The sequence below is a fragment of the Bidens hawaiensis genome, unplaced genomic scaffold (assembly GCF_021521415.1).
Source record: "Bidens hawaiensis isolate Kalapana, Puna unplaced genomic scaffold, B.hawaiensis_p1.1 tig00021540_1, whole genome shotgun sequence".
Taxonomy (NCBI): Eukaryota; Viridiplantae; Streptophyta; class Magnoliopsida; order Asterales; family Asteraceae; genus Bidens; species Bidens hawaiensis.
Window position 1 is genome coordinate 44,824 of NW_027493356.1, and position 72,089 is coordinate 116,912.

General features: G+C 35.9%; 4 protein-coding genes and 2 non-coding genes across 6 annotated transcripts in view; 1 reads left to right on the top strand and 5 right to left on the bottom strand.

Moving 5' to 3' along the window:
- Positions 1 to 12,177: 12,177 nt before the first annotated feature.
- TRNAY-GUA (transfer RNA tyrosine (anticodon GUA)) lies at positions 12,178 to 12,260 on the bottom strand. Its single transcript has one exon. It is a non-coding gene; the product is annotated as a tRNA-Tyr (tRNA).
- Positions 12,261 to 12,440: 180 nt separating this feature from the next.
- TRNAE-UUC (transfer RNA glutamic acid (anticodon UUC)) lies at positions 12,441 to 12,512 on the bottom strand. Its single transcript has one exon. It is a non-coding gene; the product is annotated as a tRNA-Glu (tRNA).
- Positions 12,513 to 14,270: 1,758 nt separating this feature from the next.
- Positions 14,271 to 15,458, bottom strand: LOC143563855 (ribonuclease 2-like). Its single transcript, XM_077051305.1, has 5 exons — positions 15,426 to 15,458; positions 15,250 to 15,339; positions 14,995 to 15,156; positions 14,753 to 14,819; positions 14,271 to 14,571 (listed from the first exon to the last, which is right to left on the bottom strand). The coding sequence occupies exons 1-5, from the start codon at positions 15,456 to 15,458 to the stop codon at positions 14,519 to 14,521; spliced, it is 405 nt and encodes a 134-aa protein (XP_076907420.1). The 3' UTR covers positions 14,271 to 14,518.
- Positions 15,459 to 15,504: 46 nt separating this feature from the next.
- Positions 15,505 to 16,801, bottom strand: LOC143563850 (ribonuclease 2-like). The gene is made up of 4 exons (XM_077051300.1): positions 16,554 to 16,801; positions 16,391 to 16,419; positions 16,243 to 16,316; positions 15,505 to 15,663 (listed from the first exon to the last, which is right to left on the bottom strand). The coding sequence occupies exons 1-4, from the start codon at positions 16,745 to 16,747 to the stop codon at positions 15,520 to 15,522; spliced, it is 441 nt and encodes a 146-aa protein (XP_076907415.1). The 5' UTR covers positions 16,748 to 16,801; the 3' UTR covers positions 15,505 to 15,519.
- A 9,634-nt stretch (positions 16,802 to 26,435) lies between these two features.
- LOC143563856 (uncharacterized) lies at positions 26,436 to 28,601 on the bottom strand. Its single transcript, XM_077051306.1, has 4 exons — positions 28,436 to 28,601; positions 27,362 to 28,357; positions 26,819 to 26,944; positions 26,436 to 26,713 (listed from the first exon to the last, which is right to left on the bottom strand). The coding sequence occupies exons 1-4, from the start codon at positions 28,599 to 28,601 to the stop codon at positions 26,436 to 26,438; spliced, it is 1,566 nt and encodes a 521-aa protein (XP_076907421.1).
- A 42,080-nt stretch (positions 28,602 to 70,681) lies between these two features.
- LOC143563852 (formin-like protein 1) overlaps positions 70,682 to 72,089 on the top strand; it is a 3,966-nt gene continuing 2,558 nt past the window's right edge. Inside the window, exon 1 of the mRNA XM_077051302.1 lies at positions 70,682 to 72,089. This exon is cut by the window's right edge and continues 77 nt beyond it. Coding sequence (XP_076907417.1) covers positions 70,716 to 72,089 — 1,374 coding nt within the window. The 5' untranslated portion in view covers positions 70,682 to 70,715.

Sequence of the window (72,089 nt, forward strand, 5' to 3'; positions counted from 1 at the left end):
GACTTTAGTTGGTTCGTTTGCCACTTAGCCTTTACAAGTGATATATAACTAATAACAAAATCTAAAGCGTTTTGGAGTATGTTATCTCCCCCAAGTAAAAAGCGTTTAAAAGAGTAAAAGGGGACGTGAAACTCACTGTTTGCGAAGAATTCAAAAACAAGTCAACCAAGAGATGCGCGTCACAGAAAATCCTCACTAGCGTTCTAAAACAAGAATGAGATTTTCTAAGTGTTGGAACTATTATTGAGTCTCTAGACTCAATACCTATGCATGAGATACGTTTCGTGTTTCGTTTGTGAATTGTGTGTGACTCAACAAACACATTGGTGATACGTTACATGTGTGAACAACTACTTACGTGTCAAGTATTAATAAGGTACATTACTAGCAATTATTCCCCACAAGGGAAATTTAGTCAAAATCATGGCAATTATCTAACAACAAGTATGTTTCATGTATTTTTGCATAATTCAGCAGCTAGTTTTATCAAGACAGATTTCTACTTGAAAGATTACTCTATTTAACAGATCACAACATATCGATTAATTCACCAAAAATCGTCACAAAAGCACACATGAGTTAGGTTTCCAGAACTATTTTTATTGTATTTTTATTCCACATAGATTTCTCACAATGATCAAAACATTACAGTAAACTCACAGCAGTCTAAATCATGCGCAACAGAATGATATTTGTTATTCCTGTTAAATGGTAATTCCAATTAATGCAATATCAATTGGGTTAGGTTCTTAACTCAACATGTTAACTCCCAGAAGTGGAACCAACCCATTTGGTTTTGTAGTTTATGAGATATGATAATTACAAAACAGCCTAACAGCAGACCTCACAATTCATACTTGCACTTCAATTTTGTAAAATAATAAAAGTTAACTTTTACACGTCCAAAAATTACAAACTTGGACTTTATAGAAACTAGACTCAACCTAGTACACTGTAGTGTTAATAATTTCGACCAATTACCACATTAACATTAAGTTACAGTCGTCTAAACATAAACTTAACAATCTGTCCAGTACCAGTTTACATCAAAACTCAACATAACAATAATCTATGAACCATAGTCCATGCATATAACACTCTAGACACAATATTTACCAACCATGCATATCAATCTCACATTACATACATAGTTAGGGTTTTTCTTGAAAGTTTAAATCAAAGAACAAGTGATTAACAAACAACAATAACACAACTAGTTATCAATTCACTAGCTAATCATCATCAAACATATAATCAAACCCTAACTCATCTTAATCATCAATTTCGTGACTTAGGGTTTTGGATTAACCCATTCAAAATCAAAATTAAACATATAGAATGCATAGAGTAGTTGTTAATACCTTCCTAGCACCTTAATTCTTCAACCAAACTTGAAAAATCCTTGTGTGTATGTGTGTGTAGTGTGACGGCAGCCAAGGGAGAAGGGGAGGGGGGGGGGGGGGCGATCGGGTTTGAGAGGGAGGGAGGAGGTTAGGGTTTTGTTAACATTAATAATAATTATATTACAAAAAGGCCCCTCAACTTTTAGTTATTACTTTTCTAGCATAAAGTAGTTTTTTGCATCTTGAGTTAATGTTCTACACAATATTATCAAATAACACATAAGCCTAACACATAATTATCAAATACTTATTGTTTTGATGTTTGTCGTTTGTTAACCAATGGTTTGAGTCAACTCGTTTGCGTTTCGGTGCAATCCCGAAAGACTACATGTGTAGTGATTGTCAAGCGTCATTTAAAACCCTAGTTTAAATGTAATGAGATGTGCGTTATAGATCAAGTGATCTTAATTTTGAATTGACGGAGTTTGAATTAACGGAGTTAACCTGAAATTGACGAGTGTCACATCATTCCCATGTTGAAAGAATTTTCGTCCCGAAAATTTGAGTTAAGTCGCGATGGGTGTCTGAAAAAGCAAGAAAGATTTTCAGTTTGTCATATCATCCCCTAGTAGAAAGAAATTTCGTCCCGAAATTTAATTCATACCTCCGGTGATTTCTGACGGTTAGACGGCTTTCGCGGTTTTCGGTGTTTGGTCAACCCTTCAAAAAGGTGAGGATCATTTTTCATCATTTGGTCCTCGCGTTCCCACGTGAACTCCGGTCCACGTCTCGAGTTCCAACGAACCTTAACGATTGGAATTTTGCTGTGCTTGAGTGTTTTGGTTTCCCAATCCAAAACTTCGACTGGTTCTTCGATGAAGCGTAGCTGTTCATCAACTTGCAACTCGTCCAAAGAGACTGCTTGGGTTTCATCGGAAAGGCATTTCTTCAAATTGGATACATGGAATACATTGTGTACGCTACTGAGTTCCGTTGGTAGATCCAGTCGGTACGCCACCGGACCAATGCGCTCAGTTATCCGGTAGGGGCCAACGTATCGTGGATTGAGTTTGTTTCGCTTTCCGAAGCGAACCACACCTTTCCAAGGTGAGACTTTGAGTAATACTTGGTCGTTCATTTGAAATTCAAGAGGCTTTCGGCGCTTGTCAGCGTAACTCTTTTGGCGATCTCGTGCTGCTGCCATACGGTTGCGGATTTGAACAATCTTTTCAGAGGTTTCAAGTACTAATTCTGGACCAGTGATTTGGCTATCACCCACCTCTGCCCAGTAGAGAGGTGATCGACACTTTCGTCCGTACAACGCTTCAAACGGCGCTGCTTTAATGCTTGCGTGGTAGCTGTTATTATACGAAAACTCTACCAAAGGTAAGTGAGGTTCCCAACTTTTTCCGAAATCCAACACGCATGCGCGCAACATGTCCTCCAAGGTCTGAATGGTGCGCTCACTTTGCTCATCCGTCTGAGGATGGTATGCTGTGCTCATATCAAGGCGGGTGCCTAGTGCACTCTGTAGTGACTTCCAAAAGTGCGAAGTGAAACGGGAATCTCGATCAGATATGATTGAGACAGGCACTCCGTGTCTAGACACTACTTCCTTCATATAGGTGCGAGTCAGTCTTTCCATTTTGTCCGATTCCTTGATTGCTAAGAAGTGTGCAGACTTAGTCAACCGGTCAACGATCACCCAGATGGTATCGCATCCCGTCGGTGTTTTGGGTAACCCTGTGATGAAATCCATGGAAATGTGTTCCCATTTCCACGTTGGAAGTTCCGGTTGCTGTAGCAGACCAGATGGTTTCTGATATTCTATTTTGACTCTTGCACAAGTCAAGCACTTGCTCACGTAGGTGGCAATGTCGGCTTTCATATTTGGCCACCAGTAAAGTGCCTTTAGGTTATGGTACATTTTATCTGAGCCAGGGTGGATGGAATATCGGGACTTGTGTGCTTCGTCCATCACTAGAATTCTCAACTCTCCATACCGAGGGACCCAAATCCGGTTTTGGAAATATCGGACCCTGTCCGATTTGGTTTCAAGTTGCTTGTTCATGCCCCGCATAAGTTCTTATGGGAGATTATCGTCTTTCAAGGCTTCGAGTTGCGCATCGCGAATCTGATCGGGTAAGTTGGCGTGAATCGTGAGTTGTAATGCTCGCACTAGTCTAGGTTTATCGGTTTCTTTCCTGCTGAGAGCATCGGCCACTACATTGGCCTTGCCAGGGTGGTACTTGATAGCACAATCATAATCCTTAAGCAGCTCGACCCAACGACGCTGTCGCATGTTCAGCTCCTTCTGATCGTAGATATGTTGGAGACTCTTGTGGTCGGTGTAAATGGTAAACTTGGTACCGTACAAGTAATGCCTCCATATCTTAAGAGCAAACACCACAGTTCCGAGTTCCAAGTCATGGGTCGTGTAGTTCTTCTCGTGAATCCGTAGTTGTCGAGAGGCATAGGCTATAGCTTTCTCGAGTTGCATCAGCACGCAACCGAGACCTTGTATCGATGCGTCACAATGTACCTCAAAGTTTTCTGTTCCCTCTGGAAGGGCTAGGATAGGGGCGCTACAGAGTTTGGTTTTCAACAGTTGGAAAGCGGATTCTTGCGCGTCACCCCAATTGTACTTAGTACCCTTGTGAGTCAAAGCGGTGAGGGGTTGAGCAATCTTTGAAAATCCCTCGATAAAAAGGCGGTAGTAGCCGGCCAGTCCTAGGAATTGTCGCACCTCAATCGGAGTCTTAGGTGCTTCCCAGTTTGGTGGGCTCAAAGGTTTTACACGTTGAAGATTTACAAAAGTTGGGAGAAAGTATCGTTGTAACGATGTGCAAGTTAGAAAAAATCTTTCCGCATGGATTTTTTGACTCGATGGAACACCTTGTCATACATTTGACCGATGAAGTTATTCTTGGTGGTCCTGTGCAGTTCAGGTGGATGTATCCGTATGAGAGGTGATAGTTTTACTACCATGTTTATTATTTTAATATATTAAATGTTATATAATTACTAACACATTTCGAATTTTTAGGAAGTTCGGTCGATTGAAAAGAACGATTAGAAACAAAGCAAGGGTTGAAGGATCCATTGTAGAGTCATATCTTGTAGATGAACTTGCAAACTATTACTCCTTGTATCTTGACCCGACAATAAAGACAGGGCTGAACCGCGGGCCTCGCAATTTTTCCCCTAACATTCCTTGTTCATCGAGTGTCGACGTTCGGTTAAGTATATTCAAGTATCCTTCCCGAAGATTATATGATAAGGGTGGAAAGACTAAAGTTCTTAAGGATGATGACAAACACAAGGCTCATACTTACATATTGCTTAATTGTAAAGAGCTTCACGATCATGTGTGGTTATTTGATGAAGAATTGAGAGTTTCGTTTCCAAATTGTGACCAAGCAACACTTGAAAAAAAGAAAGAGAGGGATTTTGCTAATTGGCTTAAAGATTATGTAAGAATAACACAATAATTTTAATACAGTTTTATTTTAAACTTTTTAACACGCTTTTATGAATGTAGGTTCGGAATAAGGAAACAAGTGCGCACTTGAGAGATATAGCACATGGGCCTCTTAATTATGTTAGATCACACAAAGGCTATTTGATAAATGGCTACAAGTTCCATACACGGACAACTTACCATGGGCGGGTCACAGAAAATAGTGGTGTGTGTGTGAAAGGGGCTATCTATAACGAACATGAAAGTGACTATTATGGGATGCTAGATGACATCCTAGAGTTGGAATATCATAGCAACTTAGGACCTTCTATAGTTGTTTTGTTCAAATGCACTTGGTTTGACCCCGCAAAAGATGTAAGGGTGAACCCAAAATCCAATATGGTTGATGTTAATTCCAAGGCAATAGGATGTGTTGACGACGAATTTATTTTAGCATCCCAAGCACAACAAGTGTATTATACACCATACCCATCAAAAGAAAAAGGATTACAAGATTGGTGGGCTGTCGTCAAGACGACCCCTAGGGGAATTTATGAACTAGCTGAAGATGACAATGTAGTTGGCGATGATGATAACGAAGACGTGGAAGATTTTTTTCAAGAGAATGAAAGGTTAGTATGTTCATCTACTACTGAGGATTTGCTCCCCGTTACTCATGTAGAAACAAATATAATTGAAGAAGTCGACGATGTCCATATGGGTGCCTGCCCTCTCATATAACCCCTCTCTCTCTCTCTATACACATATATATATACTCTTATATATATAGTGGTGGGTTATTGTACAATAATCAGTTATCGTACACTAGGTACGCGAGCTTTATAAACTTCGATTTAATTTTTACGCGATGGCATAATCGTAAATAACCTAAATATAATTCTACGATCGAATTTATCAATTGATTCATTAGACGTCCATCCATATCAAACTAATCTACAGATTGCCATCAAACTAAATTGAGTTATCTAAACCTAAAAAATGTTCGTTAACTGCGAATAAACTTCAAACACAATTAGTAATTTTTTTTACAATTAAACAAACGATTGTTGTTTGTTCTTCAATTTTTCGCCCAATCATACAAATTTGAGCCTTCAATTTTACAGTTGCAACTTATTTTGGATGTTAAACAAAACTGAAGACACAGTACATTTAAACGTTTTGACAAAAAACGAACACCTTTAAACGTTCAAGTTTAGAAGTTCTGTACCAAAACTTTAGAAGTTCTAACAAAAAGGTTTAGAAGTTATAACAAAAACATCAATCGATTATGAAATTGCAGAAATAATGCACTCAATCTAGCTCTAATTAGGGTTTAAAATATTATGTTTAAATGTTCTGAAACAAAACTAAAGACCTTTAAACGTTCTGACCAAAGAAGAATATCTTTAAACGTTTTGACAAAGAATAAACATCTTTAAACGTTCTGATACGTTCAAAGAAGTTCTGGGTGTTCAAAAAATAAATGAACATATTTAAACGTTCTAAAACGTTCGTTCTAAGAAGTTCTGGGTGTTCAAAAAGGTTTAGAAGTTCTGAACTTTTAAACAGAACTTCTAAACTAACAAAAAAAATAAAACACCTGTAACATGAAATTGAACACTGAAATCACTTCATATAATCTCATAATCACCAAAACAATTATCAATCGACTGTCAATTTGATCATCAATTCGATCATATGAACAAAATATGAAACTTCTGAAACTGGGTTTCTGCAAATGACGCTTAAAACTTTAAACGTTCAGTTAAAACCCATCACTCAAAACTCAAAAATGATCAATTGAAACTTCAAATTGATGATTAATTGGACCAATTTCAAATTTTAATTGATCAATTAGTTCAACAATATCAATTTCAATTGGTCAATTTTATCAACTGACCTATGAAAAAGGCGCGACGAGGAAGATGGTGTTCACGACGGTACCGTCGACGGTGGATGCAATCGTTGGATGGTGACGATGAAGGTGGACGGAATCGATGGGAGCAGTGGATCAGAGTTGATGGGAGCAGAATCAGAGCAGTGGACGGTCACGTGTTTTTTGAAATTGATAGTGTAGAAACCCGCATACCTAGCTATTGTATGATAAGGGATTTTCGTATATTATCCTTTATCTATATATATGTATTAAAGGCTTTTTTGGCGCGAATCTTGTATCGTAAATAATAATTCTAGTGAAATATCCGTACTACCTTTAGTAGGACTTTTCAAACTAAAATGTCACTACATACGTTTATCATATGGATTTTCATTAACTAAAATTATTATTTGTTTCCAATATAAAATAAAAATAAAAATTTTCAATGTAGAAATCATAATATCATCACTAGAATCAAAAGTTCGATCGTCTTTCAAACGTATTCCAAATATTTGCAAACGAATGTGCAAATAAGTGTCAAATTAAGTCTAAATATCAAACCTATAAAACATAAAACTAACATACGTTTGAATAAAAACTACAAACTTCATTTTGTATTTAGTGACCTCTTTCACAATCTTCATGCGAGTACAAGGATCCTCGTGTTTACTCTTTCTTAGTAATGATGCTTTAGTTATCTGTTAAACATGAAGACCTTCCAACATGCAAATAGTGAGGACACTATTTATTGTAAATAATAAAATATTATTCACAACTTATGAGATTATACAATTGCCTTGAACTGTTGTTTCTAGAAACTTTTATAGGAGTATGTACGGTTAAGATTCGAAGATGGAGACTTTAAAGGTCAAGATTAAACCAAAAGTTGGTTACAAAGATGAGAACAATATATTATATAATTAGCTTTTGAACCCGAATATTACATGGGATTTGTCAATATTTAAATTAATAAAATGAATTATATGAAATAAAAAAAAAGTAAAAGGTAAAAGATACGGACATAAATATAGAAAAACATAATAAATACCGGAAACAACCATGGATCTATTTTCCAAGTTTGAAAGCTACTATGGGCTATTCTCGAATCCAAACATATAATGCATTTCAAAAGCTACCATAGTCCTAAATTCCTAATATGCAACAAGTGCTACTAATATTCCTTTGGTATGTAGTTGGAGCATTTAATTGGCTGGCAATATTGTTAAACCTTAGACAAGTGAATCAAGAACACCAAACACAATTTTGCATAAAATGTTTATGTGACTCTTTTCATTAATAAGAAACAACAAAATACCTATGACTCTCTCTACTCTCTACCAAAAGAAAACTAATGATGGGTTTATATAACACCCACAATTTTAATCATACTCAAACTAGGAAGCATAAACATACTAGACTTCTAATTTATTTAATAATAAATAAAAAGATAACTATGACACCAAGTTATTCAACTTGGTCCCTTAACTTTGGATCTCCACCAAACCGCCCCTTGAGATCTTCCGTACCACCCTTATACTTTTCGTATTAGTTATTCGGGTCCTTCAAGTTGGTGTTGCTCCAAGTTTTACACTCCCTCTCAATACAAACTTCCATTGTTCCTCCAAGATCCTTCACACCTTGTAACGCTCGCACTTCCTTGAGCTTGATTCTTGGATTCGACTTTATAACACTACCCTCGGGTTTCTTTTTCCTGATTACAAATGAGCTAGTTTCGAGGTTGCCATTGTTTAGAACTGCATCACCCGTTTTCAGATAGGAAACAACTTTTGTTTTCTCAACTTCATGACTAACTATCATGGCACTCAAAGCAATTCTTCCATCTTCACTTGATGCATGCTCCCTCTCGAACTCAACTTCTTAATTCATTTGTTCATTCGGATCATCCGAACTTTGCATGAACCTCATGCAAACTCCAACATCAACCTTGTTGGTTTGTTGATCTTCAACGTTTTCTATTCCACCATGACCACCCGTAACATGAGACGGAACTATCTCCTTGTGCACTTCATTCAACTCGGTTTCTTTCTCGTCTTGTTCGGTTACCGTCACGGTTACGTTTTGATCAACCATATTTTCTTCTTCAACCACGTTTTCCTCATCATCTAGCTTCAAAATAACAATAGATGATTCCATGGTTACCTTTAATGACGTCTCAGGCAATACTTCTTGGCTTGTCCACCAACAAGAGCCTTCTTCAAACCATTCATCTACCAGATTCGGGGTTGAATTCGGTGTCAACTGTGTATTTTCCTCAAACCTCGGCCATATTAGCCTCCACATCCCACGGTTCTTCTTCTTTAACCACAGCTACATTACTTTCCTCCCTAGGCTCTCGACAGTACCTTGCCATATGCCCTTTTTGTCCACATTTATGGCACCTAAAAGGAAACTGTTTTGGTCGGTAACTTGATTCCTTGTCTTGGTTCTGTTCATCCGATGAATCTTCTTCAGAGTTGTCATCTCGACTCTTTCTATTCCATTCTCTCTTCTTGGGTCGGTCACGTTTCTCGTTCTCCCAATATTTACCTTTGCCTTTCTCACCATCACGATTCTTATTTTTGTAGAACCGTTACTTCTCCTTCCTTCCGACATACAAGGCTTCGCTCTCGGTTTTAACCGACACACCGGCTAACTGTTTCGCTAAGGCTTCTTGTCCGGCAAGAATATTCTCGAACTCGGTTATACTCGGTTGGGTCGCCCACCCTTGAATAGCGGTAACGAAGCTACGATACTCCGGCCTTAAACCGTGGATGAGTATCCGCTTCATACGAGCATCGCTAACCCGAGATTGTGGATCGAGTTCTCCAATCTCGCGACACAAATTCTTCACTTTATGAAAATATTGTGAAATAGGAAGATCGCCTTGAGAAATCGTCATCAACTCACCTTCAACCAGTTGCAATCGAGCATCGTTCTTCTTCGTAAATAAGGTCTCCAGCGTATGCCACGCTTGCTTTGGGTATTCGAGATCTTGAATGTGATCAAGAACATCATCATCGACCGTTGTCTTGATGATAAACATTGCCCGGCCCGCTTTCACCTGCCACTTCCCGATACTACCGTTAATATCGTTAGTGGGTTGTCTCGTCTCGGTACCGTTCATTACCTGCCAAAGATCTTGACCTTGAAGATACGACTTGATGCATGTCGACCATTGTTTGTAGTTACTCTGATTCAACTTCTTGATTCCTCCTACAACTTGTAACTCCGCCATGTTCGTTTCAAATTCTTTGATCTTCTTCGCTGCGACCAGATTCTTTCTTTAAAGTAAAATAACAATTGTTTTCTTGTACGCTACCTTCTGATCCACGCAAAAATCACAAAGTGAAAATATAGCGTGTCTGCATGGTTAATATTCGTTTAACGTATATAACATGTCGACCGGAAATAGTTCAAAAGTGGCCGACATCTGCATTTCAACTTATGTTTGGAAACATTAATAGTTTTAATAACTTTTGATACAATATTAAATCAATAAGTAAAGCATTTTTTTCCTTAAAAACAATTTTTTAGATATTTTATATTCATATTCTTAACCTAAAAAATAGCAAACTTTTCATTTAAACTTTAGAAAAGCATTTGATGAAAGGGAACATGTGAAAAAAAGGTTGAACAGTACAAAACTGAATTACATATCTATGATATGCACATTTTTGTAGGTGGCAAATTCAGCCCATTTGCTAATAAACGGGTCGTTAATATATCATTATAAGATGATAAAACAGGTATATAAGTTGAAGCCCTAAAATGATTAATAGGATATTGTTTCCTTAACAATAAGGAATACGTGGGACCTTAAAGAGCATTAAGCACTATCATGCTCCCATGCATTGATTGTACAATGAACATAAAATGGCCTTTTAATGACATACTGGTCACTTCTAACTTCTCACATCGATCGCAAGCTGCCTCTCTATATATAACATTAAAGTTGGTTCAACATCAGTCGTAGCTTGGTGCAAGTTACAAGAAGTTACTGCTAATTAGGGTTGTTCATCGGTTTTGATTTAGGTTTCCCCTGTTTGTTTTTTTTTTCATGGTTGAAACCGAATACGGGATTATTGGACTGAATTAAGTATGTTTAAAGTTTAAACAAAGTTCGAATAAATTTGGTTTTAGGCTAATATCAAGAATTTGAATTAGATTGCTTAATATTGACTGATATTGTACCCTTAATCATGGTTTTTCTTAACAGGAGCAAATTTAAATGAATCAAATTCGTAGTTTTTGCTATAAACATACGCTTTCTTCTTCTCGAAAACATTAACAAGATTGCAAAATTAAAGTTCATCGGTATCCTTTTTGTGGTTTTTTTTTTCGACACTGTTGTGTAGCTTTCATTGAAAGCTGACTTGTATATAGTGTAAGGGTTTTTTAAAAAGCAAATCAAACCAAAGGGGCTATTATGCATACTTTTTACAATTAAGGTGTTAAAAATACATGTACCAGTCTACATGTGAATTTTTCTATTAGTTAAGAGGGGTGTAAGTAAAAATTGCATGTAGTTTTATTGTTTGATGGCTTGTATATTGCTATTAGTTAAACCATATGTAGTGGAGCGTTTTCTATCTCATGGCGTGTCCAAAACGCTGGGAACACCGCCCTAGGGGCGCTTTGGATGCTTTGGGGCGGGAGCGCTTCTCACAAAGCGCTGGAAGAGCGGAAGAGATGGAAGGTGATTTGTGGGCATTTTATTTGTTTTTTTATAACAAATAATAATAAAACAATAACGAAATAATGGTTTAAACGGGTTCCATCACTACACTACTTTTATCCAAATAGTCTCTATGGTGACATGACTCCTAACGTAAAACGTTTTTATAGGGGCTCCACCCATTACACATGGTCTTAGAGGGCGTAATATGAAAGTTGCACGTGGCCATAAAAGTTGATTTAAAATACATATAAAATCCAAAACCATGAATATAATACTATAACGTGAGTGAAGCAAAGTTCATAACTAATAGATTTTAATGTGGGCTAAATTAAAGCTAATTAACATGGGCTGTCTATAGTGTGGGCTAAGTTAAAATAAATGAATTCGGGTAGAACCAGGAATGCTTCGATTCATCTTTTTGTTAATTGTTAACCTTAGAGAGTGATTAAAGTAGTGTGATTACACACTATGCAGGTTTAATTTTCATTATTGCTTTCGATTATTTAATTGTTTAAAAGATTATTCCAGCAGTTTATACTACCGGAGAAGACGCTAGTGCGTGAAACAAAAACAATAGGAGTGATATCTTTATTGCTGGAAATTGATGTGTCTTTTGTTATGACTTTAGGTGAAAAAAACGTGTGTTTCAACTAAGGTAGCACTTTAGTTTATAATGAAACCTACTTCTAACATTCACATAATCCACACTATGTAGGTGAAGAGATCTAGCAGAAATTTTGGATTCTTTTTTATTCTCTCGTATCAGGTATTTTTTAAGAACAGGAGGGTTCTACCATCTGATAGTAGATTGACAAATTGTTGGGCCGAGCTGGATTTGAACCAGCGTAGACATATTGTCAACGAATTTACAGTCCGTCCCCATAACCACTCGGGCATCGACCCAACGCCTAATTCATTTTAGACGTTCCATAATCAACTTCCTTTCGTCTCCCAGGCAGATTTGACAAATACATATCACTTGATATAAAATACAAAGTCCCACCGAGTAGACTATTAGAAGGACTTGACAAAGATGGATCACTTGATAGAAAATCCCACTCCTTATAGTCTTGAGTATTGGTATACCCCTAGAGGGACTTGAACCCTCGTTTTCTCCGTGAAAGAGAGAGGTCGTAACCACTGGACCATAGGGGCCTTTGGCCACCTTACCTTAATATAACTCGGGCCGAGAGCCACCTTTTGGAGATGAATAGGAGATGAATAAAACCGAAAAACTCGTTAACTATTCTGGAGGTTAATGGTAATCAAATCGAACTTTACCATTAAATTGGCCATCAAACCGAAAAAAATAAACCCTCAAAAGATTAATACATTAGTTAAATTGTATTAAATCTATAATCTATATAAATGAAAACATAAAAAGTGTCGCGATGTGGTCGCTCTCCCTTTCTCATGCATTTGGCCCGAATTCATGGGTATGGGTCTAATCAAACCCATATATTTCTTAAACGGGTTATAACATCTCATTAGATTAAAAACTAATCTCACCAAATATTTAATATAAATTTCCTAAAAAGTAGGGATATACTAAAAATTAATATATGATTTATTTAAAAAAGATATTTGTAGTAAAAAAATAAACGGGTCTTGTGTCTCATCAAACTCATATAGCTTTTAAACCGGGTTATAATATCTCATTTATTTGTGAAACAATTTATCATCAAATCATATATATATTATTAACTTTCATACAATAAAAAAATAATAATTCAAAAAATAAATAAATATTAGAAACAAATAATATAAAACAACCCCCGTAAATAAACAAAACATTTAAAAGTTCTATGGTTGTTTCTTACATTTACTTAAGCCACCATATTGTTTTATTTGTAAATGAAGACTTTTCATGCATTTTACCCGAATTCACGGTATGGGTCTCACCATACCCAGATAACCTTAAACGGGTTATAACATTTCACTATTCTAAAAATAAATCTCACTAAGTATTTGATATGCAAATCCAATAAAATAGGAATATAGTAAATATTAATATTCAATTTTTTAAGAAAAATATATTATTTATAATAAGAAACAATTTTATAGTAAAAAAATAATCGGGTCATGGTCTCAGCAAACCCATAGTTTTTAAACGGGTTATAACATGTCAGTTATTTGTGAAGCTATTTCATCATCAAACCCTAAGTATATTATTAACATTTTTTATAATAAATAAAATTTAAATGCAAAAAAATATGAATATTAAACACGAAAAAGAAACACAACCCCCGTATAACAAGATATCCGTTTGGTTGACTGAAACTCCTCATGTTTCAACTAGTCAACAATATCCCTCATTAGGAACTACTAATGCACAATAGAAGTGGGAACCATCCTTGAACTGTGCACACTAGTTGCCCGTCAATGACTCAGTGGGAATTGTTGTGTAAGACTTCTATTCACTACTTATGGACCTCATAACTTCATTCGTAGCTCAAGTTACTCTTGTTGTAATTTAATTTGGTTCTTTTTATTCCGTTGTCTAAAATATAAGAAAAGAATCTAGCCCCATAGAGGTTATCTAAACAAGTTTTCCCTTCCCGAATTTCTAAAGCCAAAAAATGATAAGAATATACATGGTTCATTTAACTTGATTTTGTAACTATTTTTTTCAAGTCTTAAAACTGTAGAGGGTTAGATTTATAAATTTATGGAGTTAAAACCTTTGCTTTTCTAGAACCAACATTAATCAACTACGATCGAATAGCAAAGACTTTCATACCCGTCTAATCACTTGCCACGTCAACAACACCTACGAATGTTGTCACATAGTTTTCATAAACAACCATTTACTTCACACAAAACTCCTTATATTTTCACGTTATCATTTACTTTCATAATAACCAACCTAGTCATTTTAATAGCACAAACACCTTCATAACTTGTCTGGTCGCCTGCACATGAACAACACCTATATACCTTGCCACAAACTTTTAATACAAAATATTCATTTACATTTCAAAACCTCCTTACATTTATTTATTTTAATAACGCTAATAGAGACGTACAAAGGTACATCAATGGAGGTACCGTCACCGTCTCCATGACTTATTCATCAAAGGAAATGGCATTCTATCACTATAGAATAGAACACCAGCAGATACAAAGGTAAGGTTTCGAAATGCATTCATTGGCCAAGCGAATCAAGAGGGCGTGAGGCCAGCAAGTAGCGACCAAGCCTTAGTCTTGGAGACATCTACAAATGGAAAAACATTTCAAACTAATATCAATAACCTTGTTATCATTATACAACTTTTATAATCATATTTAACACAAATTTTATATATGAAAGTGTTCTAGCAACCCTATCCAATCTACCCCGACACATTATACCATAATTTTAAATATCGGTTCACATATACGATCAGTAAGCTTACCTGGGAATTTAAACTTTGGAAAGCTCACAATATCAGGACAATCGGTTTCTTCTACACAGTCTCGTAACTGCAAGAATATTTATGTGCCATAATTAGAAATGATTTAGTTCTGAAGTGATTTAGCATGTCTTAAAATCCAATAAACTATACTAAAAATGTTACTAGATTAAATAATAACAATAATAATCTAGAGATAACTGGTTTATTTTAAAAATCCATTAGAAAAAAATATAGTGACAAACCTTGAAATCCTTGGTAAAACACAAACGAACTTCTTCTATAGCACCATTTTTACAGGCCAGATTAGGGGTTGCATTGAAACCCTTTTTAATGGCGGAAATAATGCCACTCGATGCGTACTTAATTGTGTCTGAAGGTACATATCCAGCTTCTGAAAGAACATCCTGGTAAACATTGTACAGTTATAATTTATTACTAATTAAATGGAAAAAGAAATAATAATAATAATAATAATAATAATAATAATAAAATCTTACCGTGACATTATGCCTCAGATACACTTCAAGAGATGAAAGGAAATACTCATATTCATCCCCTGTTACTGGACCGGCACATGTACCATATTTCTCTGTAAATAAAGTGAAACAGTAAGGTTATTTTTCAACTTCTTAAGCAAAGCAATAATATTTATAGAATCAAATACTTACCCCACTGATAACAAACACGGCCCGACCCGATCAAGCATGAGACAACAAAGGGATCAAGTCAAGTTAGTTTCTAATTTTAGGTATGATAGGTTGGCAAAATTAAACAAAATCATATATAGCTAAAAGTATCAAGTTATCCACCTGATGAGCCCAATACTGATTCTTTTTGCCATGGCATGATGATATTTTGTTGCAACTTAGTATCGGCCAATACGTTGACAAGGCACCAACCAATGGTGAAATCTACATATTCGAACAACAATATGTTAATGCATGCATGGTTACATAATTAGGTCTATGAATTACAATAATCATTTATCGTGCATTAGGTCTGCGAATTACGCTCAAGATATATACAAATTACGTTCAAGGTTAAAATCCAATTAGATTCAAGTCCATATATGTTTTTCATAATTACGCTCAAAAAAGTTTTTTCATTAAGAACAAGGCAAAAATTGATCGATTGACTATCTAGATCTGTTTTTTTATGAACTGATGATTAATTGGATATAAATTGACAATTTCGATATCATGTGGTGTGATTTCATAGATGTAGGTTGTCTTGTACATGATGTATGATAAGGCGTTATTGTAGTGGATCGTTTACCTAATTAAATATGATACTTATCATAGCGATGATTACGTGATAACAGGTTGATGGATGATAATAGATCGAAAACTTGAAAAGATTACAAAACTTATTTAGTAAAATCCCACTTATAAATTTTGTTACGCTATTGGTAGTATCTAGGTATAATGAAAATAAACATTTCCTCTAAGCCAAAGGATATATACAAATATTGTATCAAAATAATAAAATACCTCTTTTGCATTAAAAGCGTTATCGGTACAACACGATGGATATGTTCCATCCTCGTTACTTGGCCATAGTCCATCTACAACACGGCATAGAGGTTACTCGCGTGTCCGTTATTTAAATGAATATAGAAAGTTTGTATAGGCAACTTACGGATTGTGAATCCTGGTGGAGAACTTGCCCTGGAAAACATAAAAAATGAATGAGTGTTTAATGTTTCATGATCATATTCGGAGTGCAACTTATGAAAATAAATACAAATATATGTCTGCTTAAATGAGTTAAGATAAATGAACCAATATATGTATAATATTACCCTGAGCAACAACCATTTTGAGGACAACATTCAGTTTTATGCCTTGAGCAGAAACTTGCAGGCCATTGGAGAGACAGCATGAAGTAATCAAACCCCGCTTCTGAAGCGACAGGTGCTGGTTGGTTACCACTGACCGCTAACAATCCGGAGAGCAGAACTGAGAGGAGAATCACTGTGGTTCGGAACGAAGCCATTGTTGTTATTGGATCTAGTTTGCTGTGTGTGCTAGATTTTTGAGTAAGGAGATGAGGCAGTCGTTGGTATTTATAGAATAGCATGATATATTTGGAAATTAAATATACTTAATTTAAGGAAAAAGATAGATAAAGAGTGTTTACTCCAAACCATTGAATTTAATAATCCAAATCTATGACCCAATAGGCACTTATTGGTTGTTTCCAAGAATTGTTAAAATGTTTGGGTTAAATTCTAGAACGTTTTAGTTCCTCTAAGTAAAAAAGTTTCCTGATTAGGTTTAAAAAATTATGTTTTTAAATGGACTTATTAAGTTATGATTTGAGTTATGTATATTTTATGTTTAAAAAACCGGTTTAATGAATTAGGTACTTGGTGTTTAAACATTAAGAACAAACACACACATATATATAGGGAGATGATCATGAGAGAACTTCATTTTATGAAGAGAACTATTAATGAAGTATTTTTAATTTAATTAAAAAAATTATTTTTAAAATTTTTTCTTTCATCTTTCTTATATGTTGTTCTTCTTCACCACAAAAAAATATAAAAATGAAAAAAAATAAAAAAAGTAACGTTGTAATGCATATATGCAATACATCGACTTTTTTTATAATGCATATGTGCAATAGTGTGCATTATGATATTTGAAAGAGTGTTGAATAACATATATATATATATATAGTTGTTTGTATAGTATATTTGCAATAATATTATATTATATACAAAAATTAAAAAAAATCGATATAGTGCATATGTGCATTAGTGTTGTATTACATATATGTAATAACGTGTTTTGCATACAATTATGAGTGTCATATTTACATATATTCAACAGTGTGTATTAGATAGTGTATTTTTGTTGTATTATATGCAATAAAACGCTAATAATTTATATATACAATACACATTAATGCATATACGCATTACATCGACGTTTTTTTAAGAACAATATCATCTTATTAGAAGGAGGAAAGAAAAAAAATCACAAAATCATTTTTTAAAAATAATTAAAAAGAATTCTTTACTGGTTCCTAGTTCTCTCTTTAAAAGGAGCTCTCTCTATATCACACCCCTATATATATATATATATATATATATATATAATGAAAGATTTCAAGCCAAACATGGTGATCAAACCGGAAGATGTTACACCATATATAATGAAAGATTTCGCACCCTCTTGAAAGTCGGTCGTGACAATTATAATCTATACTGATAATTTAATTAATGACGTTTTCAATGCTAAGCACAATTTGTTTGAGAATATTTTCAAATAATTCATAGATTTACACCTTATTCCCACCTAATCTCATTCCCGCCCCAACCCATGAAGGCCGGATAATTCCTTGTGAGCCCATTAGGGTATTTGGCCGATTATTCAAGAATATATATAAATATATAATGAAAGATTTTGAGCCTAACAGGGTGATTAAACTGGAAGATTACCCCCCCCCCCCCCTTCTTGAAAGTCGGCAGTGACAATTATAATCTATACTGATAATTTAATGACGCTTTCAACGCTAAGCACAATTTGTTTGAGAATATTTTCAAATAATTCATAGATTTACACCTTATTCCCACCTAATCTCATTCCCCAGCTCAACCCATGAAGACCGGATAATTCCTTGTGAGCCCATTAGAGTATTCGATCGATTATTCAAGAATTTTGTTTTAGCCCGTTAAGTGATAATTAGGGTTTAATAGTTTTCTTGTTTACCAAGTTTTGGTTACTCTATAAATAGGTTATTATCAATTGTAGGGTTTAGTCAAGATACTTATTGTAATTAGGCTTTGGGTTATTTTTCTGGTTATAATAAAGTGAGTTTTCTCTAAATATTGTGTTTTTTATTTGTTTTGCGTTCTTGATAGCATTCAATCCTTTAACCAACCAAACTATCATTTAAAAACTAATTTATCTCTCCCTCTCCACACAATCAAATCAAGCCTAATTTTCCACTCCTAATAATAGACTAACAAAACCAAATGTTTATTGAATTAATATCCTTATGATCAATTTTGTTATATTCGAAATTTGAAGAAAAATTATAAATAACTTTTCTTTAGTATTGATAACATTGATCTTCCGGATTTTTAAGATTGAAATATAAATATGGACCCATGATTCAAAATATGAAATAAAAAAGGATTATAAATAAATAACTAGAAATAGATATTGAAGTACATCAATATTATCTAACTATCTATATAATTGTCTATCATGAAATTTTATGTGTCGCTCTCAAGTTGTTCCCCTCATTCTCTAGAGTCATTAAATTGCTTGATTTCTAAATGGAGGTTTCTCATGCATTTGACCTGAATTCACGGGTATGGGTCTTACCAAACCCGGATGATCTTTAAATGGGTTATAACATCTCATATATATATATATATATATATAAACTCTTTCATAATCAAACAATAATTTTTGCGGGTCATGGGTCTCACCAAACCCGGATAACTTCTAATCATGTTATAGCATCTCATTTATTTGTGAAATAACCCCTTAATCATCAAAGAATAATTTACACGGGTTATGGGTCTTACCAAACCCTAATAGTCCTCATATGGGTTATAAGATCTCATTTATTGGTAAACACTATCATTAACCCCCTAATTTAATTTATCTCTTTTACATGTTCTCTGTTGCTGGTCTATTATCTATATCGCTGGTTAACTTTCAATACTATCCACCATTGTCAACTACATTAACATCACCTTTTTCATTAGACAAATATTTGTGTTCATGTAAAAAAAATCAACATGCCCGTGTCCGTTTATGTTTGTTCGTTAAAAATCTAAAAACCTACACATCTCAATTTAAAAACTCAAAACGCTAAAAAATATAATAACAAACTAATATACATGTATTAAATTAAAACTAAACTACGTTAAAAAATAAAATAAATCATCATAAAATAGCAAAACGATTAAAACAAAAACATGAATAAACCCCCGTAACACGGGATGATCAAACTAGTACACTATAAAGCTCTCTGGTTGTTTCACACTATAAAACTCTCTGGTTTCTCCTCACCTACTCTTAAACCATCTTATTTGTAAATAGATATTTCACATTCATGTGATCCGAATTCACGGGTATAGGTCTCAGGAAACATAGATAGTCCTTAAATAGGTTATAACATCTAAAGTTAATCTTACCAAACATTTGACATGAAAATCCAATAAATAAGAAAGAAACATATTTATAGTAAAAAAAAATAAGCAGGTCATGAGTCTTACCAAACTCATATAGTTTTTAAATGAGTTATTATATCTCATTTATTTACGAAACTCTTTAATCATCAACCTCTAAGTATATTATTAGCTTTATTGCAATAAATAAAATTAAAATACAAATAAAATATAAATATAAACGAGAAATGTAAACAGCCCCGTAACACGGGAGATAAAAGCTTGTGTATGTATGTGTATATATATACATATATTGAATAAGATAAAATTATATGATTACTTGATAAGATTTATAAAGAAATATATAACATCAAACCAATTAAATTTGACATGTGACCAGTGAGTTATTGGTTCATTGATAATGGTAAAGACATAAAAGCATCAAGGAGTTAGAAGATCTTTGGTTCAAGCTAGTTTCTCAAATAACATAAATTCATCGTTCAAAAAATTTTAACTTGACAAAACAAATAACAATAAAAAATATGGACCATTCTACTTTTCACAACCCACATGTACGAGTAGGTGTAGCTATTAGTAAAGGTAATGGTTTTTTCAAGGGAATATCTCATAGAATAGTAATCAACTTTCAAAAATATTCCAATTAGGTTACTCATGTATATTTTTCTCATATTGGGTCACTAAATCTTCAAATCGAGTCTCACCGATTTTTTTGTGCGTCCAGAAAGAAATGGAGGATAAGATGTGGGGGTCAGAATTTGCAATATATGTAGTTATATTTAATAAAAATAAAAAAATGTTCATTGACTGTTGTGCCCATTGAAGGTCTTAGGCAACGGATGTCGGCAGTTGAATACAGAGACATCCTTAAATACCGGCTTATGATTCCCCTTTTCCATCCAGATGAATTATGCCCCATTTGTAAAAAAGCTTGTTTGGATAGATTTGGTGAGCATGCCCTCCACTGTAAGGAATTGCCGGGATTCAAGTATCGTCATGACTGGGTTAGAGATGTCTTATGGGATGTGCTTAGACATGCCGGGATCTCAGCCAAGAAAGAGGCACCTGTTAACTTTTTGACTGATCCGCGTGAGGGAAGATCTACCATGCGTCATGCGGATGTTCTTGTGTTTGGCTGGGCAGAGGGTAAGCATGCGTGTGTTGACCTCACTGGAGTGTCCCCGTTGGTGGGGCTGAGAGACAGTGACTTCGTACCGGGGCAGGCGGTTTTGAGAGCGGAGTCTAGGAAGGTTGCTAAGCATGAGACATCGTGTTTGGAGAATCAGCACGTGTTCATTCCATTTGCCTTCGACACTTTTGGATCACTAGCTCCCGAGGCGGTTCGCTTCTTGGAGCGGGTGTAGAAGGTGGTCCACAGTGACTCGCAGAGCCCGAGAAACCAAGGATTTATATTTAATAGAATAGGTTTTGCGATTCAAAAGGGGATAGCGGCGCAGCTTGTTGCTCGCTTACCCATTATCCAGATGTAGTTCGGTTTGTGTTATGAGTAATTAATAAATAAATTAAAAAAAATAAAATAAAATAAAATCCATGTCGCCACTCAACATCATTGATGTGGTGTGAGATATATATATTTTTATTAAAGATTTTTCACACTTTGTCGGGTTTTAAAAATGGTTTTCACCTAGACTTAACCACACACACAAAAGGCAAGTGTACCCGTCGTGCGGTAATATAGTAACGGCAAAAAACCGGGTATCAATCCATGGACACGTAAATTTTAATATCAAACCTTTGCAAATATAATAACCGTGAGAAATGAGCTTAATTGATTTGTTTTTAAGATTATTTTTTTAGAAAAACTCGTAACAATAAATTAAAGCAAGTAACACGATAATGGAGATAAACAAGAATTAAGAAGCTATCACCTTAACTTAAAATCCACTTGACTCTTAATGATGGTAAACTTAAATATATGATAAATTCACTATTTTGTTTTAAAAAGAATAGTTTCTAGTTATAGATAACCATTCAAATGATTTTTTTGGAAAACTTAGTATGAATTATACAAACTAATCACCTCAAATCATACTATAATGTAAGTGAACCTTTATGTTGAAATTTAAATATATAGATTATCATTAAATTACGAAACTCAAATCTAACAACCGGTCGGAAAGATTATATGAACAACACATAATCCACCTATGGTTGATTAAATTAGACTAAGTTCAAGTATTCCCTTGATTTATGAATTTTCAACCCAAGTGTAATATTAAAATAGTTGTGTTAACAAATTATTTATAATATTACTTAACAAGAATATCAATTCATAACAAATGTTCAATCTTTTCAAATCTAAACATGATGATATGTGTTTAACCAATTTTCATGTACCATACAAGAATTATTTTAACTATTTCTAGATTAAAAGTTATAAAGTTGCATGAACAACATTTATAAATAAATGATAAAATCAAGAGTCTTTCAACATAACAAGATGTACCATTTATAATTCTTGTATATTACTTTCAATTGTTTAAACACGATTTTTCATCAAAGGATAACCAAGAATTAGTCATTATTTTAACATAAAATTATCATATATTAATTCCAACCATCAAAAGTTGTCAAGTTTCATCATGGGTTAAGATGATATAAAGATTTTTAGCTCATGATAATTATAAAAGATACACCAAAATAGAAGAATATAGCATTCATGTTTAATATTAAGATAATCTAACCAAGCTAGATAATTATATGAAGGTTCAAGAGCTTCTCTTTCTTTACTTCAATGGATTATGAGAGTGAAATGGGTGTGTTTTTCTCCAAAATTGTGCACACCAAATGAGCAACATGCATGGTCTTCATATAGGCTCATTTGTGCACAAGGCATGACCCATGCTTAGTAGGGCATGGCCCATGTTGGTCCCCATGTAGTACATCACGTGCTCCCTGGTTGTACTCTTTGGCATATAGCTAGGCACGGGGCATGTCTGGTCTAGGCATGGGCTGTGCTGGTCCCTCATCATTTAATGCGAATGCTACTGATTTGTACTTTCTTGGCAGCTTGATTGGCATGGGGCATGTCTTGCTGATGCATGACCCTGTGTGTCTTCAAAAAGAGGGATAATATACTGTGTACTTTATTTTGTCATCTTTTGAGGAGGCGTGGGGCGTGTCTGCCTGAGACACAGCCTCATGCTTAGCTAATGTGTCTTCAGATGGAAAAGGGGCATGCCTAGCAGAGGCTTGGCCCATGCTTAGCTGACATATTCTCATTTTTCTTGATTTTTTCTTTGTTTTTCTTCATGTTTGGTTTTCTAAGCTCATTTTCCTACAAAAACAAATAGAGGCTTATTAGAATCGATTCTCAATAATATTATCACGAAAATAACATGAATCGGGTATAAAATGATGCAATAAAGTTGTATAAATAATTATGCATCAAACATCCCCACACTTAAACCTTGCTTGTCCTCAAGCAAACTTAAATATAAAAATTCTCCAAATGGTAATATATAACGGGACCGTAGCTATAATACCCCCAAAACGTTAAGGTGGCCTCGAAGAAAGACACACGAACAACCCAACCATCGGAGATCGTATGAATATATGTAGTGACATAGGAAAACATGGTTTGTATTTATGAGTTTCTTTTTATGCAAAATTACACGTTCTCACAATGTTCACTCACACTCGGTTTTATATCTGATCATACATGTAACGTTGTATGTATTTGTGAACACTCTTGTTAAAATGCAACTTGTGAAAAACACGCTTGTCATGGGATCTATTCTCCACCAACTAATTGAAATGTTGCATAAACGAAGAGGTAATATAGGTTGGTTTTTGGGTTTTATGTTGTAAAGGTATGGGTATGATTGGTGGTTTGGAGTTGTTTTATTTTGAAAGAGGAATATGTACAATCTTGAATCGGGAGCTTTTTGATTGTCTTCATTGTCTTGAGTTCACAATTTCTTGCTCTCTTTATCACCTATTTTTGTGGTGATTATCTTGAAACCATTTTTTTTTTACATAAAATTTGTTGACCAAAATATGAAGATTAATTCTTGACTAGCACTGGTCATCCTTGAGACTTGACTTGAACTGGAAATAAAAATGGGAGTTGGCTAAATTTGAAAGGGTTGTTATGTGGGAAGTTTTGAAGTGAAGTTAAGGATGTGGTTATATATGGTGTTTGAGGGAAGGGTTAAGTTTGGCTATATATTACCTCCATTTTTATACAACATTTCGTTCGGATCTCGAAAAGTATACCCAAAACAAGTTCTAAATCACACGAAACAATTGACTCACTCAATCCTCCAAAACATAAGCGATGATATATTGTAGTAAGGCTTGAAGCTTTGCTCACGGAAACGGAGGAATTGGGTTTAAACGCCACATTTTGCATAAAGTTTTTCTCAAGAAATACAAACCATATTTTCGGTGTCACGCTAAATTAAAGTTGATTCGGTGGTTGGTTTGTACGAGCACTTTTTCGAAAAACAACCTTAACCCTTGGTTTTATCAAAAATTTATTAAAGGCTTAACGGTCTTTTATTTATTGTTATTATTAATATTCTTCTTAAAATTAAAATTTGGAGAGATTTTTCGAAAATATTTTATTGGACAAAACAAAATTCAAGTAAACCCCTCCCCACACTTGAATCTCACATTGCCCTCAATGTGAAAAGAAATATAAAAATGCAATACAAAATGTAGGGAAATGATGAAAAGAGACTCCACTATATGCTGGCAACCAATGGTTGCGCCCATAATCCACATTTCTCTTCCAGGTAGATGTTTCAACGAAAGAAGCAACAACCATCCAAACAAAAAAAACATAAAAAAAGTCATAAAAATAAGATAATATAACGTCTAGACTGGGCACGGAACAACTAGTACCCCAAATGTGCTGAAAAACTGCCTAGACATTTCCCGAGAAAGATTTTTTTTTCTTTTTTAAACTATCTGCAAGTGCCAAGTTTTTGGTTAAGGGTCCTAGCTAGACCCGAGACTTTCTTTCAAGGGTTCTTGTAATGGAGGAACATTACCTCCGAGACGGTTCCAATCTGACCTTCGATGTAGGGCTTTAAACGATGACCATTGACTTTAAATGACTGACCCTCTCCATTTTCGATTTCTACAGTCCCATAATCGAAAACTCTCTTTACCAATTATGGGCCTGACCAACGAGATTTTAGTTTTCCTGGAAATAGACGAAGGCGAGAGTTATATAACAATACTGATTTCCCACTTGGAATTGCTTGTGGTCCTTCAAGCGAGCATCGTGCAACCTTTTTGTCCTTTCCTTGTAAAGTGATGAATTTTCATAAGCTTGGTTTTAACTCTTCGAGTTCATGGATTTGAGCAAATCTGTTTTCACTTGCACTTGCAAAGTCGAGGTTCACAGCTTTTAAAGCCCAATAAGCTTTATGTTCAAGCTCAACGGGTAGATGACACGCTTTCCAATACACAAGTTTAAATGGTGTTGTGACTATGGGTGTTTTGTAAGCAGTGAGAAAAGCCCAAAGAGCATCGTCAAGCTTTTCAGCCCAATTCTTGCGGTTCAACCAATTGTTTTCTCGAGAATTCTTTTGATGCCTCTGTTTGTGACTTCAACTTGTCCACTAGTTTGTGGATGATATGGTGTTGAGAATCCATGGTGTACTCCATATAGTGACAAGGCTTTTTTCCATTTGGGCATTGCAAAAGTGGGTCCCTCGATCACTGATTAAAGCTTTTGGGGTACCGCATCGTGAAAACAACTTCTTAAGGAATTTGACAACAACCCTAGCATCATTAGTGGGGAGGGCTTATGCCTCAACCCACTTAGAAACATAGTCAACTGCGACTAGGATGTATCTATTTCCAAATGAACTTGGAAACGGTCCCATGAAGTCAATTCCCCAAACATCAAAGATTTCACAAACTTGAATGCTCTTTTGAGGCATTTCGTTTTTAGATGAAATATTCCCAGTTCTTTGACAAGCATCGCAAGCTTGGATCAAGGAATGGGCATCTTTGAACACTGTGGGCCAAAAGAATCCTGAATCAAAGACCTTTTTCACTGTGAGGGTTACACTATGATGTCCTCCAGTGGGTCCTTCAAGGCAATGTTTAAGAATTTTCATGGCTTCGTTTTCGAAAATACACCTGCGTATAATCTGATCTGCCCCAACTTTGAACAAGTATGGATCTTCCCAAAAATAATACTTGAGATCAGAAAAGATTTTTTTACGTTGTTAGTGTGTTAAACCTTTTCGTATGATACCACATGCTAAATAGTTTGCATAATCGGCAAACCAAGGGCACTCATCTCTTCTTCTTTCAAAATAGTTTGAATGTGCATAAGAAACTCATGGGGGAATTGTCATTTATGTGAGACCCCAGTGGTTCGTGTGAAGCTGAGCACCCCAAACGCGAAAGATGATCGGCAACGAAATTTTCTGCACACCTTTTATCTTGAATTTCGATATCAAATTCTTGGAGTAGCAAGATCCAACGGATTAGTCGAGGCTTTGTATCTTGCTTGTTGAAAAGATAGCGAATGGCTGCATGGTCGGTTTAAACGATGGTTTTTGAAAGAACAAGATAAGATCTAAATTTGTCGAATGCAAATACTACGGCCAACAACTCCTTTTCGGTGGTTGTGTAATTTTCTTGTGCATCGTTGAGAGTCTTGCTAGCGTAGTAGATTGGGTGAAAATGCTTATCTTTTCTTTGGCCTAGAACCGCTCCTACAGCAAAATCGCTTGCATCACACATGATTTCGAAAGGTAATGTCCAATCTGGAGCAACCATAATCGGGGCACTAACAAGTTTATCTTTCAAAAGATTGAATGCTTTCAAACATTCATCAGAAAAAATAAATGGTGCATCTTTTTCAAGGAGTTGGGTCATTGGTCGAGCGATTTTAGAAAAATCTTTTATGAAGCGGCGGTAAAAACCCGCATGACCTAGAAAACTCCTGATTGCTTTGACAGATGTTGGAGGTGGGAGTTTGGAAATTGTTTCGATTTTTGCTTTGTCAACTTCAAGTCCAGCTTGAGAGATCTTGTGACCGCGAACGATGCCTTCACGAACCATGAAATGACATTTTTCCCAATTAAGAACAAGATTTACTTCTTCACATCTTGTCAACATTTTCTCCAAATTCTTAAGACAATGATCAAAAGAATCTCTAAAAACAGAAAAATCGTCCATGAAGACTTCCATTGAGTGCTCAATCATCTCATGGAAACTGGCTACCATGCAACGCTAAAAGGTAGCAGGTGCATTGCACAGCCCGAAGAGCATTCGTCGGTAGGCAAATGTACCATAAGGGCATGTGAATGTAGTCTTTTCCTGATCTTCAAGAGCAATGGGAATTTGAAAATAACCAGAAAAACCGTCAAGAAATCAATAGAACATTTTCCCAGACAAACGTTCAAGCATTTGATCAATGAAAGGAAGTGGAAAATGATCTTTCCTGGTGGAGTCATTAAGCTTACGGTAGTCAATGCATACTTTCCAGCCTGTGACAGTTATCATTGGTATAAGTTCATCTTTCTCATTCATTACCACAGTCATTCCTCCCTTCTTGGGTACAACTTGAATCGGGCTTACCCAAGGTGAATCAGAGATAGGGTAGATTAACCCTGCATCAAGGGGTTTGATTACTTCTTTCTTCACGACATCTTGCATGTTGGGATTCAGACGCATTTGATATTGAACTACAGGTTTGTAGTCTTCCTCCATGAGGATTTTGTGGGTGCAGAATGGACTAATGCCTTTGATATCCATAATTTTCCATGCGATTGCTTTCTTATGAAGTTTGAGAACATCGAGCAACTTTTTCTTCTCGTCAATCGACAAGTTAGCTGAAATGATCACAGGGAGTTGAGATTCACCTTCCAAGAAAGCATATTCTAGGTGATCTGGTAGTTCTTTTAACTCCAAGGTCGGTGGTTCCTCAGTGGATGGTTTAGCTTTGGTTTCAATTTTGAGATCGAAAACTTCGAAAACTTCTTGTGATGAAGACGTTTCTTGGTCCTCCAATTTGATGACTTCTTCGACGATGTGATCCTCGCGAATGGGTTCAGAGATAGGTTTTTCAAGAATTTGTGTATCAAGAGCATTCGAGATGGCGGAATTCCTCACATGGAAACTCACAACAGAATCAATAACATCGACGCAATAAAGTGAATCATCATGGTGTTGTGGGTGCTGCATGGATCTACCTATGTCGAATGTGACCTGCTCATCATTTACTCTAAGAGTTAGTTTGCCCGTGCAAACATCAATGAGTGCTCTAGCCGTGGCTAGGAAGGGTCTCCCTAATATGAGGGGAACATTCTTGTCCTCGTCCATGTCGAGGATCACAAAGTCTACTGGGAACACGAACCTGTCAATTTTGACTATCATGTTCTCAACAATGCCCCGAGGGTATTTTATGACACGATTAGCTAACTGGATGCTCATGCGTGTGGGTTTTGGTTCACCTATACCTAATTTTGCAAAAACCGCATAAGGCATCAAATTGATACTAGCTCCTAGGTCGGCTAGGGCATTGCTAACAGACAAACTTCCTATTAGACAAGGAATAGTAAAACTCCCTGGATCAGTCATTTTCTCTGGAAGCTTATTTTGTAGAATGGCTGAACATTCTTCGTTCAACGTGACATGAGATAGCTCCTCCAACTTCCTCTTGTTGGTAAGAACATCTTTCAAAAATTTGGCGTATTTTGGCATTTGTGCAAGTGCTTCAACGAATGGAATGTTGATGTGGAGTTACTTGAATAGCTCGAGGAATTTTCCGTATTGAGCCTCCAACCTTTCTTTTTTCAAACGTGCTGGATAAGGAATCGGAGGAACATAGTTTCTGAGTGGTTCCTTTGGTCGTGCGGTACTTTCTGGGACTAGCCTCTCTTGCACCTCTTCAGGAATCTCAGTCTCCTTTTCTGTGGCCACTGGCTCTGAGGTTGGTTCGGTAACCATAGTGGTTCTACCACTCCTCAAGGTGACTGCATTTACAGCTGCTTTCGGGTTGTTCACTGTGCTGCTTGGAAGGCCACCTGGTTGTCTGTCAGTGAATAGTTGAGCAAGTTGCCCCACTTGAGTCTCAATGTTATGCAAGTGTGCCTTTTGATTCCTTAGCTCTATCTCATCTTTTGGAATCTCTCTTCGGTTAGTCGGTTCCTTTGCTCAGCTAGTTTGTTTGCAGTTTCAGTGTTGGCCAACAATTGTGTTAGAAGACTATTTGTTGTGGTTTCGTTGGTTGTTTGTTGACTGGGACCTGCCTCTTGGTTATGATATTGAGGCTTGGGTTGGGAGGCTTGGTTTTGGTTAAAAGGATGTTTTTCAAACCCAGGTGGTGCTTGGTTGTTTGTTCCATCCCTCCAGCTGAAATTAGGATGATTCCTCCAACCATGGTTGTATGTATTACCGTAGGAGTTGTTTTGTCGGCTTACGAAATCGACTTCTCCAACCATCATGCTCTGCTGGCAATAATTCATTTTGTGTTATCCCCCACAAGTGTCGCATTTGGTCTTTGCTTTTACCAACTCCGTTTGTAGTTGCTCAAGTTTCTTCGAGAGTGCTTCGAGTTGTGCAGTGACAAGAGTGTTGGAGTCAACTTGGTGCATACCCTTGTGTGATGGTGTGGACCTTTGGTGGGTTGTAAGCGAAGCTTTTCTTGGATGCTTTCTCTAGAACTTCGATTGCTTCGTTTGGAGATTTGGTTCCGAGATCCCCACCAGCAATTTGGTCGATTTCCTGCTTGTTTTGGCTTGATTAGGCGTCGAAGAATGTTTGGACTTGGAGCCATTTGTTCAACCCATGGTGTGGACATCTTCTTAGCAAGCTCTTGTACCTCTCCCAGGCTGCGTGCAACGACTCGTCTTCATCGGTTCTGAATCCGGTGATGCTGGCTCGGTACTTTGCGGTTTTTTCTGGTGGAAAGTATTTCAAGAGGAAATGCTCAACCATCTGGTCTTAATTGGTAACTGTGCCAGATGGCAGTGACTCTAGCCAATCCAAGGTATGGCTTCGAAGGGAGAAGGGAAAAGGCTTGAGCTTAATTTGGTCCTCAGAGCAGCTTTCGATTTTGAAAGTACCGCATATTCGTAAGAATCGAGAGATATGAGATAATGGGTCTTCATCGAGAAGCCCATGGAATTGAACAGAGTTTTCCACCATATGAATGGTGCTGGATTTGATTTCGAAGTGTTCAGTGATTTCTGGTGGTGCCACGCCACTTCCATAGCCTTCGAGGGTCGGCCTGCCGTATTGGTTCATGTTAGGTTCGTTTTCTGGGTTATTGGGTGCTGCCATGTTTTCTTCGGTAGTTACGTCCGCAAACGCGTCGTTTTTTATTGTCTCTGCTACTACACGTGAACGATTGCGTAACCTTTGGTAAAGGTGACGTTCGGGTTCCGAAAGTGGTGAAACAAGCTCAGGTGCGGGCGTGGTGGACATTCATTACTTAAGAAAATATATAAAGAAAACGAAACAACTAAAAGTGAACTACAAGTAAAGCGGAAAATTAAAATAAACTCTTTTTCTTTTTTTTAAAGTAAACTAAGATTAGACTAAAACTAAATAAACTAAAATGAACAAAAGTTAATTTTTTTTTTGAACAATTATAAACAACTAGTTAAAATAAAAAACTTAGATTAGTTTTAAAATTTTACCGTGTCCCCGGCAACGGCGCCAAAAACTTGATGTGGTGTGAGATATATATATTTTTATTAAAGATTTTTCACACTTTGTCGGGTTTTAAAAATGGTTTTCACCTAGACTTAACCACACACACAAAAGGCAAGTGTACCCGTCGTGTGGTAATATAGTAATGGCAAGAACCGGGTATCAATCCATGGACACGTAAATTTTAATATCAAACCTTTGCAAATATAATAACCGTGAGAAATGAGCTTAATTGATTTGTTTTTAAGATTATTTTTTTAGGAAAACTCGTAACAATAAATTAAAGCAAGTAACACGATAATAGAGATAAACAAGAATTAAGAAGCTATCACCTTAACTTAGGATCCACTTGACCCTTAATGATGGTAAACTTAAATATATGATAAATTCACTATTTTGTTTTAAAAAGAATAGTTTCTAGTTATAGATAATCATTCAAATGATTTTTTGGAAAACTTAGTATGAATTATACAAACTAATCACCTCAAATCATACTATAATGTAAGTGAACCTTTATGTTGAAATTTAAAGATATAGATTATCATTCAATTACGAAACTCAAATCTAACAACCGGTCGGAAAGATTACATGAACAACACATAATCCACCTATGGTTGATTAAATTAGACTAAGTTCAAGTATTCCCTTGATTTATGAATTTTCAACCCAGGTGTAATATTAAAATAGTTGTGTTAACAAATTATTTATAATATTACTTAACAAGAATATCAATTCATAACAAATGTTCAATCTTTTCAAATCTAAACATGAGGATATGTGTTTAACCAATTTTCATGTACCATACAAGAATTATTTTAACTATTTCTAGATTAAAAGTTATAAAGTTGCATGAACAACATTTATAAATAAGTGATAAAATCAAGAGTCTTTCAACATAACAAGATGTACCATTTATAATTCTTGTATATTACTTTCAATTGTTTAAACACAATTTTTCATCAAAGGATAACCAAGAATTAGTCATTATTTTAACATAAAATTATCATATATTAATTCCAACCATCAAAAGTTGTCAAGTTTCATCATGGGTTAAGGTGATATAAAGAGTTTTAGCTCATGATAATTATAAAAGATACACCAAAATAGAAGAATATAGCATTCATGTTTAATATTAAGATAATCTAACCAAGCTAGATAATTATGATGATGCTAAGACTTCTTCTTGATGTTGTATGAAGGTTCAAGAGCTTCTCTTTCTTTACTTCTATGGATTATGAAAGTGAAATGGGTGTGTTTTTCTCCAAAATTGTGCACACCAAATGAGCAACATGCATGGTCTTTATATAAGCTCATTTGTGCACAAGGCATGACCCATGCTTAGTAGGGCATGGCCCATGTTGGTCCCCATGTAGTACACCACGTGCTCCCTGGTTGTACTCTTTGGCATATAGTTAGGAAAGGGGCATGTCTGGTCTAGGCATGGGTTGTGCTGGTCCCTCATCATTTAATGCGCATGCTAATGATTTGTACTTTCTTGGCAGCTTGATTGGCATGGGGCATGTCTGGCTGAGGCATGACCCTGTGTGTCTTCAAAAAGGGGGACAATGTACTGTGTACTTTATTTTGTCATCTTCTGAGGAGGCGTGGGGCGTGTCTGCCTGATGCACAGCCTCATGCTTAGCTGATGTGTCTTCATATGGAAATGGGGCATGCCTGGCTGAGGCTTGGCCCATGCTTAGCTGACAGATTCTCATTTTTCTTGATTTTCTCTTTGTTTTTCTTCATGTTTGGTTTTCTAAGCTCATTTTTCCTACAAAAACAAATAGAGGCTTATTTGAATCGATTCTCAATAATATTATCACGAAAATAACATGAATCGGGTATAAAATGATGCAATATAGTTCTATAAATAATTATACATCAATCAACATAAAAAAAGATAAAAATATTTCCTATGTGAAACAAAAAAGAAAAAAGCTAAAAAAACATGTTAAAACCTTTAATTTAATAAAATATGAAAGTTGAGTGACTTAACTGGAACACTTTTTAAAGTTGAGTGACCTAATAGAAACACTTTTAAAACTTGGTTGCTATTCTATGAAATTGCCCTTTTTTTAAATATATAGTTTCATCGGTTTCTGGTAAGGTAGACAATCGGGTATATTATACTTGGGTATTTTAATACCCCATTTTAGGGTATATGAAAAACCCTATTTGCATGTAATTTTTAGTACGAATCGGGTTTTTTCAGCATGCTACACTTTTTAGGGGTTGTTTTCGGGTATATGTTGGGTATTTGAAAAACCGGTTTGGGTATTGGAAAAACTTGGTTCTAAGTATGGAATCGGTTCCGGGTTTCAGGTAAAGATCGGGTCCGAGTTTAGGTACTGAAATGCATGTCCTAGCCGTACCCTCCAGTAGGGTCGGATCTGGGTTCGGGTACTAAAAATCCAGTTAATTACAAAAAAAAACACAAAAAAAACACATTCCAAGTACTTTGATCGGGTACAGTTTCGGGTTCGCTTTTTTTTGTACCTTTAGTTAGGGATGAGCAAAATGGGTACGAGTACCTGTTTGGTACCTACCGATTGGTACAATGGGTACCGAATCCGAACCAAGTTTTAAGTTTTCGATATCGGTATTTCCCAAATTTTGCATTCAATGCCGGTTTCAAACCGAACATTTCGGTACCGATACCAAGAATTTCAACAAAACGGTACTAGTATTTTCGGTACCCGTACCGGTACTGATCATCCCTTTAAAGCTATTAGCCTACATATATTTATATCCACAATTGTATTTGATAACGTTTATATCTCTAAAAGACTACATCTGACATCGAATCTATTGACCTAATTAACTTCTTTTCCATTTCTCTTTAAAGCATCTTACTCGATCAACGGAATATCCTTTCCCTGTATCGGGAGTTGCTCATGCTAAAAGAAAATGTGTATTGAAGAAACATAAAATCCCCATTGGTCTAATTACTTAGTCAAGGGTGATGATTAAGTATTTCCCACGATGGGTTTAGTGTTATCTGGCTCGAATGGGTAGATCCACCTACAAAACTAAACAACGTGAGCTCTTTACGAGAAGGATATGTGGGGGGTCTTCTCGTAACCAACTTCCGACATGATAATCAGTATTTGTATATGAATATATGAAAACCATATTCTCTAAAGGAAGTTAGAGAGTATTGCCAAGTTGGTATTAAGATGTTGTGTCACACCCTGACTTAGTGCCTAGACGTGTGACCAATAGTTGGTACATGTTTTGTAAATATATTAGAGTTGTAGGTTATTTAGCGGAAGTCTTTGTTTATAATAAAATATTAATTTATTTTGAAGCCTTTTCGGATATAATATATATGAGTACTTGCTTTATAAGTTTTGAGGCGTCTCTACCTTTGAGCATCTAACTCTATGAATGACTCTAATTCCTTGCTACCTAAGCTAATCTGTTTCCCTAAAATGTGGGGAAAAATACATCAGCGATATGCTGATGAATCGTTGACTCTAAAAACATTTAATAAATCTTTATTTGACTGACAAGATAGTTTTCTGTACAAGCTCAGCGGAAACGTTTCTTATTTCCGGGATTGTACCACTCCCATACCCACAGAATTACGGTTCTTCGGGAACTGGCTGCCATTGGAGAACTTTATTATGGCAACTAGTCTGCGAGCCTTAAGTGATAGACTAGACAATTATGTTTGAATCCAGACACATTTGTACTCGGCTTGAGTTGCTTTTATTTTCTATCTTGTATATTATACGGATCACGTAATCCCTAAAATCTTTGTATGTTAGAGATAACATAATCTCTTATAAACATTGACTGTTTAAGATAAATAACCCGTTTATCTTAATGACTGATTGTAAAAGGTTTGACGTATTCACATTATAAATTATAAAAAAAGTTTGAGCGTAGTCACGTTCTAAAAAGTTTAGACGTATCCACCTGTGATTGTATGTTCTGAATGATGACGTGATCTCGTTTGAAAACATTTGTGAATTATTGATGATTAACCTATAATAAAATAGGTTTATATAAATATCTTGATCGTCTCTTGATCCAGCATCAGACCTTTAGTCTGGTTTTGATAGCTTTAAACCTTGATTGATCATTTATTCGAATAAAATATTTAGATCTGAAGTCTTTTTGTTTGTTTGCCAATCATGTATTGAGTTTCTTCTTCATGAAGAAACATCTATAATAGGTTTCTTCTTTAAGAAGAAACGTCATTTGTCTATAATTTTTGTTTATAAATTCTTATGTTTCTTACTCATGAAGAAAAATTATTTTGACTATACCCCTTGAATGTAAAAGCTTATGTTTCTTAATCTTAAAGAAACAATATTTTAACTATAACCTCTAATATATAAAATTTTATGTTTCTTAATTATAAATAAACATTATTTTAACTATAACCTTTGTATTTATAAGTTTCATCAAGGTCTAGGTTATACTCTCTACTAGGTCTAAGCCATGATATAATAATAAAAATAATAACTTAGGCATAACCCCTCGTAACATCCTCAAAATTTTGATCCAAATTTGACTACTTAGTTAAGTTGAAGAATCAAAAATAATCTTAAACTATAAAAATTTAAATAAAGAAATAGAATATAGAATTATTTCATGTTAAGGAAATAAAAATATTCCATAAAGAAAATCCATCCCACATGGAAAGATGAAAGAAAGTGGAAACATTCCACATGTGTATAAATTAGGAAGATAAAACTCATCCCACATAGACAGTGGTAAAGAAATAGAAGCTCTTTATAAGAAAGAAATGTCCATAGTAATATTTTTTATGCCAATCATGCACCAAGTGGTCCTAGCGAAGGGTGCAGAGCACCTGACGCGCACGGGCTCGGGCGAGGACGATGACAACGACGACGGCGAAGGCGAATGGCGTTGGGCGCAATGTGGCGCTTTGATGGCGCCCTTTGTCGCGTAACGCAATGGTCCGTTATGACTCAGCGACACGTATCGCATCCGGGTGTCACGTGGCAGATGTGTCAGGCCACGTGTCCCCATGTGGCACTCTCTGATATACATGAGTCATCGCGATACGCAATGACTATAAGTAAGGGTCCATCGTGTATCGCAATGGAGCCCAATATCAGCTATAAATAGAAAGGGGTCACTGCATTCATTCCGCACACCACAAAAATCTCTCTATCTCTCTCAAGAATTACTTCCTCTCTCTACATCGTTTTACGTGCTCATCATCGTTTGGCATGCCGAACCTCGTAATCCGTGCCATACCTGACGTTTCCTCGAAGTGCGTGCCACCCAAAAGTAATCCGACATTCTGCCTTGAAGTGCGTGCACGACCCGACGACCCCCGATCGTTGCCCTGATTTGTGTGCCAAGAAAAGTAGATCAAAAATACCCCGATATTCATGCAAGTGCGGAAGTGCTGCCGAAATTCTAGGTATTTATTAAGCTAAGCAAGGTAGGGGTTCTGCACTAATAAAATATTATTATTCCATAAGGTTTAGACCTTGATCAAAATTAAAAGGTAACAATTAAATAAGATTTCTTTATGATTAAGAAATACAAAATTATATAAACAAAGGTTATAGCAAAAATTTAGTTTGTTCATAATTAAGAAACGTAAGCTTTTACATACAAATGGTAAAGTTGAAATGTTTAAGAAAAGTAAAAGTTTATATACAAAGTTTATAGTCAAAATAGCCTTTCTTTATGATTAAGAAACATAAGACTTAACATACAAAGGTCATAGATAAATGACGTTTATTCTTGAAGAAAAATAGACATTTCTTCTTGAAGAAGAAACATAGTACATGATCGGCAAATAAAGAGAAATAATTTATGTCCAAAATGTTTTATTCAAACAAATGATCAATCAAGTTTTAAAGCTATCAAAACCAGACTAAAGTTCTGTAGCCGGATTAAAAGATGATCCGGGTATTTGTATAAATCTATTTTATTATAGGTCAACCATTCATTCATTCATAAAGGTTTTCAAACGAAATCACCACATCATTCAGAACAGACAATCACAAGTGAATACGTTAAACTTTTTTCAATCAAAATAAATGGGTTGTTTATCTTAAACAAAGTCAGTCAAATAAATATTTATGGGATTACATGATCCCTATTAAAATACAAGATAGAAAATAAAAGCAACTCAGACCGAGTACACATGTGTCTAGATCGAAACATAATTAATATAGTCTAACAATCAAGGCTACTGGCCGCTGACTAAAGATCATAATAAAATTTCTACAATGGGTGTCAGTTCCCGGAGAACCATAATTGTGTGTGTATGGCAGTGGCACAATCCCAGAAATAAGAGACGTTTCTGCTGAGTGTGTTCAAGGAAACTATATTGCCACTCAAAGAAAAATTTATAAAATATTTTTAGAGTCAACGATTCATTTGCATACGCTAACCTAATTTTCCCCCATATTTCAGGGAATCATATTAGAACAGGTAGCAAGGAATTAGAGTCATTCAAGAAGATAGACGCTCGCAAGGTAGAGATGGCTCAGTTTTAAGTCATTAAAATATTATAAACAATATTTAAACATGATTTATAAACTTAAACAAGGTTTATAAATTATTAACTCGGATATTTATTATCCGAGAAGCTTTCCAAATAAATTAAAAATTTTATTATTATAAATAAAGGTTTACAAATAAATTGTTGTTTTAAAAGTATATTAATTATAAATTAAAGACTTCCGCTAAAATTCTGATATATTTAGAAAACAGGTACTAACTTTTGGTCACACGCATAGGTCCTAAATCGGGGTGTGACACCCCTACCTTAAACGTGTATTCGTAGTTTATATGTTTAAGCTTGTATGAGCAGCACTTTTACTCTATGTCGCGAACTGGAGTCTATACTGTCAAAACTTCGGGGCTTGGCACGCACTACGTGCCGTGAACCCCCTATTTATAGCAAATTTTTTGTTCCTTTGCATCGCGCGAAGGAATAAGCATATGTTAGTTCAAGTCGCGCGAACCGACTTAAACTTTGTTGAGTCACCAGAGAGCTACCACGTGCCGTACATCTCGGTTAATGTTTTTTGTCCTTCGTGTAGCGCGAAGATTTCACACATGTTCCTTCGCGTAGCGCGAAGGGAGAAGATTTCAAATTTTATTCTTTTGGTCCCTCAACTTTCCAAACACATTTAGGCGGCCCTTAAGTGGCTCGCGGCGATGCGAGCGTGCGAAGTGCAAAGTGCGTCATCAAAGCGTCACATTGCGTCCAACGCCTGAGCCCGTGCGCGTATGGTGCTTTGCACCCTCCGTTAGGACCACTGATGCATGTTTGGTGTATAATAATATTACTAAAACCCAACTCCTTATAAAGAGCTTCCAAATTTATTTTACTTTCCATGTGGGAGGAAATCCCCTTTCCTTTTTATATCCATGTGAAATTTTTCCACTTTCTTCCATCTTTCATGTGAGATTGATTTTTTTTCTTCTCATTTCTTTAATATGGGATGAAATTTCTTATGAAATGCTTTTATTTCCTTCTCTAATTTTCCAATTACTTATTTTTGAGAATATTTTCGATCATTCAACTTTACTAAGTTGTCAAGTTTGGATCGAAATTTTGGGAATGTTAAATGTTGGATCCTTTACCGTTTGTGAGTAGTTTAGTATTTATAGACGGCGGAGAGGAGAGAGAAGGTATGACCACCTGTCATGTCAGGCAATCCACCAATCAGGGTCAGGGTCCTTGGATGTGTGTTAAGGATAGTTGATGGGCAGCATGACCGAGTGATGTTGACATATTGTACTATGTAGTACTATTGACTGTGTGTTCTTTTCGATGATTATATCTCCTTTTTGTACCATTCTTATGGAGATCTTTGGCGCTCCCATTCCCGAGGTGTCAGTGAATGTTTGGTGCCTGGAGACATAACATCTAGCGCCATGACATATGTATGGCGCATGACATAACAGCCAGCGGAGGAATGTTATTGACTAATGGATGGGTTTGATACCTTACCTCTACATATATATTTTGTGAATGAAATCGAGTGAAAAGTAAATGTTTATATATGATTATTAAGCGAATGAGGTTTTCTTTAAAAAATTGAAAACGTAAGTGGTTAGATAATAAAAATTCTTTTTATTTTATTCATTTGGCAAACCTAGTTAAATGCAATGATACTTTGCTCAAGTTGCTGAGGTAATGCACCTAAAGACTTCAACTTAAAGATTGATAGGATTGGGTTCAAGTCCCACTTGTGAGGGAAAAAAATACGAGATTCCAAGTTGTGTCAAATAGTTTTCTCATTTGTGGTGGGTTGACGATAGGATGAGTTAGTTGAATATCATGGATCCAAATATTCTTTTTAAAATAATATCAACCCCGGTTAAATTAAATGATGATTTTGTCATAACTCTCAATAGTAGGGCTCTAGATTTTTTTAAGTTTTGTGCACGTGGTTATTGACGCATACCACATATGTAGTGACATGTGTGTATAATATGGAGTTATTTAATTTCATATAAAAAAGTTTGAATAAATTACACAAATAATCCATTTCTCTTTAAAGCATCTTACTCGATCGCCCGAATATCCTTCCCCGTATCGAGAGTTGCCCAAGCAAAATAAAAAAATGTATTTATTTGTGAACGAAATTGAGCGGAAATAAATGTCGATATATGATTATTAAGCGAACGATGTTTTCTTTAAAAAACAAAAGCAAAAGTGGTTAGATAATAATAATTCTTTTTATTTTTTCTTCTAGCAAACTAGTTAAATGCAAATGATTCTTAGCTCAAGTTGTTGATGTGATACACCCAATGACTTCAACTTAAAAATGGATAAGTACTAGCTTCAAGTCTCACTTGTGTGAAAAAAATGGGATTCCAGGTTCTATCAAGGAGTTTTCTCATATATGGTGGGTTTCCTTATGATAGAGGTGTGTACGGTTCGGTTAATAACCTAATTAAACTTGGCCTAAAATTTTGCTTAAAAGTACATGAAATTAATGCTTAAATACATTAAATAAAGGTATAACTAAATGAAATAAATGTATAAATATATGAAATAGAGATATTTGTACATTAAGTGAAGATATAAATACATGAAAACGATAGTATTAAACTATTAATACATATAATACCTGAAAAAAAGCTTGAAAATATGAAAAAAAAAATGAAGAGTTTGCTGCGGTTTGGTTAATTCGGTTTTTGGTTATTTCGGTTCGGTTTCATCGGTTTTCGGTTCGGTTTCAGGTAACGATTATATATGTTATTGTTCACCCATACCTTCTGATGTTGGAATAGAGATGATCGGATGAGCCAGTTAACCGTCATGGATCCAAATATTATTTTTAAAATAAAATCATCCCCGGTTAAATCAAATGATGATTCTGTCATAATTCGTAACAGTAGGGCTCTAGATTTTTTTTAAGTTTTGTGCATGTGTTTATTGATGCATACCATATATGTACTGACACGTGTCTGTGATTTGAAGTTACTTAATATCATTAAATAAAAAGTTCGAATAATTTACACAAATCCATAAAATTGGTAATGTTGTATATTTGACTGTTTTTATAAATTAAATAAACATTTTCTGTTTTTTTAACAGCTAATTATTAATTTCCATCATTTTGCCTGTCATGAGACTTGAACCTAGTGGTTAGATAATAAAAATTCTTTTTATTTTATTCATTTGGCAAACCTAGTTAAATGCAATGATACTTTGCTCAAGTTGCTGAGGTAATGCACCTAAAGACTTCAACTTAAAGATTGATAGGATTGGGTTCAAGTCCCACTTGTGAGGGAAAAAAATACGAGATTCCAAGTTGTGTCAAATAGTTTTCTCATTTGTGGTGGGTTGACGATAGGATGAGTTAGTTGAATGTCATGGATCCAAATATTCTTTTTAAAATAATATCAACCCCGGTTAAATTAAATGATGATTTTGTCATAACTCTCAACAGTAGGGCTCTAGATTTTTTTAAGTTTTGTGCACGTGGTTATTGACGCATACCACATATGTACTGACATGTGTGTATGATATGGAGTTATTTAATTTCATATAAAAAAGTTTGAATAAATTACACAAATAATCCATTTCTCTTTAAAGCATCTTACTCGATCGCCCGAATATCCTTCCCCGTATCGAGAGTTGCCCAAGCAAAATAAAAAAAATGTATTTATTTGTGAACGAAATTGAGCGGAAATAAATGTCGATATATGATTATTAAGCGAACGATGTTTTCTTTAAAAAACAAAAGCAAAAGTGGTTAGATAATAATAATTCTTTTTATTTTTTCTTCTAGCAAACTAGTTAAATGCAAATGATTCTTAGCTCAAGTTGTTGATGTGATACACCCAATGACTTCAACTTAAAAATGGATAAGTACTAGCTTCAAGTCTCACTTGTGTGAAAAAAAATGGGATTCCAGGTTCTATCAAGGAGTTTTCTCATATATGGTGGGTTTCCTTATGATAGAGGTGTGTACGGTTCGGTTAATAACCTAATTAAACTTGGCCTAAAATTTTGCTTAAAAGTACATAAAATTAATGCTTAAATACATTAAATAAAGGTATAACTAAATGAAATAAATGTATAAATATATGAAATAGAGATATTTGTACATGAAGTGAAGATATAAATACATGAAAACGATAGTATTAAACTATTAATACATATAATACCTGAAAAAAAGCTTGAAAATATGAAAAAATATGAAGAGTTTGCTGCGGTTTGGTTAATTCGTTTTTTGGTTATTTCGGTTCGGTTTCATCGGTTTTCGGTTCGGTTTTAGGTAACGATTATATATGTTATTGTTCACCCATACCTTCTGATGTTGGAATAGAGATGATCGGATGAGCCAGTTAACCGTCATGGATCCAAATATTATTTTTAAAATAAAATCATCCCCGGTTAAATCAAATGATGATTCTGTCATAATTCGTAACAGTAGGGCTCTAGATTTTTTTTAAGTTTTGTGCATGTGTTTATTGATGCATACCATATATGTACTGACACGTGTCTGTGATTTGAAGTTACTTAATATCATTAAATAAAAAGTTCGAATAATTTACACAAATCCATAAAATTGGTAATGTTGTATATTTGACTGTTTTTATAAATTAAATAAACATTTTCTGTTTTTTTAACAGCTAATTATTAATTTCCATCATTTTGTCTATCATGAGACTTGAACCTAGTTTTTGCTAGATAACACCAATGCTTTTACCGCTACACCATAAGAAATGGAAATAAACATTTTCTATTATATAACTCAACAACATATTTTGTTATTTCACCAAGAGTTACAAGTAAAATTAACCATTTAATTTCGTATGAGAATGTCCTCTTTCTTTAAGAAAATAGTTTTGATGATATTATTATATATAACAATTAAAAAGTTTGGCGACACAATCACGTGATTGGTCGCCAAACTTCTTATTTACTTTTAATTTGTTTACATTTTCAAATTCATGTCGGTTCGCTGCCGTAAAATACGGGTTTCTTTTATCGTTGATGCCGTCAAATGATTCATGTCAAATTCGTGTAGCTCGCGATCACAACTCAAGGTTTTTCCCCGTGAGTAATTTTAGTTCATCAATTCTGGACGAACCCATGTCAGGTTAAGGTCACAACGCGCCTATATTTTTGTTTTTCGCGGTGGTATTTTTTATGTAAATATGTTAATTTGTTGTACTTTGAGTGTGGACGAATTATCTTATTGCTTTAATTTCGTAGTCGTAACCTGATACCAACCGAACCCGTGTCGGTTCACCGTAACACATGGTTTTCTATGTATGATTTAGTCTCAACAATGTCGATTCCGACTAAATTCACGTTAGTTCGCAAACGCAACGCTTGGGTTTTTTATCACTTTTTTGTGTCCTTAGATTCCATAACAACGAATTTGTATCAGCTTGCAACTGCAACGCGCGTGTTTTTTATTGTTCGCCACATTTTTAAAAATTTAAAATATGTTAAATTGTTGTATTTAAGATTAGACGAATTTATGGTTTGCTTTATTTTTTGGGTCGTAACGAGATATCAACCGATAGTGTCATCGATTCGTAACCGCGGCGTGTGTTTTTCTATGTTAATTTGTTGTAATTTTGCGTTAACAAAGTTTTTTTTTTTTGGGGGGGGGGGTTAATTACTGGTTTCGTAACATAGCACCCATCGAATACACCTCGACTCGCAGACGCACTGCATGATTTGATAAGTTGTATGAGTACGACTGTCAATAACATCAATACGGCGCAACGCGCCGGGAATCTTCTAGTTTATTTATAAATTGGTTGGTTCTAGTTAATTGGACAGGCAACAATGGAAAGAAAAACCGTGATGATTATGAGGAAACTTTAGAAACTAATAGGCTATCAAGACACATTTAAGATTAGAAAGAAACTCCATCTACTACTCATATCAATGGACTTAAAGCAAAAGTTTATTGATAGAGAAGCCCAGGATCTAAGTAATTTTATCTACCTCTCATATAGTTTCTCATACATATTCATATTATGACTTCTTTCATAGATTTGAGAAATTAGAACTTTGGTTCACATTATTTGCTTATGGGTAATAAAATAGTCCCTTAACATGAAAGCTGTTAAAAACCAGTTAGATACTAGTTATGTCTATTATACCCCTAGCTTTTTAAAAAAATAAGACACTAATATACCGTTTTCCATCCCAACATCACCACACATCTACGCAATTAATGTCCCCAACCATAACACCTGATAATCAAGCCTTAAAAGAATTCCAAAACTACGGGTAATAATATTCCCACTAGATAAAAGGAAAAAAAAACAATCTAAACTTGTTCCACTACACTCTTAACAAGGCCTTGGATCATGTCCTACCCCGGCATGTTCAAACTACCGGAGGTGGCTTCCACTATAAACTAGGACTGACACTTTGAAACGAAACCTGGCTCGAGAAAATCCGGACTGTCCCAAACCCAAGAAATTACTAACCCGAACAATTTAATTTTTTAATATAGCATTGGAAATTGAGGAGGAAAGGAATGATCATGTCTTTTTTTCGGTTAACTTTGGTAGAATTTACATTCTTTTATATTGTTTTCGGGTTATGTTAGTTTATTATGAGTATTTACGTTACAAATGAAGATGAACTTGCTGTTTTAACTATATTTTTTATTTTTTAATACTTGAAACCGAATTACTGTCAACCCGAAAAAACCTAAAGCCATAAAAAAAGAAGGTTGGAAAAGTTAAGGATCACATATAATTAGTTTTTTTAAAAGTTATATCTTAACTTAAATAATAACCTTGAATTAGAAACGTGCATAAAGTAACTGTATATATTTTTGCACATTTCTAATTTATGCGGCGTATATGAGATGGGAGTGATACTGTGAGAGTGATGTGGAGGTGGGTACCCAAATACACCATTTGACTAGTGTTTCATTTACGGGATAGTCTCACCTAAAAAATCGTGTCATCATAAAAAAACCAACAGATTGTGTCACTCAACACCGTTGTATGAGCTAGGGGGGAATTTTTTTTTTTTTTTTTACTAAAAACCTACCGCTAAAGCATTTTAATGGGACAAGTTTTGTTTGATATGTTGCTAGGGATAAGATTGGTACTATATCGATATCGAAAATAACAAATTGATGTTGAAAATAACAAGGTCGAATTTTTGGAAAAGTAGATACTGAATTTATCGGTATGGTATTGTTTCGATATGATATGTGTACCGGTATCGGTAGTCGCCTAGTCGGTACCAAATGCTTATCCTTATTTGTTGCTACAAATTTGTGGGCTTTCCGAGAAAGCAAAAAGAGTTTTGTGCCGAATGCGAAATTTTTTTTGGTCTTAAACAAAGGGAGTATTTTGTTGGGTTTAAACAATTTAATTTTTATATCAGTTTATTTGGTTATAATTTTAGTTGTGTAAAAAATTTTGTATAAAAAAAATGGGATTAAACATGTCTTAGATGAGACTATAACTAATAACCTTCTAGTTGAGAGTAACACCTCTTTGCCACTAGACTAAGCTAATGATTATGTAATTGAGTTTAAACATTAAATATACATATTGTATTTAATATCAATACATATAATTTTTTGAAAAAAAAAAACTTTGGGTCTAGCCGGGGTGTCGGCCTGTGACCGTCGACCACCCTGCCACCCCCAAAGGTCGGCCCTAGCTTTTAATGGCTTGTTATATACATATACATATATGTGTGTAATGTGTGTGTGTGTTTTTATGTATCAAAGGCTTTTGTGGCATGAATCTAGTATCGGAAAAACTAATTGTAGTGAAATATCGGTACTACTTTTAGTATACATACGTTTATTATATTAATTTTCATTATCTAAAATCATTATTTGTTTTCATATAAAATAAATATTTAGAATGTAGAAATCATAATATCATCACTAGAATCAAAAGTTTGATCGTCTTCCAAACATAATCCAAATAATTGCAAACAAATGTGCAATAAGTGTCAATTAAGTCTAAATATCAGACATATAAAACACAAAACTAAATTAAGTTTGAATAAAAACTACAAACTTCATTTTGTATTTAGTGACTTCTTTCACTATCCTCATGCGAGTAAAAGGATCCTGGGGTAACTCTTTCTTAGTAGTGATGCTAGCAGTTATCTATTAAAATATAAAGACCTTCCAACATGTAAATAGCGAGGACGTTATTTAATGATAATAATAAAAAATTATTCACTACCTATGAGATTGTACCAGTGCCTTTGAACTATTGTTTCTAGAAATTTTTATGGGAGTTTTAAGGCTAACATTTGAAGATGGAGACTTTAAAATGTCAAGATTAAACCAAAAGTTAGCTATAAAGATAAAAACAATATATTATAAACTATCTTTTGAACTTGTGCATTACACGATATTTGTCGGTTAATAAAATGAATTATATGAAACAAACAAAAAAGATAAAGGTAAAAGAAACGAACATTAATAGAGAAATTTATTTATATATATACAATTTTAGAAGAGTTGTGTATCATAGTGTTGTAACCGTTGCTTATCTTTTGTACATCATTATCTCCACTAGTTTTAATTATTATTGTTTTTTCAACACAAGTGATTTTAACATATTTTGAAACACAAATGAGTTTTTAACAAAAAATTCAATTGGTGTGGTGGTAATTTGGTTGGGTGTGAAGTTGCAGGTCTCAAGTTTGACGCTTATGGATTAGTTTTTGTGTGTTTTTTTAGTACAAATGTTCAAATGCCCCATATTAGTTTTTATCAAATTCACGTTATTGTCTTTGAACTTTTTAAGAGTTGCTACAGTGTATAAACTATAATAAATTTAGTTTTTTATGTTCTTTCGGATTGTTTATTATTTTGCTTTGTTGTCTATTTAGAATGCCGTGTTGCACTTGTTGTTTTTTTATTTATGCTATTGGTCAATATGACACATCGTGCACGGTACAGCATTTTACGTTTACTTTTCATTTGGTTTTATTAATTGTTAATGAAAATGACTTGCCGTGCGAGAGGGGATGGTGACTGAGGACGATGGTGGTGGTGAGGCCTTCATGTTTTCGAGTAAAATGGATGTGTGAATAAACAATTTTATCAAAAACTAGTACATATATATTTTTGGGAGAGTTTCTGCATTAGTGGTTATACCTTATACAACATTTTTTGTATTGTCACGTGATTGGAACCCTTTTCCTCTCTCTCTCTCTCTCTCTCTGTCTCTCTCATCACAAACCAGTGTTCCATTTCACTTTTTCACTGTTTTTTCTTTATTATCGATGTTTTTCGGCGATTCATCGTCTATGGATTGTTGCATGGTTCTGATTCGGAACCCTAGGTGTCAGAGCGTGGTGGTAGCAATACACTGTCGTGGGTAAGTGTTTGTTGTCAAAGGTAGGGTTTATTAGCTGGTCATCTAGGGTTGTGGACGATGAAACTAATGTGTACAACCTAATAATACTCATGATTTTGATTTTAGTAAAGTTCTTGATAGCAGTCAATTAAAAATTAGTCATTGTTAAAAGTTTGGGTTTAGTGGTTAATTGACCGTCAATAACTGAAACCAAAACGAACGGTTATTGTTTTTTAATAACCTAAGTGCTCGGTTACGGTTTCGGTTATTGTTATTAACCGAACCAAACCTCGCGCACCCTTAGATGATTCATTCAAAACACATCAAAATATAAGGTGATAAAAGTACATGATTTACAAAAGAACATAACTGAACATCAACGAACTGAAATAAATGAGCATAAACATAAATGAAAGAACGAAACATGTATTCATTTTCTTCCGTTCATTTAAATGAATACAAATTTTTGGTTGACTTTCGTTCATTTATTAAATAAGCAAACATAAACAAACTTTTCGTCTAATAGTTCACTACAGTAAACTAAACGTTTAGTTCGTTTACAAGCCTACAATAGCCAGATCAGATTAATTATACCAAAAGGAAATTACAAAAAAACAACTAAGGATCCGATATAACGAGATGGGAATAAGAACAATTCACACAATTTAATTCATACCTACACTAGCATTCATGATTCATCCCTTGCTTAATGCTTTGAATGTTTGGTTTGTTTGGGCTCCTCTTGAATTGGGCTGTTTTGGTGGATCATTGGGCTTATATCAAATAGTGTTCATAATATATATAAGACGCATCATATATATATGATATATGTATCGAATAGGTCACAGTTCGTTATAGCTCAAGTAATCATTAATTCTTAAAAGAATTATGTTATGGCTATTATGCAGTCTTTAATGTAATCTCGGTATAACCGGTGAACACAAACAACATGTTCGAGTGTAATAACCCTATCTAGTGTCTACGCCCGACTAAATTAAGGTAATCACAAGGAATTAAGTCCTGCACTCGAACTTGCCATCAGGTATTCTACCAATTTTACCTGGTGAAAGTCACAACCATGCCCACTTATCGGGTGTTTTTATACAATAATATCCATTTCGGGACAATTTTTCCAATCGAAACACAAAAAGGTGATCGCTGATTTAGGTAATTACTTTTGATTGGAAATACGAAATATCACAAAAATAAGTATCATGTGTGAAATGTTTTCATGCTTTTCAAAAATATATAAGTAAAATTAAACATATATGTGGTTTTCTAATATTTTTTGCAAAATTATTAAGAAAATAAGAAAGAAAGCAAGTGGTGAGTTGGATTTTGAGTTATTATGTCTTGTTTTCTTGGCTTTCTCAAACATATAGTTGGGTGGAGAAATAAACTAGCTTTTGTTGAAGTACTTTTTCTTGTTTTGTGTTCACTACTTTGTTTTGTTCTCTTTTGCTACAATCTGGCAGACAAACATGTTTGGATATTTTTATGTTTTAGTTTGTTTTATTTGTTAGCATTTACGTTAAAAAATTGTTTGTTTCTTAAGGTTTTAAACGGTACACTAGTAAAATTCATAAAACTAGATTCACTAGGGATGAGTGGATTAAAAACCCTCTCTTACTGATGTGTATACCTTTTTGGTTTCGTCTAGTTTGACCGAAGCCCGTAATGTTATATTGTTACAACTTTTCAAAAAAAAAAGAGTTTTAAATGAGAATGATAATGAGAATAGTTTGTAGCGACATCTCAACAACTCAACATGCTTCATTTGATCTACTCACGACGAAAAAAAAGTAGTAGTGTTAAGTTGTTTTGTGTTCTTCATGTTAACAACAACAAATGTTGTTACGAAGAAATTAAATAAGATGATAATTTAAATATGTGTTAAGAATTTGAAGAAAACTGTAAACAAATGAAATAGCCTTCCATAATGGGACGATATGGAGAGAATAGCACCCCTGTAGAGTCGTGCATATCACTACCGGGACGCTATAGGATGTTATGGGGGTAAGTTTGGGCTTGGATGTGATGTGTATAGCACCTTTCAGCTCACCTTTATTAAAAAACTTTCGTTCCAACTAATGAAAATTGTGATGAGAAGTGTAAGAATAATATATTCTATGGAGTTTTCCCTTGTTTATATGGACATAATAACTATTTACATTATATTATATCAAAATATTAATTATATATTAGCTTAATAATTGTTGATGAACCATATTACTTACTAGCAAATAAAGGGTTTCTTCTTAATATATACACAGATTATATTAACATAAATAACATAATCTCACACACATAAGAAATTCGTGTACCTCCTCTCTTTTAAAGTCAGGTTCCTCTTAATAACCTTTATCATCCTTAACTATATATCCTAAAGGAAAACTCGACAAAAATGACATTCATGTTATGTGCATTATTCTCTAATGTGGTTACTAATCTTCATGCCGTAAAAGATACGTATATAGTTACAGATATATTATATTATCAAAAATGTTCATTATCAACATATGATCCAGACCAGTGCCACTCCAATGAGCAAATCCAGCACAACTAACTTCATGCTCTGCATTGACTGGGCGCAAACATCAAGAAGGTTATCAATACTTTCTGAAAGTTGAGGCAAATATCAATCAACTTTAAATACATTTATGTCACTTAACATATTTATGGACAGTATTATTACTTTATTGATAACTGCTTTATATAATGAAAATGAAAATGAAAATGATAAATATTACTTCATTCGTCCTATTTTAAATTCGTCCTATTTTAAATGTTTATTTTTTCATTTTTGGTTATCCTAAGTTAAATGTCATTTCTATACATATAAATTCAATTTTAATTGTGCCCTTACTATTATATATACTAGATGTTATTATAGTTTTTAGTCATAATAACTTAAAGGACATTATTGTCATTTTATAGCTCGTAAAATAAAATGATCAAACATTTCTTAATTTTGTGTTTTGGGTCACATGACATTTAAAATGGAACGGAGGAAGTATTATTATTATTTGTTTATTTATTGTGAGACCTTTTAAGCATATGAAGGTAACATAGTAGAATTAGTTACAAGGGAAAATGATGAGGGGTCAGATTTTAAAAATGGTTTATTTGACACATGTTAAAACGTGTAGCTTCTAGGTCACTATTGCTTTTTATAGGAGCGTTTCATTGATTAAAAAAATGTGTGCGCTAACACTAGGCTCTTATTATCACCCTACCGGCCGAGAATTGGGTTACTTACCTATGAAGCATGGTGTAGAATGGAACCAATGAACATTGATCATATGTGTGACAGATAGGCTTGCCATTGTATCAAGGACATCACACGACATATTTTTAAATTTGGACGAGTCAAAGCAGTCAAAAATATGCATAATATAAGAAAAGGATATTTGGAGAATTGGTAAAACGCGGCACCCCCTTCTTGTAGGAAAGTCGGCAACCATGTGAATTTTTTCAAGGTAAGGGGGCAAGATATGATTCGATGTTAATGATTTAGAATCATTACACAATTGTATCTATTGAAGGATACATTGAACACAACAATTAAGACTTATATGTCTAGGGTTGTTGAAAATAAAAACTTCCGTAGATTGTAACATTTAACCAAAAAAAACTGATTACTTTAACACGACAAATAAGACTGATATATCATTAATCATTATATCTAGAGTTGTTGAAATGGTAAGTGGTTTATAACTTGTTTCGAGAAAAAACTCGAAGTAAAGTTAGCTCAAGTCGTGTTATAATATGAACTCACTCGGTTGGTTGGTTGAGTAAAATGTCCGTCTTATTACCTTATATTAGCTGTGTGTAATGGGGCGTGGAATTGGGCGAAGAGGGGCGAGAACACCGCCCCCCTCCGGGCGATATGTGAGCGAAAAGGGGCGGGGGGCGGGGTTCTTTTATCGCCGATGTGGTAAATAATAATATTATTATAATAATTTGACCGTTGTAACGGTCAAAAATAAAACAATATATATATATATATATATAAAAATGGGTTCAAATAAGAATAAAGAGTTTCCTAAGAATTGTAAGAACCGACAAATTTTTGACATTTAGCATTACAAGTGATGGTGAAAGAACAATTCTAGGAAACTATGTCGGTTATAATGATGAAAGAGTGAGGAAACTATGTCGGTTATTGGTAATTTTAAATCTCAACCATTGATTAACATGATCTAATGACTATGATTTATTCCTAGTCTTCCTAGGAAACTACTTATTTTTAGGATAACTCTCCCCTATATATATATACATATAAACATACACATTCTTCTCCATTTCATACACAATTTATACCCAAATTCTTCAAAAAATTTAGCAAAATGAATCCTACAAACAACCCGAACCACCCGACACTCTTGGAACTCGCCGCTACCATGAGAGAAATCATCAAAAAACAAAAAAAATGTGTCAAGGAACTCAACGATGTCATGAAAGAAATCAACAAACAACACGAAAAGATTGCCCAAATGTTGGAATTGCGGGAATTGAGTGAAGAATACGAATCCCTCAAAGCGGTCGGGTTACACGAAGAGGCCGCATTATTGCAACGACAACGAATTGAAAAAATGCGCGAATATTATGGATATTAGTATTTTATTTAGTTATGTTTTTTAATATTTTTAGTTATGCATTTTTATTTTTATTTCAATGCATTATTAGTAATGTTTTTTAATTTTTTTGCATTTCTTTTTTAATTTTAATGCATTTTTATTTAATTATTTAAATAAATTGGTTTTTATTTGTTTAGTTTAGTTATAAAAAGAAAATAATAAAAAAAGATACTGTGGGCCCAACTTGTAGCCCCTACACCATTACACCCCAAAAACAATTTTCACCTCTTACTGACTGGGCACCACGTGTCACAACTCACCCACATTTATAGCCTCTCCTCTATACATGATAGCACCCATATTACAGCTGAATTGAAATGCCACAAAATTTAGGCCAAAGAAAATGCCTATAAAATATGCATTTGTGAAAATAACGTTAAAAGTGTGGGAAGGTTAATCAGGCATCATGTGGTGGTGTTGATAGCCGAAAGACAAGGGCACATGCATCAATCAGCCGGTGTCCCGATGATTGAGTGCTATGTGCCTTATGTCCAAGGCTTGATGCAAAACTGCTATCGAGCCGGGGGTCTCATCGGAAGCAGCCTCTCTATCCCTATGGGGTAGAGGTAAGGTTGTCTACATCTTACCCTCCTCAGACCCTACCATAGCATTGCTATTGGTGGGATATACTGAGTACGATGATGATGATGATGATGAATATGCATTTGTGACTTCTCTATTTCTTAGGCTGAGGGGTGTGGGGGGCGCGAGAGGGGGCGCGAGTGGGGGCTCCAGCCAATAATATTGTGACGTGTGGCAGAGAGAGAAACTTGATAAGATGGGTGTTGGTTGTGGTGCTCGCGCCCCTGGCCCTGGTGTGGAGGGGCGCGAGAGGGGGCGCGAGCGGTTTTTTATTTTTATTTTTTTATAAATGTATTAAAAAACGTATTATTAAAAAAACTCATAAAAAAAATTTTTATGGTATGGAATATATAAACGTATTATTAATTACTCTTTTATTTTATTCACCCTTCTAATCATTCATTTTTTATTTATTTATTTATGGTATGGAATATATAAATTAATTAATTAAAATTATTATCTTTCAGGTGCTTTGGATTCTTGGTGTTCAGATCGTGCCTGCCAGCTTTCCCAAGAATGAAGAAAATGGCTACCATACATATGTACACATTATTAACTCCAACCTGCATCAATGGTGACACAGATCCATCTTCACGCATTCCCAGGCCAACTTTACGCCCATTTTCTCCTGCTAGCCCTCTTGCGCCTGCCTTGGTCTGCGTGCTCGCGCCCCTCTCGCGCCCCTCTCGCGCCTCGGTGGTGTGGTGCTCGCGCCCCGGGGCGCGAGCGGATGGGCTCACGAGCCCCCTCTCGCGCTCCACACCCCTCAGCCTTAGGCTGAGGGGTGTGGGGGGCGCGAGTGGGGGCTCCAGCCAATAATATTGTGACGTGTGGCAGAGAGAGAAACTTGATAAGATGGGTGTTGGTTGTGGTACTCGCGCCCCGGGACATGGTGTGGAGGGGCGCGAGAGGGGGCGCGAGCGGTTTTTTTTTTATTTTTTTATAAATGTATTAAAAAAACGTATTATTAAAAAAACTCATAAATTATTTAAAAAAACACACATTAATTAAAAAAACACATTAATATCTAAAAAAAAATTAAAGTACTAAAAAAAACATTATTCTTATTCTTCGGCTTGGTCTTCTTCGATCAACCTCTTCCGGATACGTTCCTTTTGTTTTTCCATCAGCATTTGGTCGACCGGATTTAGGTTACTGAAGTCTCTTGTAAGGAAGTCCAAATCTCTCATTCTTCTTTTTTCCTTTTTGTCATTAGAGACCACCTCCATGGTTTTGTTGAATTTATTGAGGGATTCAACAAGATCGGTGATGTTTACGGCTTCCCCCTCAGCCGGTTTTTTCCCCCTGGCGTCCCTTCCCAATGGCCGCTTCCTCGGCGGTGAAGACGTTTCCTCCCCCGCAACGTTTAGGTCGAATCCAACCCGGCAATCCGACCCGGCGGAAGTGCTATACGCTCCAGACGAACTAGTTTTAGTCCGTTTCGGCCCTACTTCCGCATCAAGGTCCGGCGCCACCAGCTCAACCCACTTAGAACACCTTCTCAACCTCTCCCACACCTTTACATCGTCCCACGTCTTCACCGTCCCATACCTCCGCAGGCACTCCTGCTTCCACTATTCGACAGTGAAATTATAAACCGCCAAATCGTCACTGCCACTTGGTCTCATACGACCGGCGTTCCTGTTGAACAGATTAGTAAACAAGCCGACAAATTTTCTGATTTCGGTCCACCGACCCGAAATCATATCGGCGTTCCGCTCTGTACTCCCAACGAGCGAATAGAACGTCTCCCTAACCTTTGTCCAAAAGACCTTGCTCTTTTGGTAGTCCGCTGCAAAATGCATAAATAAATTTGTAAGTCATTTAACTTTTTTATTTAACTTTTTTATTAAAAATCATTTTTAAAAACGTTAAAACAATTACCGCAACGCCGATCCTCAGAAATGACTATCCAAGCCCGACACAGGGCTTCCTTCTCATCCGATGACCACGGAGTGGTTTTCCGTTTCGTCCTTCCTGTCGAAGCCGAACCCGACCCGTCCGTTGCAACTTGTTTTTTCCGGTGGACGCGTCTTCTTTGTCCCGCAGCTTCACCTTCTGGTTCTTGTGTCTCCGGAACAACAAAATTAGGAGACGGTTGTATGTTGGATGGTTGAAAGCCGGATGATTGTTGCGACCCCGAATAAAACATCGGTTGGTCCGGTGCCGACCATAAATCGTCGTAACTGTAATCTGAATCTAGGTTTGGGTACCAATTTCCAGCCATGTTTTTAAAAAAAGGTTTCGAAGATGGGGTGATTTTGGGATTTGGGTGTGTTATGTGATATTGGTATGTGATATTGGTTTTGGGTGTGGTATGTTATATTGGTTTATATAGAGAAAAAAATTTTTTTTTTAATAAACATTATGAGCCCAACGGCTCTATTTACGCTTCCCAAGACGCCTTCACGCGTATTCTCAGCCGCTACCCCTCTTGCGCCTACCTCTTTTTCCGCGCTCGCACCCCTCTCGCGCCCCTCTCGCGCCTCGGTGGTGTGGTGCTCGCGCCCCGGGGCGCGAGCGGAAGAGCTCACGCGCCCCCTGTCGCGCTCCACACCCTCAGCCATGTATATGGTTGGTGGCAAAAAATAGAATACATATTTGACTTTATAGTTGATTGGACGTCTCATTGCATTTTAAAGGACCATATGCCCTTAAATAGGTAGGCACCTCCTACAAAAGACAAAGCCTTTCTGACACAAAACAAAATAAGTAGGGGCCATGTGGTCAAAGGTCCAATCCTTTCAAGATTGGCAGTTCACCATTATTATTCTTTTTTTTATTTTTTTATTTCTGCTTAGGAATAACGATTTCGAGCAAGAAATAATAAATTGTCACTTTAACCACAGATTAAAAATTAATCTAATTGCAATACTTGGTCACAACCTTTATCAATAGGTTGGTGGTTCATTAGTAAAGTGTAAAACATCAAAAAGTTAAAAGATCCTCGATTTAAATCTCTCATGTGACAAAGATTCGTAGTTTAGAAAAGAATGATATTGGTAATTTAACGGTATCTAATTTATTACTATTAACATATCGTGTGAAAGATTACTCTGAGACTAGTGTTCGTCAAAATTGTTATGCAATGAAGATGTTGACCTAGAAACATTAATTTGTTTTGATTATGAAAATTAAGTTTGAGTTAGAATATCATTGTTGCTACTGAAGTTCAAAGTTGGATGGTTGATAATGAAGTCTGAATATTTATTTTCAGAATAACATTTTGGTTATGAAGAAGGAACTTGGTTTTGATCAAGAAATTTAGTTACGATGAAAACAGTTAGTTCTGAATTATTTTTTTCAAGTCCCGACATTGTAATATGCCGTCCAAGACACTACAAGTGCACTGTTTAGAACCAACGACTACTCTTGTATATATGCTTTTGTCTATTTTTCTTGTAATTCAAATCAAGTATATATTCGTGGTTTAGCATCATGTTTTAAACCAACGGTTCATTAAACTAAATATATTTTTTTAAAAGGTAGCTCCCAGGATTCAAAACCATACCTTACTTAGGAGGGCCAATGTTACTTGCCACCTCGTTCATTAATATATGTTATTGTTGTTCTAGCATAAAGTGTAAGATTATACTTAATAAAAAAAATATATTGAAGTCGTTGTCATGTTATAGGGTTTGTCTTTTCCCTACATATATATGCTATGAAAGTGACAATAAGATTGCAAACCGTCAAACTGACCATTATATAATTATGCCGAAACAAAATGGTATGATTGGTTTCGACAATTTGAAACTTTGGTGTATGATCAAGTGGTTTTAAATTTGTAATTAGCCTAAATTAAATTATATTGTGGATCCATAATTTAAGGTGTGAGACTAGTGAATTATATGATTAGAGGGGTAAAGAGAAAGCATTCCATGATTTAAGGTATATGTTCAAATTCAACATATTGTTGCTTTTGTGAAAGGCAGTGGCCATAATCTCTAGGGCTAATATTTTTTAATCATAGTGATAACTAACTTTATCAATAATAATACTTATCTTTATGACTTTATATTAAAAACTATGGCTGTGACATGCATATATGATTGGCTTTAGCATGTAATTGGTTTTTATATGTGTTTATACATGTAATGTATTTTTCATAATCTTACACTTTAATCGTATAAAATACTGTAACTGTATTGTTTTATATTAAAGGCATTTTAAATTATATAACTAATGATGCCATGCTACCCCAAAATAGTTTTGATAATGTAACTTACATGCTAATAATGTTAATGAGTGGTTTAATCAATAAAATGTTAATATTCTTAACTTAATAAGAAGTTTTATCAATATATAAGGTAATAACATAGACATTTCGTGGTGCCAATACATGTTACTTCACATTTTATAAGACAAACCTCTATTTAGTTAGTTTAAATTTTGTGGAAAGACAAAAGGTGAACAGGCGGAGGCCTTCCCTGAAGAGGTAGGTTCCAGCAGAGCCCAGTTGGACCCACAGACTCACCTTGAAAAGGGACGTCTGCGCAGTTCAACCCGCAAGACTCCTTAACGGACGTCTGCGCGGTTGAACCCGCAAGACTAAACTAAAGGAACGTCTGCGCAGAAACCAACTGGATCAGCAGGACCCACCACGCTCAGAGACGTGACGTCCTCACGTGCGGTACGCAAGCTGTCCCCGCAGGAAACGCCTCCCAATGGTTTCCAGGTACTCCGCCTGTTCCCGCAGTTACGGATACCGGCCATCAGGGAAGGCCACCCGCGCAGCATGGCTACACGCACAAGGCTTAACTCTCATAATAATTCAGCAGTCACCTGAAGAAGGAATGAGCAAGCCGGGAACATTCCCGCACAAAGGCGGGAGGGGGAATACTCCCGCCCAAATGAGCCAGTCCGTACGATACTGAGGATCTTTTACTGTACCTGACGAGGTATGGGCAAAAGATCTGTCCAAAGATACGACAGCTCATTGACAACAGTATGGCGAGCAGCATGCTCTTGTACTGTATGTCACTATTAGCCGTTACCTACTCACCAACTCCTGACATACCACGTGCCTAGCCTGTAGTTGGTGAAAAAGGAATAGTACACAGCAGGTCTGGTCACTATCAGCCGCTGCCTACTCACCAACTACCAGCATGGCACGTGCGTAGGCCACTGTTGGTTGAACAGGGATACTATTCAGCAGGCCACACCTCCTTGGAAACCTACATTCGGCTATAAATACCACAAATGGTATGATCATCATATCTTAACATATCTTATCATATTATACCTGATATCTGCTCTAGCAATCTCTTAATATACATTTATATTTAAAGAGCAATCTAGTCTGATTCTCACGCCGGAGGGTGGTCACAAGGAGGAACCCCCCCCCCCCCTTCTCAGTGACAAGCTCACGGTGTCTGTTTTGCAGGTTATCAGAAGAACCATCTTCTCTGGGTCTAACCCCTCGTGGGAAACATCTATCTAACCCCCAGGTTACTCGTAATCTGCCCGGGGTCCGGTTAGTGTTTCTTCATTGGCGCCATCCGTGCATAAAGCTAGAACTTCATTTTTCTCCAGTTTTTTCAAACTTCTGGAAAGATGGTTAAAGAAACTCCGGTAACCACAACCCCAGCTACTGGGGGGAATACCGGCTACACAGTCTTTACGAACACTACCCCGGTTACCCAAGCCGGGGCAAGTGAAGTAAATTTTACGAACACTACCCAGTTACCCAAGCTGGGGCAAGTGCAGTAAATAATCGCTCACTGGGAATCACCGATACCCAGTTAGAAAAACGAACAAGACTCCCCCGCCAAACACTCGACGAAGTCAAGGCATGGGCGGAGGCACGTCAGAAGGAATTCCAAGCTGAGTTGGACGAACGCTTGCGTTCCGTCCAACAGGCTGACGAATTCGAAGAATACTTGGACGATGACTCGGAGGAGTCCGACTCCGACGCGAACCCTCGCCATAGGGCAAAAGGGAAGCGTAAGGAAACGGACTCCCAACCGAGAAGGCATTTTGGAGAAGCCTTCAAACCAAAAAACACAGGTGGAAGTCCACGTGACTTCTCCAAAACATTCAGACCAAATGTTGCAAATGCAGGAACATCCAAATTTGCAAGGGACATTGCAGAAGCAATTGCCCCAAAAAGTGCCAAACAAATGTCCAGCATAGGCACATATGATGGTATATCCGACCCAGATGATCATTTGAACAGATTCATAGCGGGGGCAACCGTCAGTAGTTGGACGGAACCCACGTGGTGTTACATGTTCCAAATGACGCTTGTCGGGGCTGCTAGAGCGTGGTTCGATCGTCTACCGGTCAACCACATCTACGACTGGGCTGACTTCCAACAGAAGTTTAGCCAACACTACAGCCAACAACGAAAGTATACCGAGGAGCAATGGACAATCCTCAAGTGCATTCGAGAAAAAGATGAATATTTGCTAGACTTCATCACTCGCTTCAATTCGAAGAAGCTAAGTCTGGGTAACATTAGCGAAGATCTTGTTCGCGCTGCCTTTATTCAGGGCGCGAACGACCCAGAGCTCATCCGCACCTTAACTGGTAAAGATGGCATGCCATCCACATGGGATGCCATCATGACAGCAGCTAAACGCTTTGCGGAAACGGAGAAGCAACTGGGTAGAGATCTCCCACAGAGCACAAACCTCTACACCCAGAAAACAAGAGAAGACAACGTCCTTACCGCCCGATTAAACAAAAAGCGGAAGCTAGGCATTTGGCAGTCAAGGGTAAACTTTGACACCTCATCCGGCTTGCAGCATCGGTTAGGCGGAAGGGATAACGTAGAGTCAAACAAAAACCCCAGATGGACGCCGCTCACCAAAAGCGTCACCGAGATATTCGCTACTGAGGAGCTCCCATGGCCAAAGCCTCAAATAATCCGACATCGTCACAATGCTGATCGGAGCAAATACTGTGACTTTCACAGGACAAAAGGCCACAACACCGAATAATGCATAGACGTAAAGGACATGGTCGAAGCATTTGTCAAAGATGGGACGCTCGCGCACCTCGTGGCGCAATGAACGCTGAGCAGGCTGATGCGTGTAGAACCCCAGCTGGGAAAACACGAATAAAATTCCAGCTTCAATGTGGAGACTACATGCTGCGTAAAGAACGAGATCCCGAACCAGGTGCGTATCGGCTCGATGGCACTCCCATCCCAACAACATGGAAGGGAGCTCAATTACACAGTTTGCATGTAAATCAATTCCAAATTTGTAAAGAAAAGGCCCAGAGCCACTTCTAATGGAAATGATTCTCTTTAGAACATTGACGCTGATGATTTTATACTTGTAAACTTTCCACACGGATATGCCGGTCTTCACCGCATAATTACGAGGAAAGTCGTTGCGTGGGGAAGGCGGCAAAACCCGCATAAACCCAAAAAACGGAAAACCTTCACGAATGTCAGTTGAAGGGGAAAAGTTCAGTCATCCCACTAAATGAAAGTGCCGGTCTATCCGCATGAATCATGATAAAGGAAACTGAACACTAACCTATTGACAACCGCGCGTCGAACGGTTAAATTATTCAAAACAGAAAATCTCAAAAGGATGAGAAAAACCTACACGCAGGTCAGGTATAGGTAAAGTTTAGCCATCCTACTAAGTTCAAGTGACGGTCCTACCCGCACAATCACGAAAAGAAGCAAAACTTCACACATATTCTGTCACGTTCAAAGGTTAACTTATCCAAAACACTGGAAAAATTGCTAAAATAAACTAAAATATGCATGCGCAATTCATATAACGTTTATAACGCAAGTCTCAAAGATTCAAAAGTAAGCGGGAATATACCCCTTACCTTGGCAACCAAGTAACTATAAGACGGGTGCGGGTACAGTGTCAAGGCAAAACCCTTCACATACTTAGCACCCGCATGGAATTGAAGCCAAAAATACCTCGGCAACCAAGTAACTATAAGACGGGTGCGGGTACAGTGTTAAGGCAAAACCCTTCACATACCTAGCACCTGCAGGGAATTGACGCCAGGAATACCTCGGCAACCAAGTAACTATAAGACGGGTGCGGGTACAGTGTTAAGGCAAAACCCTTCACATACCTAGCACTTGCAGGGAATTGACGCCAGGAATACCTTGGGAGTAAAGTAACTATAAGACGGTTGCGGGTACAGTGTCAAGGCGAAACCCTTCACATACCTAGCACTCCGCAGGGAAATGAAACCAAGAAGGATCTTCTGGGCCATGCTTGCGCAAACGGGAATAACATCCCCGCATAGCGGGAACGTCGAGAACTAGATTGTTTGAAACTTCAAGATGGAATTGGTGGTTTTAACATAATTGATCACTATGTTCAAAACTACCAAAACCTCATGGAGAATCTACACAAGAGGTACTCAACGCTCCTGACTTGCGAGGAGGTTACAGACCTACCCGCATCATACCCAAAGATCAAGCAGAACAGTGGGAAATTCTGCGTGACATTAGGACTTCCGTGGGAAGAATCCCCATGGAAAACCTTAAAACTAAACCCTTTTCAAAAACCCTTTGCTTAAGTCCAAAAGTTCACCTCACTTTATTAAACATTCATGAGAAGAACATTGGACTGGGGGGACTTGAAGAGGTAGGTCCCAGCAGAGCCCAGTTGGACCCACAGACTCACCTTGAAAAGGGACGTCTGCGCAGTTCAACCCGCAAGACTCCTTAACGGACGTCTGCGCGGTTGAACCCGCAAGACTAAACTAAAGGAACGTCTGCGCAGAAACCAACTGGATCAGCAGGACCCACCACGCTCAGAGACGTGACGTCCTCACGTGCGGTACGCAAGCTGTCCCCGCAGGAAACGCCTCCCAATGGTTTCCAGGTACTCCGCCTGTTCCCGCAGTTACGGATACCGGCCATCAGGGAAGGCCACCCGCGCAGCATGGCTACACGCACAAGGCTTAACTCTCATAATAATTCAGCAGTCACCTGAAGAAGGAATGAGCAAGCCGGGAACATTCCCGCACAAAGGCGGGAGGGGGAATACTCCCGCCCAAATGAGCCAGTCCGTACGATACTGAGGATCTTTTACTGTACCTGACGAGGTATGGACAAAAGATCTGTCCAAAGATACGACAGCTCATTGACAACAGTATGGCGAGCAGCATGCTCTTGTACTGTATGTCACTATTAGCCGCTACCTACTCACCAACTCCTGACATACCACGTGCCTAGCCTGTAGTTGGTGAAAAAGAAATAGTACACAGCAGGTCTGGTCACTATCAGCCGCTGCCTACTCACCAACTACCAGCATGGCACGTGCGTAGGCCACTGTTGGTTGAACAGGGATACTATTCAGCAGGCCACACCTCATTGGAAACCTACCTTCGGCTATAAATACCACAAATGGTATGATCATCATATCTTAACATATCTTATCATATTATACCTGATATCTGCTCTAGCAATCTCTTAATATACATTTATATTTAAAGAGCAATCTAGTCTGATTCTCACGCCGGAGGGTGGTCACAAGGAGGAACCCCCCCCCTTCTCAGTGACAAGCTCACGGTGTCTGTTTTGCAGGTTATCAGAAGAACCATCTTTTCTGGGTCTAACCCCTCGTGGGAAACAGCTATCTAACCCCCAGGTTACCCGTAATCTGCCCGGGGTCCGGTTAGTGTTTCTTCAGTGATGTATAATTGTAAAATACCAATATAAACCATGCAATGCCAATAAACTATTAATTATGCCCATGTATCCATACCATCCTTGTCCGCATATTATAGCTTTCGAGTATCTATGCTTTTTATATTTATGTATTTAAATACTATGAGTGGAATTTGTAATTATTCCTTTTCTTTTTGTCTTATATATAGATTGTTTTAATAACTTTTTATCAGTAGTTCGTAAGAATTAAGAATGTTGGGTATGAGAGCATTCTCAACCCGTTATTTAAAATATGTGAGGAAAATTTGTAAATTATATGCTATGGTAATAAGTGGTTGTGAGTAAAGTGGAGAAAATGTTATATGAAATTGTTAAATTTGGACTTCCTTATTCATACCATATAATCTTTTAATAATTTTTGAAAATGATTGTGAATGAGGGAGAGAGAAAATATAATGATAAATGTATATAATATATTATTTAATTGAATATTAGAGAGAAAATACAGTGATTTTTAATGTAATAGTATGATATGTATGCGGATATATGGTAGGAAATGAGCTGGGATACTCTGAGTCACTTTGATTCACAAGTGATGCTGATATGGCTTGTGCGAGGTCATTGGAGCACCCCACCCCCACCCACATGTCCGTAGTGACATGATCCGCATAAAGAATGGAATATAATACAAGTTGAGCAGTGAAATTGAATGATAGTAGAAAATTTGTGGTGGCAATGTGGCACTGATGTGATGAATAACCCATAGCTTAACAATGATATTAATAGAATAGTTATAAAAACTATAATGAATGAATGATGATTACTTTTTTTTTAAACGACTTTCTTGTGTTTTTTAGGTCACCAGTACTTCTCAAAATTGGAAAGACCCGTTGTCACCTCTGTTCATACTATGTTGTCTTAACCATACTCATGTTGGCTTCAGGGTTTGACTTGTATGTTCATCTGAGAAACCCTACTTTCGACTGCCACTTGACAACTGTTGTGCCGCCATAAGAACATAACTCTTTAGCGTAACACACTGAGTGACGAAAACCCAGGTGGGCTTATGATTCGAACTGACAATCTCATAAGGCTTAACGCAAATCATTCATTGTTATAATTCATCAAAAGTTACACAAATAGAGATCGAACTTGGGTCTCTATAAGAAGACCCAAGTTTTCCTAACATTATGTTACAATGATTATTATTTATAATAATATACATCTTTGAGAAAAAAAAAACTTACAGTAAGATGATATGTAAAAAAAATGAAAAAAAAAAAACGTAAACAGTTATTTTTTGATTGAAGATGATCTATACAAAATATGATTGATGCACACATTATTATGGTATAGCATTCTTAGTTTATACATATAACTTAATATACACTCTATATTTTATGTACAAGTTGCGTGATGTAAAAATTTATTTTATATGACCGTATAATTAATCGTGTGACATGTTTGTGGTCTCCAAAACCCCTACGGTATGTTGTGCCAAAAATGTTGGTATGCATATTTAAGGTGGCATAGTAGAACACATCACCTTTTATGTTATTAGATACAAAAGATTATACTAAAATACTTTAAAAACATTAAAATTTAAACATAAGCAATTAAACATCACCATTGATCTTCCAGTCTAACAGTGGGTGATGTTTATATCTTAGGATATTTGAGATCTCATGTTTGAAACTTCACTGTGATTCAAGTAGGTTTCTCACAATTATGGTCTTTTTCTTAGCAAGTGAAATCAGAAACGTTAAAATCAGTGTGAACTATTGACATAAAATCTCAGGAAACAGGAATAGTTATCAAGTGTGAATTAGGTCCGTTATTTTTGACTTTTGACGCCAAATTTCCGCGTGTACGTGAAGTGCGTGATTTCCGGTAATTCTGACTAACAGTTCACCTCACGTACGAATGTTTGACTCTTGTACAATAAAAGAGTGTAGTGACTTAGTGGTCCAGTTCATCATTTCATTAACCTGAAATAAAAATATGTACATTTCTTAATGTTTTGCTAACTAATATAACTCTTTTGTTTTAAAGGTAACTTATATTATTTTTATGTTCAAATGATTTATTATAATAATTTAACCATCATTTTACAATCACCCAAAACACAAAAATCATTGTGATATTTAACTATCAAATTGTCTCTTAACGTTACTAAATAAAATATGTTATTCAAACATATAACTTAACAAAGTTTGTTTGTCTGAAAAACTACAACATTATTTGACAAGCAAACTTGGAAGGATATCGTGAATTAATATAGTACCTTTTCTTATGGTAACTCATACTTTAAATCTATTTGTAAACTACATATTTATTATTGATAACTATGAAACTTGAACTCATAATTTTTGAAAAGACAAATCGCTTACCCAACTTCTTGATAGCGATAGAGTAATTGCCCTTTTGATCAATATAACACCTAGCCAGTGGCGAATCCAGGAATTTTTTTTAGGTGGTTCCCTCTTAATTTATAAGGTGGTTCCTACGCGTCTTCTATATATCCGTACACTATTATTTCGAAACTCGGGTGGTTCCGGGGAACCACCCGTTTGTATGCTGGATCCGCCCCTGCACCTAGCAATACAAATAATGAAAGCATATGTTTAAATCAAAGTTTAGTAGCATTCACCTATATAAATCATATCATAGAACACAATGGTTACAATGTCGGTTGCTAACGTTGGGACATCGTCCCAAATGCTAAAGTGGTTCCAAAATATTATCGATCGATCATAAAAAATGAACGTAAGCAGGCATTTGTGGCCATTTCGTCGTTCCAATAGTTGGTTCTTAGTAGTTTTACGTACAACAATTCATATTTTAATAAAGTTTTTATACGTTTATATTCTTGCTTATATATTGTTTAGGTATTTTGATAGCCAACTAATAACTTGTAGATGTAAAAATTATAAATTTAATAAAGTAATGAGTTAAAACTATAAAAGTGAATAACGTTCTTTTATACGCATTAAAATTGGTTTTCTTATAAAGTTCTTTAGAATATTACTATAATCCTTTTATGTCTCTTAGTAGGAGATCAAGATAATTATAAAGTACCAAGATGACTATATAATTCTACATAGTTATTATTGGCATGCAAATTGCAAAACCTTACTTTATTTCCTTTTCTTTTTCTTTTTTATTTTTTTCATTAAAGGTAGAGGGTACAAAAAGCAATCTATGAGAATAAGATCGTTTTAAAGTCTAAAATAAGGCATAAAGGGGGCCATTCAAAAAATAAATAGAAAAAAAAAGCATAAAAGGGATAAGTCCGTTACATGTCATCTTGTTGTGGAAAGTAAAAAAAAATGGAGGAAAGAAAGAAAGAAAGACAAGATAAAATCATAAAAATTGGTAACTTAAAAAGAAAAATTTTAGGCACACACTAACGTGATAAGTGAATGTTAATTAAGTTGTGTGCTTTCGTATTTATATAATTCACATAAACTCTTATTCTTTTCGTTCTATATCAGAAAAACAAAGACAAACGATATAAACGAATAATAATATTTACGCAGTTTTATAAAAAAAAACTAATGTACAAGTAAAATTATATACAGAATTCTAACGGCATCTAATAGCAAAATGTGTAATTTTGACACAAAAGATGATGATTAATTTCTTCAATCATTTTTATGCATGTAAAAGTTGTGTAAAAAACTATCATACATATAATTTACTAGAAGTCACTTAGCAAACACAATGAAGTAAGGTGATAAAATAGTTAGGATGTAAAATAAAAAATCAGATATTCAAACACATAGTGTACAAATATTTTGTTCATTCTAAAATTTAAAAGTTTAAAACTGTTATGAAAGTGTCGGTAACACATCCATGTGATGGATGACAAATTTTTCATACCAATTATATGAACATGTCCCCTCAATAGTAATACTTTTTGTATATATATCTACCTTTGTAATCTAAGAAGACACACCATCAAAAGTTACTGAATCATATATTTGTTTATCCTCTTGTTTTGTTATCTTCAACTTCTCATATTACACTAATAATATTGTTATAGTTAGAGCTAATATTATAACACGTTATCAACACGAGCCGCTTATATCCTAATCAAGAAAGCTTTACCTTTATATTTTCTTTCAATTTTAATAAGTATGTAATCATAATATTTATCTTATTTGTGTTTAGTAATAAAATGGCAAATATCGCAAAACTTGAATTTCCGGCTCTCAATATCACCGGAGATAATTATATTTCATGGACGGCACATGTCAAACGACATCTCAAATCAATGGGTGTTTTGGATACGATAACAGTGGGAAATAATTGCGGGGATCAAGACAAGGCAAAAGCCGATGTCTTCCTCCACAAACACATTGATGAGATGTTACAATTTGAGTATTCAAATTGTGAGGATTCATGCATTTTATGGGAGGATTTAAAAAGCAGATTTGACCATCAAAGGGAAGTTCTACTTCCCACTGCTAGAGATGAATGGAACAATCTCAGGTTCCATGATTTTAAAAAAGTAAATGAGTACACCTCTGCTTTGTTTAGAATATGCTCAACGCTCCGATTTTGTGGGCAAACTGTTACCGAAAGAGATATGTTGGAGAAAACTTTCTCCACATTTCATGCATCAAATATGACCTTGCAAACGCATTATCGATTGCAGAATTTTAGGAGATACTCTGAACTAAATGCATTTCTCCTTGTAGCAGAAAAGAATAATGAATTATTGATGAAAAATCATCAATCTCGTCCCACGGGATCATTAGCAATACCAGAAGCAAATGTTGCTCACAAAAAATTCACATAAAAATTATGGTAATAAATGGGAACAAGGTCATGGACGAGGCCATGGACGTAGCCGTGGTCATTTTTACAAAAGGCATTTTAATGATCGTAAGCATTCATTCAAATGGAACACTAATTCTTACGGTCGTGGTCGTAGCCGTGGTCGTAACCAGAAAGCCAATAATTATCATGTCCCACACAATACCAATTCCAACCACACAATAAATGAAATGAAGCTGGTAGGTCCGAGAACAATGGCACACCCTGTTTTAGATGTGGAAGTACAAACCACTGGGCAAAGGCTTGTCGCACAGCCCCACATCTGTGTGAACTGTACAAAGCCTCTCTTAAAGGAAAAGAGAAAGAAGTTAACCATGTTGATAACATTGATGATCTCAATACTGATATGAGCATTGCAGATTTTGATGTGAATCTCTTAAATAAATATTGTTTTGACAAGAATAATTATATACAATAATTAAGTGTGCTTCTCGTTATCTTTAGTTATGTAGTTTCCTTCATGTAATGTTTGTTTTTCAATTAAATAAAGTTCTTATTAAAATATCATAATGTCTTTGTTATACACTTATTACTTTTCTTAATACTTTCAAGATTTAAAATGAAAATCATTGGAGCACAAGATCAAACAAATGAAGACGATATATGTATAGCGGATAGTGGAGCCACGCATACTATACTTAGATATAAAAAATATTTTCATAAACTGAAATCGACAAAAGGGACATCAATACAATATCAGGTCCTACAAACTTGATAGAAGGAGTGGGAAAAACTAATTTAGCATTACCAAATGATACATAGCTCAAAATAGAAAATGCTCTATTTTCCCCAAAATCAACAAGAAATTTGTTGAGTTTCAAAAACATATATCATAATGGATATGATACTCAGTCAAGGACTGTTAGTAATGAAAAATGTTTGCATATCATAAGCAAAGATAAGATATTGGAAAAACTGCCAATGCTCCATTCTGGTTTACATTATACATATATAAATGTGCCTCAAGCACATATGACATTCAAAGAAAATTGTTGTGATTCTGGTATCATAAACTTATGGCATGGCAGATTAGGCCATCCAGGATCCACAATGATGAAAAGGATCATTGAAAATACACATGGACATCCACTGAAAAATCAAAAGATCCACAAAATAGATAAAATATCTCAATGTACATCTTGTTCTCTTGGCAAATTAATTACAAGGCCTTCGCCATTAAAAGTCGATAAAGAAACACCAATATTTCTTGAAAGAATTCAAGGTGACATATGTGGACCAATTCATCCACCATGCGGGCCATTTAGATACTTCATGGTCTTAATGGATGCATCCAGCAGATGGTTTAATATCTCTTTATTATCGACTCGTAATGTTGCTTTTGCAAAATTTCTTACTCAAATTATCAAATTACGTGCACATTTTCCCAATTATACAATTAAGAGAGTAAGGTTTGATAATGCGGGAGAATTTACATCACATACTTTTGATGATTATTGCATGTATGTGGGGATTGTTGTAGAACACCCTGTTGCTCATGTACACACACAAAATGGCTTAGTCGAGTCGTTGATCAAACGCCTGCAGCTAATAGCTAGACCATTAATAATGAGGACAAAACTCCCTGTTTCGATTTGGGGTCATGCAATTATGCATGCTGGGTCATTAATTCGTGTGAGACCAAGTGCAAATCATAAATACTCTCCCACACAACTTGTTTCCGAAAATGAGCCAAATATCTCTCACCTTAGAATTTTTGGTTGTGCTGTGTATGTTCCTATTGCATCACCACAACGCATAAAAATGGGTCCCCAAAGAAGGTTGGGAATATATGTTGGATATGAAACGTCTTCCATCATAAAATCCCTTGAACCTTTAACAGGTGATGTATTTACAGCACGTTTTGGTGATTGCCATTTTAACGAGACAATATTCCCGGCATTAGGGGAGAAATGAAAAAGCAAGAAAGAGATATATCATGGTGTGTGGCATCATTGTTACACCTAGACCCAAGATCAAAACAAACTAAGACAGAGGTTCAAAAAATAATACATCTACAAGAAATTGCTAATCAGTTACCTGATGCATTTACTGGTATAAACAGGGTTACTAAATCTCATATACCAGCTGCTAATGCTCCAGCTCGAGTTGAGATTCCAATCAAGCAAAATAATAATAATGCACCTCATGAATCCCAAAAACGTTTAAAACGTGGAAGGCAAATTGGTTCAAAGGATAAAAATCCTCGAAAAAGAAAGGGCTCTGAAAAGGATACTGACCCTAAGGATGGAATGATTGACAGAACCTTCCATCAGGAAAGAATAAATAATATAACATTCCCTCAGGAAGAAATAAATGATTCCAATAAGGAATTGTCAATCAACTATGGTCAATCACATATAATGTGGGATATAGATGAAATGGAAAATATTGATGATATATTTTCTTATTCTGTGGCAAGTGATATCATGGAAAAAAATGATGATCCTGAACCAAAATCTGTAGATGATTGTAAAAATCGACAAGATTGAAACAAATGGAAAGATGCTATGCAAGCTGAATTAAACTCACTAAACAATCGAAAGGTTTTTGGACCTATTGTCATTACACCAAAATCAATGAAACCTGTAGGATATAAATGGGTTTTTGTGAGAAAACAAAATGAGAAAAATGAAGTTACAAGATATAAAGCAAGACTTGTAGCTCAAGGTTTTTCTCAGAGGCCAGGAATTGACTATAAAGAAACGTATTCTCTTGTTATGGATGCTATTACGTTTAGATATTTAATCAGCTTAGCAGTCTCTAAAAATTTAGAGATGCGTCTTATGGATGTTGTCACGGCTTACTTGTATGGATCACTAGACAGTGACATCTATATGAAAATTCCCGAAGGATTTAAACTCCCCGAAGCAATAAGCTCAAAGCCTAAGGAAATGTATTCCATAAAGTTACAAAGATCCTTGTATGGACTGAAACAATCTGGAAGGATGTGGTACAATCGTTTGAGTGATTATTTGGTAAGCAAAGGATATACAAATAATCTTATTCGTCCATGCGTCTTCATCAAGAAGACAACATCAGGATATGTGATCATAGTTGTGTATGTTGATGATCTAAATTTAAGCGGGACACAAAAAGAAATTAATGAAGCAATTGCTCTTTTAAAAAAAGAATTTGAAATGAAAGACCTTGGAAAAACCAAATATTTTATTGGTTTACAAATTGAGCATATGCATAATGGGATACTTGTGCATCAGTCAACTTATACAGAGAAACTCTTAAAGCGTTTCAATATGCACAAAGCAAATCCTTTAAGCACACCAATGGTTGTTCGATCACTCAATGTTGACAATGATCCATTTCGTCCTTGCGAAGATAATGAAGAGATTCTTGGTCCTGAAGTACCATACCTCAACGCAATTGGAGCACTTATGTATCTTACTAACTGTACAAGACCTGACATTTTTTTTTGCAGTTAATTTATTGGCAAGATTCAGTTCATCCCCTACTAAAAGACATTGGAATGGCATTAAACATATTTTCCGGTATTTAAAAGGAACTGCTGATTTAGGTTTATTTTATCCTAACGATTCAAAAGAAGGGTTAGTTGGTTATGCAGATGCAGGTTATTTATCTGATCCCCCCATAAAGAAAAATCTCAAACTGGATACGTATTTAAGAATGGAGGGACTGCGATTTCATGGCGTTCTCAGAAACGAACACTCATTGCAACATCTTCAAATCATGCTGAAGTCATTGCATTGCATGAAGCTTCAAGAGAATGTGTATGGTTAAGATTTATGTCACGACACATGATTTCTTGTGGACTAGAGAAAGATTGAATTCCAACTCCTATCTATGAAGATAATGCAGCTTGTGTCTCGCAAATGAAGGAATGGTATATCAAAAGTGACAGAACAAAGCATATACCACCAAGATACTTTGAGTATACTCGGGACCTTATTAAAGACAATCAGGTTGAGATGAGATATGTCCAATCCAACAACAACTGATCTTTTCACAAAAGCACTTCCTACAACAACATTCAGAAAACATGTCCATGATATTAGCATGCGCCATGTACGAACAATGTAACGACCTGCAACTTGAGGGGGAGCTATATGCTGCACTCGTTTTCCCTTAGCTAAAGCTTTTTCCCACTGGGTTTTTCTTTAGCAAGGTTTTTATTGAGGCAGTAATTCAAAGACCCCGAAGTTTGAAAATGTGTCATTCAAGGGGAAGTGTTATGAAAGTGTCGGTAACACATCCATGTGATGGATAACAAATTTTTCATACCAATTATATGAACATGTCCCCTCAACAGTAATACTTTTTGTATATATATCTACCTTTGTAATCTAAGAAGACACACCATCAAAAATTACTGAATCATATATTTTTTTATCCTCTTGTTTTGTTATCTTCAACTTCTCATGTTACACTAATAATATTGTTATAGTTAGAGCTAATATTATAACAAAAACACAATTAAGTAAACCGGATATAATGTTACATGTAGACACACTTTACGTATTGGTATCCAAGTTACAACATCATATGCACACAATACAACTTAACAAACCAACAAAAATATCAATCTATCAACACTTATTCTGGAATCTCTTTACAAGATTCTTAGCTGGAAACACTCCTAGGGGTCAGAACACTCACATCACTTTCAATAAAATTTTTAAATTTTTACTTTTTTATTTTGGAATTAATATCATGAAAGACTGACATCACTCTTTCATGGTCCCTCTTGTGACACCACTCGTGAATATGCACATTTTTTTACTCTTTCTTGTGCTAACATGCACCACCACCGGCGCCACCGTCAACCACCACCACCGTCTTATGCTCCACCAACCATTCTTCCCACAAGTCAACCCAACTATCCCTCCGACTCAACCGCCAACACAACCTCCGACCACATTACCACCATTGTCACCACCGCCGCTAAATGTCCCATTTTTATCCATCCCTGGGCCCACCACATCCCCACCGGACGACCACCCGTTCTTCCAAACATTCCCATCACCACCACCACCTCCCACCACCACCACCGCCTCATTTCCGGCCAACATTTCAAGTCTCAGCCTACCCACCTCACCAAAACCCAAACCGTCGTCAAAACTTGTACCCATCGCCATTGCTCTCTCAGTCGTCGCTATTATTATTCTTTCCGTTGTGTTAGCTCTAAAAATTAAAAAACGGAAAAACAATAGCGACGACTCTCAGTCTTTTAGGGACGAAAAGCTTCCAAATGATGGTGTGTTTAGTGCCGCTGTTAATAATAACGGGAACAATAGTTACAACCGTATTCCAAAGCTTAACCGCCCGTCGCAAACGAGCTCCGAGTTTCTTTACCTTGGAACGCTTGTAAACTCCCATGGTGGTGTGGATGCTACAAACAGTCATGGAAATAATAATAATAATATTAATGGTGATGGGGAACCAATTTTTGAGAAAGTTGGCTCCCCAGAGCTACGCCCACTGCCGCCTTTAAGCGGTAGCATTGGTCGTAGCCAAACTGGTTTCCAAACTACACGTAATTTGGAAACCAGTGAAGCTTCCGGAGATGAAGCGTTTGACGCTCTTTATTCCCCGGAAGCTTCAGCTGGTGGTAGAACGACGGCGGAGGCCGTACCCCATGACTCGAGAAGGAGCGTGGGGTCCGGTTCGTCGTCGTTCTACTCATCCTCGAGTTCAGGCTCTCCGGCGAGGTCTATTTCGTTAAGTATTTCCCCGCCGGTGAGTTTGAGTCCTCGTAACTCGAGGATGAAGTCGCCGGATCTGGTAACGGTTCAAACCGCTCCTCCGCCGACTCGACCGGCTCCACCACCGCCTTCGCCGCCTCGGCATGTTTTCGCAATCCCTTCTCCGGAAGTTGGGTTGAGTAAAGATAGTCTAGAGTCATCGCCTAGACTGTCGAATTCGTCAAATGATCAAAACTTTGCTCCATTAAAAATACCCCCGCCTCCGCCGCCAACGAACCACCCGGATATCACACCGCCGGCTGCTCGGTTAAATCCACCTGTTTTAATCAAACCCTCAAGAACTGTTTTGCCGGTAAATCAAGATAATCTTGAAATGAATGAGAAAACATTAAAGCCAAAATTAAAA

Bases quoted from the DNA above. Each gene is read 5' to 3' on its own strand.
- LOC143563855 (XM_077051305.1), bottom strand. From the start codon at position 15,458: ATGCTTGATCGGGTCGGGCCGTGTTTGTTATCA. The intron at 14,820-14,994 runs GTTTGTCACTAT...ATATTCTTGCAG, and splicing joins GTTTTACCAAGGATTTCAAG to TTACGAGACTGTGTAGAAGA. The intron at 14,572-14,752 runs GTAAGCTTACTG...TTCCATTTGTAG, and splicing joins TCCAAAGTTTAAATTCCCAG to ATGTCTCCAAGACTAAGGCT.
- LOC143563850 (XM_077051300.1), bottom strand. From the start codon at position 16,747: ATGGCTTCGTTCCGAACCACAGTGATTCTCCTCTCAGTTCTGCTCTCC. The intron at 16,420-16,553 runs GTAATATTATAC...TATGTTTTCCAG, and splicing joins CAAAATGGTTGTTGCTCAGG to GGCAAGTTCTCCACCAGGAT. The intron at 15,664-16,242 runs GTATTTTATTAT...TCGAATATGTAG, and splicing joins ACGCTTTTAATGCAAAAGAG to ATTTCACCATTGGTTGGTGC.
- LOC143563856 (XM_077051306.1), bottom strand. From the start codon at position 28,601: ATGCCAAAATACGCCAAATTTTTGAAAGATGTTCTTACCAACAAGAGG. The intron at 26,945-27,361 runs GTAAGCTTAATG...TGGTTCGTGAAG, and splicing joins GAAAGTATGCATTGACTACC to GCATCGTTCGCGGTCACAAG. The intron at 26,714-26,818 runs GTTTTTACCGCC...AATGTTTGAAAG, and splicing joins GAGTTTTCTAGGTCATGCGG to CATTCAATCTTTTGAAAGAT.